The following is a 72,089-nucleotide window of genomic DNA, read 5'->3' as shown; positions in this document are numbered from 1 at the left end:
TAAGAATAGCCTGACCTTTACAAGAAACAGCCTGCGGCCATCTATCTTCCTGAAACATCTTGCCGTTATCTCGCCTTTGGCAGTTTCACAACCTACTCCCAGCAACTGCCAATAGGAGAGCTTCCCTATCCCCAGCTTATAAATACCTCTGTGTGAACAATAAAAATTTGTAGCTTGATCAGAACTCCTGTCTTGCTGTCATCCCTCGTGTCTCTTGTCCCTTCATTCCTCCCCGCCTAGATTTGCCGCCCTCCCCGCCTAGGTTTGCCGCCCTCGTTGATGTCCTGCCGGTCGGGACAGTAAGGAAAGGCAGATCAGTGTGGGAAATTCAAGTGTTGAATGAAAGATGACAAAAAGGCCTGCCTTGTGAATGATGATCCCAACAGACAGGATGGCAGGCAGAAAATTTATGGTGGCTCCCTTATTCCTTTGTTCCTTCTTAGTAAAAAAAGGGGACACTAGGTAGCATCAGGGCTTGGTTTTAGACTGCTCGAAGTGTTAACCTCTCTGTTCAAAGTAGTCATGAGAAGTCGCATGTCATTAGAGCTCCTTGGTAGAGTCCAACTCTGGAGGAACAAAGCAAAAGCATTAAAAAATGGCCTGGACTCAGCACTGTTACATTTGGGATCTTTTAAGAGTAAGAATGTTTTCTAGGATCTGAAGGACTTCAAATTCCTATAGAGACTCTAGGAAAGAAAGGAAACTTCTGATTCTTTCCCAAGAGCAGAGAAGAGTCTGAGAAAGCAGGAGGTGGAATCTAGAAAAAGGGTGGAGAGATTAAATGTGAAGAGGAAGGACGCCTATCTTCTGGGAGGAGAAATAAGGAAAGCCAGTTTTCTGAATTTCAATTTATACAGTGATCAGTCTTTTTGGAGTTTACCAATTTTGTTGATTTACCAAAATTTTTGTTTCTTTCAATTATGTGTAAAGCTTGTAACAATCTGCATTTTAACTACTTCTGAAGATTTCTACAAAGTATTAGTTTACCAGTTTAAAGTTTAGCTTAGCTTTGTTTTAGTTTTAATTTATTTGCAGCTGTTTCACTGAAGTCATTTTGCCATGGTTGGCCAATTTCAGTGTATTCTAAGTTTTTCCTTACTTTGAAATTATGACTTTTGGGAATGGGATTTTCTTGTGCATTTTACTCTAAGTGTTTTGCAATGACTCAAATGTCAAAAATTTTATAAACAATCCTGGGGAGGGGGAGATTCTCTCTTCCAATGTATTTTCAATCCAATAATTTGCCTTTTTCTTTAACTTTATTTGTACATTTGAAATTTTAATAGATGGGTAAGTGTGGGCTAAAATATGGGTATAATATATTTACATGCTGGTTGGAAAACTGTCTAATAATTAACTTCAATAAAGTATAGAATTAATTATAATAAATCCTGCTATAAACTTATTACTTCAAGACAAATTTTCTAATATATAAAGATGGCTATTGCTTAATGGGTCTTCTGTCATAGTGACATCTGAGAAACATTTGAAGAATATTTCTGCCAGTTCCATTTACACAACAATAGGAAGATTATAATTTAGGAAGATCCCTGCTTATCCTTATTGTATATTATGTAGTTGCTACTACTTCAAAATAGTTTTTACTTTGGCTTTATTTTTTTAAGCAATAGCTTTTTTTACACACAACATATGCATCTTAAAATTAATTATTTAAAAGTCTACAATTCACAATGGTTTTTAGTAGATTTTACAGAGTTGTGCATCCATCACTACAAATTCTAGGATGGTTCATCACCCAAAAAGAAACCAATGCCCTCAAACTCACACCCAAAATGTTATTCCCATCAGCAGTTGTTCCACTCCCTCTTCTCCCCCATCCCCCTGGCATCAATAGTCTCCTTTCTGACTCTATGGATTTGCCTCTTCCAGACATTTTACATAAATTGAATCCTACAACATAGCACTTTTTGCACCTGGCTTCTTTTATTTCATGTTTCCAGTACTCATACATGTTGTAGCATGTATCAGTATGTAATTTCTTTTGTATGACTAAATGATATTCCATTGTATGGATATAATACATTTTCTTTATATATTTATGGACATTTCAATTTCCACTTTGGGGCATGTCCTGTTAAGGATTTTTGTATATAAATTTTTGTGTGGCCATATCTTTACAATTTTCTTAGGTGCAGAATTACTGGTATACCTGTTATAACTTAATGCTTAACTTTTTGAAGAAATATTTGAAGAAATTTGTCAAACTGTTACTAAAGCAGCTCCATTGTTTCACATTCCCACTGCAGTGTATGAGGGTTCCAATTTCTCCATATCCTTATCAACACTTATAATTGGTCATATTTTGATTATAGTTATCCTAGTGGGTGTAAAGTGGTATTTCACCGTCATTTCAATTTGCATTTCTCTAATGATTAATAACATTGAACTTTTTATATGCTTATTGGTCATTTGTATATCTTTTCTAACCTCTTTCAGGATTTTCTCTTTGTTTTTGTTTTTCTGTAGTTTAAATATGATATGCCGAAACATAGATTTTTTTCCCCCAATATTTATCATGTTTGACATTCTCCAAGCTGTGAGGATTTGTGGTTTGGTTACTGTTATTAATTTCAGAAAACTCTCAGCCATTATTACATCATTTTTTTTTCTTTCTTCTGTTCTGGTACTTCATTATACATATACATGACACCTTTTGTTATTGCTTCTCAGTTCTTGGATATCCCACTCAATTTTTAATAATTTTTTTCTCTTTGATTTTCAGTTTCAAAAGTTTCTACTGACAAAAGTTCACTTTTTCTTCCCTCAGTCAAGTCCAGTCTACTGATAAGCCCATCAAAAGTGTTATTTTCATTATAGGGTTTTATTTTCTAACATTGCCTTTTGATTGTCTACTTTTCCTTTTTTCTGCTTACATTATCCATCTCTTCTTAAATGCTGTCCACTCTTTTATTTGGGCACTTAGCATAAAATCATAGTTATCTTAAATTTTCAGCCTGATAATTCCAAATCTCTGTCACATCTAAGTCTGGTTCTGGTACTTGCTTTGCCTTTTCAGATTATATTTTTTGCCTTTTAACGTGACTTATAATATATTGTTGAAAGTTGATGTGATGTATCATGTAAAAGGAACTGAGAGAGATGGGCTTTGTGTTTAGTGGGTTAAGAGTCAAGCTAGGTTTACTGTTGGTTTTAGCTGAGTTTAAAATCTTCACCTTTTTGTCTTATGTGTTGTCTTTGGGTTTTCCTTGAGACTCTGTAAATAGTGTGTGAGACTTGCAGTTATCTTAACTATAGCCTGTTATTTAGCTGGAGCCCCATTAATGTGGTGAAAAGGTGTGAAGGATAAGGGAAGAATGCTATAGTGTTTTGATTAGATCTGAGTCTTTAATGAGCCTGTGTCCTTGGGCTCTGATCTTCAAAAGTACTTTTCAGCCATCCCACCTCCACAGGCACATATTAAAGAGATAGGAATACTAAATGGAACTGAAGATGGGCATTTCTCTTTCTTAATTTTGTTTAGCCTTTGGTAAAACCCAAATCAGTTAGGTTTTAGTAAAATTTTTTCCACTGAGGGCAGGCCTTATAAGAACAGAAAGCTGCCAGGCAAATGCCTGTAATCCCAGTGACTCAGAAGACTGAGACTGGAGGATCAAAAGTTCAGAGCCAGCCTCCGCAATTTAGCAAGGCCCTAAGCAACTTAATGAGGCCCTGTCTCAAAACAAAAAATAAAAAGGGCTGGGGATGTGGCTCAGTGATTAAGTGCTCTGGTTCAATCCCTGGTACCCAAAAACCAAGACAGAAAACCTTGGGTATATTTTGAATTTGTTATTTTTTGTCCCCCTGCTGGAAACATGTGGAAATTTTCTCTACTCTTCAATGGGAAAACCTGTTGGGGCTCCCAGTTCTTGTCAAACCAGAAATTGGTTGTACATCTTCTTTGGAGATACACATCTTCTTTGTCTATTCAAATCCTTTGCCCATTTAAAACCTGAGTTACTTTCTATTGTTGAGTTGTAAGAACTCTTATATTCTGGATATTAGTTTCTTATCAGATATGTGATTTGCAATGATTTTTTTCCAATTCTGTGAATTGTCTTTTCATTTCTTGTTAGTGTGCATTGAAACACAACATTTTTTTAATATTGATTTTTTAGTTATAGGTTGACACAATATATTTATTTTATTTTTATGTGGTGCTTAGGATCGAACCCAGGGCCTCACACATGCAAGGCGAGTGCTCTACCTCTGAGTCACAACCCCCGCCCAAAACACAACATTTCTAATTTTGATGAATTTCAGTTTATCTAATTTTTTTCATGCTCTTGGTGTCATGTTTAAGAAATAGTTGTCTAAAGCAAGATCAAGAAGTTTCACTTCTATGTATTTTCAAAGTTTTAATAACTTTAACTCTTACAGAGTTAGGTCAGTAATCCATTTGAGTTACTGTTGTATGTGGTGTGAGGTCAAGGTCTGCCATGGTTGTGGTGAGTGTTTACCTATGTAAAGTGTTGGCTCTTATGGAAGTGGTAATCAGAGGTGCTGTGGACCTCAAAGAGGTGGAGCCTTGTGGGATGCCTTAGGGCTTGGGACATGCTCTCAAAAGTGATTGCAAGATACCACCTGTATTCCTTCTGTCTCTCTGCTCCAGTTAGAGATGTGAACATTTTTCTCCAACAAGTGCTCCCCATCATTTCCATCTGTGGTTTGAGGGGATGCAGTCAAGGGCAGCCCTAGCCAAGTCTGTGTTTTGCCATTTGAACTTTGAACCTCCAAAACTGTGAGCTCAATAAAGCTTTTCTAACTGCCTCAGGTATTTTGTTGTAGTAACATGAATCTGACTAATACAAGGCCTAAATTTGCTCTTTTGCTTATGGCTATCTAGTTGCCCCAGCATCATTTGTTGAAAAACACTTCTCTTTCTCTGTTTAATTTTCTTGTCATACTTGTCAAAAATCAATTGACCATAAATGTAGGAGTTTATTTCTGGACTGTAAATTCTATTTCATTGATTTATGTCTACCCTTATGTTAGTACCACACAGTCTTGATTACTTTATGTAAGTTTTGAAATTGGGAAGCATGAGTCTTCCAACTTTATTCTTATTTTTCAAGTTTATTTATTTATTTACTTATTTAGGTACCACAGATTGAACCCAGGGGTGCTTAACCCCTGAGCCACATCCCCAGTCCTTTTTTATATTTTACTTAGAGACAGGGTCTCCCTGAGTTGCTTAGGGCCTCTCTAAGTTGCTGAGTCTGGCTTTGAACCCACAATCCTCCTGCCTCAGCTTCTCAAACCATTGGGATTATAGGCCTGTGCCAGTGTACCAGGCCTCAAGTTTAGTTTGGAAATTCTGAGTCCCTTGAATTTCCATATACATGTCATAACTGGTTTTGCAATTTTTGGAAAAAAGTTAACTGTGATTTTGATAGGGAGACTGTGTTGAATCTATAAATCAATTTGGAGAGTAGTAGCATTTTAATAATGTTAAGTTTTCCAATCTATGGATATATGATAACTTTTCATATATCTTTTTTTTAAAGATTTCTTTAAAGATTTCTCTCCAAAATGCTTTGTAGCCAAATGTGGTGATGCATACCTGTAATCCCACAGACTTGGGAGGCTGAGGCAGGAGGATCACAAATTCAAGCACTTTAGCAAGGCCCTAAGAAACTTAGTGACAGCCTATCTCAAAAAAAAAAAAAAAAGAAAGAAAAATGGCTGGGGGTGTGGTTCAGTGATAAAGTGAACCTGGGTTTAATCCCCAGTACCAAAAAAAAAAAAAAGAAAAAATTATAGTTTTTAGTGCATACAGTTTGTAGTGTCTTGCTAATTTTTTCCCAAGCATTGTATTGTTTGATGCTATTATAAGTTGAATTGTTTTAGTTGTTCCTTGCTACTAGGTAGAGAAAAAATTGATTTTTATCTACAATTGATTTTAGTATACCAATCTTGTACTCTTTAACCTTGCTGAACTCATTTTTCTCGTTTATTCATTTTAATAGCTTTTGAGGGGTGGATTCATTAGGATTTTCTATATACAAGATCATGTCATTTGTGACTAGGGATAGTTCTATTCCTTTCTTTCCAATATAAATTTATTTTATTTGTGTTTCTTATCTAATTGTCCTGATGGAAACTCTATTACAATATTGAACAAAAGTAGCAATAGTGAACATCCTGTTTTGTTCCTGATTTTAGGAGGAAAGTATCCTGTCTTTTAACATTAAGTGTGATATTAGTTTTTTTTTTATCATACATACCTTTTAATAGGTTGGAACATTTCCTTTTATTCCTAGTTTATTGAGTATTTTATAATGAGAGGGTGTCAGATTTTTGTCAATTTTTTTTATGTACTCAAATGATTACATGCTGTTTTTTTAAAAAAAATTTTTATAGTTGTAGTTGGACATAATGCCTTTATTTTTATTATTTATGTTTCACATGGTACTGAGGATTGAACTCAGTGCCTCACATGTGTTGGAAAAGTGCTCTACCACTGAGCTACACCCTAGACTGATCACATGGTTTTATTCTTTATTATTTTGATATGATATGGTGTATTATATTAATTGATTTTAGTATAGCAAACCAACCTTGAATTCCTAGGATAAATCCCACTTGCGGTGGTGTGTAATTCCTTTTATATGCTCTAATATTTGGTTTACTAGTGTTTTGTTGAAGAATTTTGCTTGATTATTTCTAGGAGATGTTTTTATTTCCTTATGATGTCTTCATCTGGTTTTACTGTCAGGGTGATACTTGCCTTATAGAATGAGTTGGAAAATGTTCATTTTAACTGTTTTTAATTTATAGGTTTATCAATTGTATCAAATAAGTAGTAACTATTTATTTTAGACATCTGAATCTTAAGAGTTTGAAACATATAGCCCACACAATGGAGTTTGACTTAAATCGTCTACGTAACAGATCTAATGAAAACACTTTGATAAAACTAAAATTGAACTGAGTCAAATTGAAACTAACTGAAAATCTCAAAGAAGAGAATAAAAACCTAATAAACATTTCAATGAAACATAATTTCTACAAACTATACAAATCACTGATAGAAACAAATAACAAATTTTTGGTAAATTGATCATTTCACCAAATTGGATTTTAGTGTCCAAAAGCAATTTTTTTGGGGGCGGGGGGTGAGGCGGTACCGGGGATTGAACTCAGGGGCACTTGACCACTGAACCACATCCCTAGCCCTATTTTGTGTTTTATTTAGAGACAGGGTCTCACTGAGTTGCTTAGCACCTTGCTTTCGCTGAGGCTGGCTTTGAACTTGTGATTCTCTTGTCTTAGCCTCCCTTAGTGGGGTAAGCCACTAAGATTATAGGTGTGTGCCTCCATGTCTGGCCAAAAGCAAATTTTTAAAAGTTGATAATTTTGAAAAATTTAGTGAGTTGGCCTTTGTTTAACTTGATCAGTAGATGAATTGTTTTAATAAATACATTTTCAATTAATTGCCTATTTCCTAAGTGCAGATAGGAGTCCAGAGGATAGCAAATTGAAAAGACTATGCCTCAAGCTTCCCATTTTTTCCTACTCTGAGACATAGCTGGTGAGGATAAGTGGAGTGGTGATAGAAAGAAGTTAAGGTCATATAAAGAGTTTAAGAAAAGTGGAGAAAGATTGCAGGAGTCAGTGAGGTGACAGCATTGAGTAACCCAGTCTTGTGCTCAGTATCTAGTGCTGTTGGTACCAGTTCCAGTACTTGTATCATGGGATTTTTGTTTGTTTATTAGTTTTTCTTGTTGTTCCTTAGAGTGCTTGGCTATGAGAGCACAGGAATAGAGGAATCTGGTGATTAGTAAGTGGGTGGGAGAGAAAAACAAGGGATTGAATGGAGGCTGGCATGAGAATGTTGAAGTGCTGGATGATGATATCCATGTTGGGTTTAAAAGAAAAGAAGACCTGGTACATACAAGAAAAAAAAAAGAGAGATGGTCCAAAGAACTGAAGTCATAAGAGGTTAAAGATTGGATATTTACATGGAAAGGCAAGAGGAGCAAGAAGAGAGAGGCTGGGTTTCCACAGTGAGATTCTGGAGGGTTACAATTTGAGGACTAAATCAGATTTGGTCATGAAAGGGTCAGAGGCCTGGTAAAGAGGGGCTGATTAGTTACTGGAGGTTAGGATCATATGGAACTGTGGGACCAGAGTCTTAGATGGGGCATCTACATGTGTGGGGTAAGTACACGATGGAATGATAGCAGGTCTTGGGATGGTGAACAAGATTCTGGGCCTAAGACTACTGAATTTGTGAGTGATCAGGAGCCGTCTTCTCCCACTTCCAACACCCCCAGCTCTGCATGTGTGGTCCAGCCTTTTATTAAAAAGGGAAGGTATAATACTCAGTGTTTACCTCCAGAGAGGCCTTTAACCTTCTTGTGTTTGCTTCTATCTCTGCTAGCCCATGTTCACTTCTTTGTTGTGTGAGTCCATGATTGTCTGTCTGCTATAGCCTATCCTATTAGGTCTTTGATTAACTGAGTTTAGTGAGTCATTTTGTGACTATCTGCAGGTTACAAACTAGGTTAAGCTTGCCAACTGACATCCTGGGAGTTGGGCCAGAAGGGGCTGTAGATTCCTCCTTCCTAGGAACCTAAGGCCAATACCATCAGGAGGTGGTACCACAAATGTCTTGAGTCCTAAAAGAGAAGAGGCTTCACACAAAGCTGGAGTTGCTATAGAAGCTACAATGAGGAATGAGGAGAAAGCTCCCTCCTCCACCTTTGCCTTCAACCTAAGAATTTGAACTGTTCCCTGAACCTAACACACAAGCATAAGTGTCTGTCTGCACAATTAAGGCCTGGCAAAAGTATTCATTATAAATGAATACATTATTCTTACAAATACACTTTTTAAATGTACCTCCTTTTCAAGTTGCTGCTGCATTTATGTCCTGTCTTCCTTTTTCATTGTCATCAGACTTCTTGAGTTGCCTTTATGGTTTCTGATTTTGCCTTTCTTTTTTTGGTACCAGGGATTGAACCCAAGGGTGTTCATCCACTGAGCCACATCCCCAGTCCTTAATTTATTTTGAAAAAGGGTTTCACTAGGTTGCTTACAGCCTCACTAAATTGCTGAAGCTAGCTTCTAACCAGTGATCCTCCTGCTTCAGCTTCTTGAATCTCTGGAATGACAGGCATGCACCACCATGCCCAGCTGATTTTGTCCTTTTTAAGAGGCTGCTCTATCAGAGGTCAACAGTTAATGTCCTAACTTCTTAAAAAAAAAAAAAAAAAACACAACTTTTTTTTTTTTAGTTGTTAATGGACCATTTATTTTATTTATATGTGGTGCTGAAAATCAAACCTAGTGCCTCACACATGCTAGGCAAGTGCTGTACCACTGAGTCACAACCCCAGCCCTAATGTTCTAACTTCTAAGTCCAATGGCCAAAGAAATTAATTTAACTACTACTTCAGAGCCTGACCAACTTCTGGTTCTGAGAGTTTAAAAAACTTGTCTGCTCAAAGAACTCACAATCTACACAAATAGACATTTTGAACTCACCCTTCCCTTGGATTTGAGACATTGGTGTTCTAGTTGTAGACTTCTTTTTTCAGACTCCTAAGAGGGTTCTTTTTTCTTTTTGTTTGGCTGTTATATATTGGCTCTGTCCTATGTCTTCCTTTTTTCTTTCTCATTTACCTTTATACTGGGAAGTCTCATCTAGGCCAATTACTTCAATTTCCATGTATATGTGTGTGACTCTCAAATTTGAATTGCTAGCTTATGTATATTCTCTGAGCTCTGGAATAACTAGTGAAAGTTTATCACAGTAACTCCAGATCTGCATCTACTCTGCTATCCTCATTCTCTGTGAATAGAATTTCTCTTTCCAGCTGCGTAAGCAGAAACTTGGTATCATCCTGAAATCTTAATTTATTTTTCCACCCTATTTAATCACATGCAATGTCTAAAGGATTCTACCTTTTCTATGGCTGTCTGATCACTTTCTCTCCACCTACCTGGCCTCTGGCCTAGTCTGGTTTTCAAACAATCCTGCTTAGATTCCTTAACTAGCCCTCCTATTTGGTGTCCTCACTTCTAGTCTTGTTCCTACAACCTATCTTCCAGTATAATGCAAGAATATTCTTTCTGAAATGTAAATATGATCCCTTTTCTCTATATTTAAAAAATGCCTCTGTGGCTTCCTCTAGTCTTTAGAATAAAAATCCAAATACTTTATCATGTCTTACAGGGTCCTTTGTAACCTGATCTTGCCTGACTTTTCCTTCTTCCTTTATTCCATTTTTTCCCCTTCAAATACTAATCCCAGCTGTACCAAATTACTTACTTGAAATTTCTCAACCACCCTATACTGTATCATTATTCAGGGCATTTATACCTGCAGATCTTGCTCTCTAGATAGCCTTCCAAACTGCTTCCTCTCCTCCATGCTTGATGAATTCCTCTACTCATTTTTCAAGAATCAGCTAGCACTGTTTCTTCTGAGAAATTCTGCACAATGACCTCCTCCTTTCTTGGTACTCCAGTATGCCTTATGTGAGACCACATTCATAGCTTCTGTCTTATTATGTTGTACTTATGTTCTGTTTCTCCAACTGGTCCTTTGGACCTCTGGGGTATTATTTCTATATTCTCTTCCCTACCACAGTGTTTTGAAGAGACAAGGAATATGCCAACTAAATTTATTTGATAATTATATTTTGAGTGTCTCCCATGTACAAAGAGGACAGTGTGCTAGATACTATGATGAATTTTGTAAGTTCCCATTTCTTGATTAAAGACAATTTCTCAGTCTCCTTCACAGGCTCTGTATCTTATTTGTCTTCGAATGTCTGACCTCAGCCTTCTTTCCTTCTGCATGTACACTCTGAGTCACTCCATCCATTTCCTTAGCTTTAATTGCTGACAAATCCCAAATCTGTTCTCCTAGCAAAGACCTCATTCCCAAGTTCCAGATGGTCCCAGGCATCTCAAACTGAGCACGTACAAAACTGAACTATCTCCCTTGTCTTTTATTATTCATGGGATAAAAGGAGAAGATAATTGTAGGAAAGCTTCTACAACCATTTTAAGGAAAAACAGTTAGAAATTAAGCCAGGACAATGTCATTAAGCTTTCAATGACATCCCTAAATGAAGTGTTTGTATTTTCATCTTCTTGGAGTGAATAGCAATGAAACTCCTTTAATGCTGAACAAAATAGTGGTGTACCAAGGCATATGGGAAGCTACAGTGTAAATAAATCTTGACTCTCCATAACATCAATTTTGATAGATGGTTTTATATAGGTATAATGTACAATATTTAACTTAAAAGGACTAAATATATTATTTTTTATATTAAACAGCTATATTGTGGAGTGGAAGGCAAATGTCAGAAAAGTTGAAACTCTTTTCCTCAAAATATAAGCACACAATTTCTAATACTAGGTCATATAAGATTCAACTACCAAATTTATGCTTGAGAGTCAGAAGAGATATATACTATACCCATGCATTTAAAAGCATGGAAATTAATGCCTACAAGGTACAGGCATTATGGAGGCATGAAATGGGGAACTGGCTTTGTAGGAAGTTCTTTTTAAGATAGAGCAGAAGAAAACAGGAGAAGGAAAGTGTTATTGAGTACAAAATGCAGATCTAGGCTAAAGAACTTGCTACAACACATTGATTAGTTGATAGACATTTATAGATGCCTCTTTGTCTCACATTCTTCACTGGGTTATGGGAGAGGTGAATTAGATGTGTTCTCTACCCTCGAGGATTTCACTATTTAATGATGGGTAGTGAATAGTATAATTATGTCATTGCTGTAATAAAGTCTATATGGTGTGAAAATCAGACCACTGGAAAAGAAAATACAGAAAATTCCAATTTACAATAGCATTAAAAGGAATAGAACACATAGGAATAGATATAAGGGAGGAGCTGAAAGATATTTGTACTGAAAACTATAAGACACTAGAGAAAGAACTGTAGAAGATATAAATAACTGGAAAGATGTCCTTTGATCATGGATAGGAAGAATATTGTTAAAATGTTCACACTACCCAAAGTGATCTAAAGATTCAGTGTAATCGCTATCAAAATTCTAGATGTGCTTTTTTTTTTTTTTAAAAAAAATAGAATGCATAACATTAGAATGCAACCACAAAACACCCCCAGTAGCCAAGACAATTTTGTAAAGAACAAAGGTGGAAGTGTCTTCTTCCCTGACTTCAAACTATATTACAAGGCTAAAGTAATCAAAACAGTACAGTGTTGACATAAAAACACACACAGAGGCCAATGGAACAGGTTGGAGAGCCTACAAATAAATGAATGCATACATAGTCAATGAAGTTTTGATAGGAATGAAAAAGAACACATAATGGGTGAAAGGAAAGTCTCTTCATTAAATGGTGTTGTGAAAACTGGATTTTTCATGCAAAAGAATGAAACCGGAACTTTGTCTTACACTATCTATAAAGATTAAGTTGAAATGGATTAAAGATTCAAATGTTAGATGTGAAACCATAGAACTCCTAGAAGAAAACAGGGAAATTCTCCTCAACATTGACCTTTGCAATGATTTTTTGGGTATGACACCCAAAGCATAGCTGTACCCCAAAAGTAAAAATAACAGGTTGGAGTACATCCAACAAAAAAGGGTTCTAAACATCAAAGGAAATAATAAAATAAAAGATAATCTACAGAAGGGAGAAAATACTTGCAAACCATGTATTTGATAGGAGACTCATATCTAAAACATATAAGGAACTCACCAAAATCAATAAACAAACAAACAAAATAACATGTCTGAAAAATGAGCAAAAGAATCTGAATAGATATTTTCCCAAAGAAGACATACAAATAGAAGACATACAAAAAGAAGTATATGAAAAAGTGTTAAATATTCACTAATCATCAAAGAAATGCAAATCAAAACCATGAGACATCTCCTACCTATTAGAATGGCTATTATCAAAAAGACAAGAGATAACATGTTGATGAAGTATGTAGAAAGGGGTACTCTTGTACATTGTTGATGAGAATGTAGATAGCCATTATGGAAAACAGTATGGAAGTTCTTCAAAAAGTTAAAAATAGAACTACCATATATGATCCAGCAATCCCACTTTTGGGCATATATCTAAAGTAAAGAAACCAGCATTTTGTACTCCTATGTTCATTGCAACATTATTCACAATAGCCAAGATTAAAAAAAAATGTCTCTCAACACATAAATGGATAAAGAGAAGGATGCACACACACACACTCATACACACACATACACGCACACACATATGATATAATTTTATTCAGCCATAAAAAGGAAATCTCATATATGACAAAATGGATGGACATGAAGGATATTATGCTGAGTGAAATAAGTAGACACAGAAAGACAAATACTTCTAAAAAGAAGCCAAACTCATAGAAACAAAATAGTACAGTAATTCAGGGGTTGAAGGGTGGGAAAAATAGGGCAAAGTCAATTAAAGCGCTCAAACTTTTATTTCCTTTTTGGTGCCAGGTCTTCACACATGCTAAGCACATGCTTTACCACTGTGCTAGACTACTCAACCCTGGGTCCAACTTTCAGTTATAACATGAACAAGTCTGGGGATCTAATGTACGGCATATATGTAAGTGTGGGCATTGATGCGTACGTTAAAAAAAAATTGGATCACTAGAATAAGGCTTAGCTTTGCCTGAAGAATTTAGTGAATACTTTAGAAAAGAGGCATCATTTTAGCTTTTGGCTATTTTGGAAAATGTATAGGTGTTTTCTGCCTGTGTTTTAGTTAGAAATATTCCAGGAAATTGGAATATGAAATGTGTGGGGGATGAATTATACACATGCTTACATTTTTGACAATAATTATCAGCATTCAAATCCCTGAAGAGGAAGGAGATCATTTCTTTTGTCTTGGATATGCAGCAGTGTAGCTTAGCCCTGTCTCTGCACATAGTACTGTGTTTATTGTTTTGTAAGTTGCAGATAGAGTTGAATATGTTATAGTTTGGATCTGGAATGTCTCCCAAAAGCTCTTGTGTTGAAGACCTGGTCCTGGATGCAGTAACGCATAGAGGTGGGGTTTTTAGGAAATGATTGAATCATGAGGGTTCTAACCTCATCAGTGTATTAATCCATTTGAATGGAACTGGAAGGTGGTACGAAGTGTAAACAGATGAAACATGGGTAGAGTATGTCATTGGGGGCATGCCTTTGGGGACTATATCTTGTCCCTGGCCTCTTCTCCTCTCTCTGCTTCTTGCCTGCCATGAGATAAGCAGCTTTCCTCTGCCTCACCTCAGGCCCAAAGTACTGGAGCCAGCTGAACATGGACTTAATCTCTGAAACTGAGCCAAAATAAGCCTTCCCTCCTTTAAGTTGTTTATGTTAGGTATTTTGGTCAGAGTGATGAAAAACTAACACACATGGGTTATAGCTCATTCTTCATTTAATTAACATGTACTAAGAACCTACTGTGTATCAGTAATGTTGTCAAGAAAACGAGTTATAGTCCCTGACTTCAGAAGCTTGGTTGAATTAGGGAATCAGGCAAGTAGACAGGACACTGTAGTATAGTGTGGTGAGTGCTTTAATAGGTGTTTGGCCATAGGAAAATAACCGCACACCGGAGGGCACCTGCTCCCATTTGAGGTATGACACAAAGTCCTCCAGTTCTGAGAAGGCTTCAAAAAAATGACTTCTGAATGTAGATTTGAATGAGGTGTTGACTTCAAAGAAGGTAAATATTGTAGTACAGGGAATGTGACAAAATTATGAGATATTAAGTTTCCTTTGAAGGATGGTAGCAAATGGTAAAAAGAGGTCGAAAGTAGCTGGGGTGAGGCGATAGAGGGCCTTTGTATTATGAAAATTCTGGATTTTATCTAGTGAAGGTGATGCTTAGTCATTGAAATACTGATTAAGACCAGTAAGGCAAGTGATAAACCATTAGTGGGTTGTCAAATCAATTTAATGAATTGGGATCAGCATTTTAAAAAAGGGAACTAGAAAAAAAAAGAGAAAATATTAGTGTAGTTATTTATAAAGGTAAATATTTTGAGAAGCACATACAATTGTATCATTTATATATATTTGTAATTATTGTGTTCTGATGTAAAATGTTTTTTGGTCTGTGAGTCATAGTAAAACTTTTTCTGAAAACACTGAAGGTTCAGTGGTATACAAGTTGATGTATCAGATTCCTTTTGCTAGCAATTAACAGAAAATCAACAGAAACCCTGCACTTAAATGGCAACAATCACTAAAGATTATTTAAATATAACTAGGATTCCAGTTTGGGGATTTTTTTCATTTTCTTTCTTTTTTTGGTAGTGGGGATTGAACCTAGGGCCTTGCACATGCTAGGCAAGTGCTCAACCACTGAGCTACATTCCCAGCTTCTTTCAGTTTTTGCCATTCTCAGTGTCATCTTTAGCCTAATTCTAGTTCCTCCAATGGCACTCTTAACATGCCAACATATTCTCCCAGCAGAACAGAGCCTTGATTTTCACTGACTCAAATTTTAGTTAAGATCTGTTCATTCTGAACCCATAAACAGCAAGGGATGGAAGTATATGACTGCTTTAGACAAATTTGGGGTGGCTGTTTAGGACCAATCATTGTAGGACACTAATGCAATGTGATTTTGGTATATTACAGAAACAGTATAGACAGATCTAGTGTTTTGTTTTTGGTACCAGGGATTGAACCCAAGGGCACCTAAGCACTGAGCCACATCCAGCCCTTTTTATTTTTTAAGACAGGGTCTCACTAAGTTTCTTAGGGCCTCACTAAGTTGCTGAGGCTTGCTTTGAAGTTGGGATCCTCCTGCATCAGTCTCCTAAGTTGCTATAATTACAGGTATGTGCCACTCTGCCCAGTTGAGGCATCTAGTTTGACAAAGTAACAAAACTTAGGTTTGGGGAGGGGATGGTCAGAGGAACCACCCAAAATTCTGTGTACAGGTTAAGTAGGTAAAAGTTGGTGTAGTCTCTAGATGGTAAGTATTGCATGAACATCAAGAGTTGGATACAGGGTAACAACCAAAGTGAGGACTTCTATGCTTCTGTAGCATAAAATTAGAAGGTATATACCTGGAGTATTGAGCAGATGCCTAGTCATGGCGTATAGTCATAGTAAGGAATCAGGACTCTGATCTGTAGGAAATGAGCCATTAGTGAGCACCAGGGAATTAAGATGATCAGGTTTTCATTGCAAAAGTTGCAGTGTGAAATGAATCAAGTTATTGTGGCAATCCAGGATAGGTATGTCTGAGATTTCTGAAGGGTAACTGCATATTTGAAAAATGACTTACTTCCTCTGAAGACAGATGTAAGAATAGTCCCTTTTCTAATTGTAAGTAATGGATTTGCTCTATTACCTGTTAAGGTTAATTTGTCTTTTGGGTAGTTGTAGGGCATTACTTTGTTACGTTATTGTAAAGAATGGGAGTACAAGACAAAGAACCTCTGAAAGTGGTGAGGGAATTCAGTTATTCTGGGCCTCTCTTGGGTTTGGAATTTATTAAAGCAGTGCCTAGTTGAACCTAGAACACATTCTACTGACCAAGGTAATTTAGAGGCCAGATTAGTAAAAACTGATACTGTATTTTCCTGGAGTTATCCTTGAGCAATGTTATAGGACTTGTGTACTTTTATTTGGGCCAAAATGTTAAAAGGGGTACAGTATCCCTTAAAGCCACTGTAGCAGTAGCCCTCTAGACTGTGAGCTACTTAATAGCAAAGATTGTTTCTTCTCATTTTATATTACTAGGATCTATTCCAGGGCTTGACTTAGAGCGGACATTTGATAAATATATCTCTAGTACTTAAAATGCTGTTGGGCATTGACATATGCTTAATAAGTACTCGTGGAACTGTTGAGAGCCCCAGAGATATATTTCTGGAAGCTAAGAGGAAAACTGTGGGAGTCCAGTGACAAATCACCAATGTAGTTTTTTTTTTTAATTCTTCATATTCTTAATTATTTTCTAAATCACACACAGACGGATGACAATATAAACTCAGAAAGATATAAACATAGAAGATGTAGTTTTACGGGAAGTGCTTTCTAAGTGTCAAGGATAACTCTGAGATACCTAGTTGGGTCAATGATCATGCTAAGACAGAAAGAGGGAAAAAATTGGGGGGAGAAACATTCGAATTGTAGTTTTATTTGAAAAATGTTTTGCAGGTCTATTAAGGGCACTCAAAAGATAAGAACTTTTGGCACTACTGTGAAGGACAAGCAGAGTAGTGGGAAAGAGATGGAAAGCTCTGTTGGGTAGTTGTGACAAAATAGGAGTAGAACAGTACTGTCACTGAAGCTTAAGTCTAGTTGCTAAGCCAGTGACCCCTGCAACCTTATGTATACCATCTCAGAAAATGGAGGGGTTCAGTGGGCCAAATATACCCTGAAGCTACAGCCTAAAATAAAATCTCTTTTTCCCACTCTACTAGGGATGTTGTAACTACCAGGCCCTGTTATCAATCGTTCAGGCCAAGGGTGATAGCTTTTCAAGGCTCTCTACCAATCTAGTCCAGTCTGAGTCTAAGGAGGTGGCAGGCTGCTGGGCTATGCCTGACTTCACTGTAAATAGCGGACAAAATAAAGAAGTCCCTGTTTCTCACATATCCTGGCCATTCTGAAACCGGATTTCCCATCTCTTAGTTCTCACAGAGGCCCAGTTTTGACAACAATGAAAACTTCCAGGAAATTCCCAGCAGGTTTAACGTTCTAATGCTTCTCTCACTTAAACCTTCTCCTTTACCCCTTCCTACACCAAGAGGAAGGAGCTTATACTGATCTTCAACATTCTCTGTTGGATGTCTCTACCCCTTTTGTCAGGGTGGTACGATGTTGGCATTCTTTTAGGTCCTTCTCCAAAACCCATTTAGTGTTGAGGAGAAAACATGAGGCTATTGTGTGACCTGGCCTTGAAAAGTTCCCCTAAAAGTTCCTATGGTACTAGTTTTTTTTTTTTTTTAAAGAAGTTTTACTTATAGGTGCTCATTCTACCTCATCCATCAGGAAGCAAACTTTCTCCGAGAAATCTGAAGTAGGTGAGGTGTGCGTAGGAAGGAGTGGCGGTGGTGGGTTTGGTCCCTGTGCTAGATGTTGAAACACAATCATCTCAGGAATCCAGCTTGGAATTACATGTCCCCATCTAAATTAGTATTAAGAAAAACAAAACTGTACCAACCAACTACAATCCAGAAACATTATCCATGATTTATTATCCTAGATGATTGACCATTTTAGTTATTATTTTCTAGAAATCCTAGAGAAAGACAAAAAGATCAATTTACATATATTCATGTAAAGAATTTTATATACTGTGCAAAGAGAGGGCCATATGGCTCTCCAGAAGGTTCTGGGCCCCATTAAGACTGCCCATTTTACAATTCAAGTTTCAGTTCTTCTCAGACATTAAAAGAGCTCCAAAGGCCTGTGATCACAGGCACTGAAAAGAGTCACAGACCTTCCTGCTCCAGTTAGATCCTTGGTGGTTGAGCTGTGTGGGAGCTACTGAGGCTTGCTTCCTGGTTCTGGTGGAGGTCCTGCCGCAGACCCTGCAGCAACTGGTTTAGGAGTGTAAGATTGCTGTCTCTGCGAGGCAAAGGCAGGGGTGGGAGGCAGTTCCCTTTATATTCTATCACTGCCATCTTGGCCCGATCCTGTTGACTGCTGTTTGGGATCCGCAGCATTCTTGTGTAGCCCCCATTCTGATCTTGGAACCGAGGGGCCAGTACTTGAAACAGCTTTGGAATCAAGTCCTTTTCCTAGAGAGAGTGAGTTTACCCAAAGACAGCAAAGTCAGGCATAACTGTAGAGACATTTAACTTTTCTACTATTCCTAAAGGTACTGGATAAATCTACGCACATAGATCTTCTCCACTCTCTGATCTAGTAAAGTCAGTTTTAAACCAGTTGTACAGATGCACGTATGCATGAAGTTCAGCTAACTTAAACACGGTTCTAAATTTAATTCACGTAACACTGTCCCATAAGTGACTGACTTAAACTTACACACACCCGGTCTTCCTTCTTGCAGTGATCCCTCCCCCACAGTGAGCAGAGTGAGAACTGGGCTGCCGACCAAGTGCACTCACCGTGAGCCAGAAGTCAGCCATGCGCATAGCTCGTTCGTTGGTGTCTCCCAGCTTTCCATAGTCGATGAGCTGTGAGGACAAAACATCATGCATCCAACCCGAGCAAGAAATGAGGGGCCCATCTTATTCTTCTCAAGCCGGACCTCGATCCATTTACTCCACTGACAAAGCAACTAATTGAAGCCGCTCTTAAATCCACAGCTCTCACCCATTTGAGGCGAGGAAGGACTGAGCTCGGCTCAGAGTACTAGGGGATCAGAGTTTGGGAAGGAATTGCCGGGAGTGGGAGTGGGATCCCACTCCCTTCCCAAACCCACCAGGACCTCTTCCCCTCGGGCCAGAACGCGCGGCGAACGGCGCTCCGTGCCTCACCTTCTCAGCGTAGCCCCTCATCTCGTCCACACGCGCCCATGACGCCTCGATTCGTTCGTGTCGCACTAGTCCCGTGAGCAAGTTCCGCAAAAGGTGGATGCGGGACTCTGGGCCGAGGCCCAGGCGGCGAAATACTCGGCCATGGGAGATAGCGGCCGATACAGACAGCCGCATTTTCACCCTTCTCCCCGCCCCTTGGAGGCCGGAACTGGTAACTCCCCAGGCGAAAGCAGGAGGAGGCAATTTCAGGCTACGCATGCGCTGTGGGTCGGAGCGTGGTGGACGTGTTTGCGCATGAGTATCAGCGCCTGCCTCGTTGGCAGTGTGAAGAGGGCGGAGAAGGAGAAGGGGTGGGAACCTTTTCCGGACGGGGTGAACTGGGCGGGTTTCTGGCGCAGCTAGCGCTTCATAGAGGGCCAGGGAGCCAGCGCCCCCTAGCGAGGCTATTAGGCCATTGGGTCTCCAGAGCTGCGTCAGCCTCCTTGAGACGTTCGTAGCGATGCTGCTCAGCTCCCTGAGTATCTGCTGCGTTGGCGCCTGCGGGCTGCGGCCCGGGCGTCGTTTTTAAACACAATTTTCAGAAAATACACACATAATGAACATTTTTTGTATTGACGTGGGTCAAAATCTCAGTTAAAGAAAAATAGACCTAAAAGGAAAAATAATGTATTAGTGCTTTTAAATGACGTCTTTTTTTTTTTTTTTTAACAAAAAGCGGGAAGGTCATACTTTACATTTATGTGTTAAAGTAAAACAATAACAAAATAGGATATTTTTGAGACTTCTCGTTTGCACATTTACAATGATTGTCAAAATTGCCCCTTTTACGGATTGAATTATGTGTCCCCCCACTCCACCTCCATGTGTTAAGTTCTAACCTGCAGTTCCTCAGAATGTGACCTTAGTCGTTGCAGATAAAATCAGTTCAAATGAAGTCATGCTGGAATAGGGTGGGCATTTAATCCAAAATGATTAGTACTCTTATATAAAGAAATCTTCACTCAAGGTGAAGATGGCCAGGTAAGACAGACTTACAAGTGGCCTTGTGACCACAGAAGTGGAAATTATAATTATGCAGTTGCAACTCAATAAAGAAGTACCAAGCATTGCTGGGAAACAGAGGAAGCTAAGACAAAGACATAGAGCAGATTCTTCCCTAGATCCCTACAGAAAATAGGCCCCTCCTGATACATTGGTTTCTCCCTTCCAAACTTCCAGAGCTAAGAAATAATACATTTTTGTTGCTTTAAGTGAGCCTCACAGTTTGTGATACTTGTTATGGCAGCTCTAGGAAAGAACACACACCTCTCACATGCGGTAGACAGTACTGAGTTAGATTTGTCACTCTTTCTTCACTTATAAGTGACCAAAAATCACTTCATGTACATAGAGAGAGGAGCAGGGGAAAGGTGGGGGCAGATCTCATGAAAACAGTAGAATAGAGGAAGGGGACTGGAAGAGGGGGGAGGGGAAAGGGGGGAAGGAAAGGGATGGGGGATGAAATTGGTCAAATTATATTATGTGCATGTACAAAGAGGTAACAATGAATCCCACTGTTATGTATGATTATAATGTACCAATAAAAAGTTTAAAAAGAAAACTTTTAATTTTAATTTTGATAAAAGTTTCATACAAAGAAAGAAATATACAAATAGGAAAAATTGTATATATATGGGTGTATTGGCAGAGGTTTATACAAATCACAATCACTTGATAATAAATTCCAGAATTTAGAATACCATTCATAATCTTGTTTCTTTGAGAACAATTCTGTCAACTTTCAATTGTTTCCACAATTAAAAAATTTTACTAAGATCTTTTCTTCAGAAAATGCATCATAAATTTCTTTGGTAAAAACTCGTGAACATTTTCTTCAAAAGTCAGACAATGAACATTGACACTTGAGTTATTTGGTTGTTTCTTTTCTTTCTTTTTTCCCTTTTTTTTGGGGGGGGGAAAGGATGTAGTAGTGGGGATAGATCCTAGTGTCACTTTACTATTGAGCGACATCCCCATCCCTTTTTATTTATTTTTTGAAAATTTGAGACGAGGGTCTTACTAAATTGCCCAGGCTGGCCTCAAACTTGTGATTTTCCTGTGTCAGCCTCCTGAGTTGATGGGATTAGAGGCATGCATCACTGTGTTCAGCTTGATCCACAGTTTTAAAAGTTGTCTCCTCTTGGTGAAAACAACTGAAGCATCAGACATTGTCCTTTTGAGTTTTACTGGCAATTTAAGACCATAATTTCTTGCCTCTTCTGGTAATCTTCAAAATTTGATTCTTCTTTCTCTGTCATTGTCTTCATATTTCATTATTGCAGTTGCTTTCTCCACAGTTTTTGTGGGCTGATAGTCAACAATTTTCAACCTTGATATTTTATTGAATGTTGTTCAAGGCTTATTCTGGCTGTTTGCAGATATTTATTTATGTGTCTGATTAACCTCATCTGAAAAGTGATGTTAAATAAAAAAAAAAACCTTGGAAAAGATAAATCCCATACAACTAAGCAACTAAGTTGTTTTAAGTCTACTGTTTTAAAAGCAGGAATCTGATATCATGAAGTGCACCTGAGGTGAACTTGAAAAGTGATAAACTCTTCTGAATTTACTATCAAAAGTAACATTTATGGCAGTAAATTATCTATAAGTTATACAAAGGGCATTCTGTTCTTACCTTCCAACTCTTGTTACTTACTAGCAGTTTGTGCATCTAGGGAAGGTGCTCAGAATGGATGTAGATATTCCTGGCTGATCCAGGATTTCAGTAACTCATGAGAGTTGATGTTGAGCTTCTGGTAAAATGTTGGTTGTAACTTTAATGAATCTGGCAGAAATGACGAAAGTGGTTCCAAGCAGTGTTTTGGGAGGCAGCTGAAGATGATCCCACCTTTAGAAACACATTTTGTCCGTAGTCTCTGCTGGGAGGAGGAGGTTGGATGTATGCATAGCACTGCATAGCATCCCTAAATGCCTACATTCTATTCTGTGGCAGCCTTTATAGTATCTGATGGAATAATGGTAATGTAGGACCAGTTAAAATGAGGTTTTTTACTATTAGAATCACAAGGATATTGAGGATAACAGCAAGACAAAATACATCTCAAAAAGTGAAGCAGGAGGCATCACGATTAAATTATATTGCAGAACTATAGTAGCAAAACAGCAAGGTATTGGCACAAAAACAGATACAAAGACCAATGGAAAAGAACAACAGTCAAAGAGACCAAAACACATAAATACAGTTTTATCTCATGCTAGGCAAAGACACCATAAACATACATTGGAGAAAAAGTAACCTCTTCAAAAAATGGTGCTACAAAACCTGGAAATCCATATGTAGTATAGTTATGTAGTATAGCTCTGTAGTATAGTTTTAGGTCTGGAGTACTAATGCCACCAGCTTCATTCTTCTTGCTAAGGATTGCTTTGGCTATTCTGGGCCTCTTATTTTTTCCAGATTAATTTAGATTGCTTTTTTTTTTATTTCTATAAGGAATGCCATTGGGATTTTGATTGGGATTGCATTGACTCTGTATAGTGCTTTTGGAAGTATGATCATTTTGACATTATTAATTCTTCCTATCCAAGAACAAGGTAGATCTTTCCATCTTCTAAGGTCTTCTTTAATTTCTTTCTTTAGCGTGTTGTAGTTTTAATTGTAGAGGTCTTTCATCTCTTTCATTAAGTTGATTCCCAAGTATTTTATTTATTTATTTTTTTGAGGCTATTGTAAATGGGGAAGTTTTCCTAGTTTCACTTTTAGCAGATTTGTCAATGATGTACAGAAATGCCTTTGATTTATGGGTGTTGATTTTATATCCAGTTACTTTGCTGAATTAATTTATTCCAGGAGATTTCTGGTGGAATGTATTGGGTCTTCTAGGTATAGAATCATATCATCTGCAAATAGTGATAATTTGAATTCTTCTTTTCCTATCCGTATCCCTTTAATTTCTTTCATCTGTCTTTTTGCTCTGGCTAGAGTTTCAAGAACTCTGTTAAATAGAAGTGGTGACAGAGGGCATCCCTTTCTTGTTCCATTTTTTTAGAGGGAATGCTTTCAATTTTCTCCATTTAGAATGTTGTTGGCCTGGGGCTTAGCATAGATTGCCTTTACAATGTTGAGGTATGTTCCTTTAATCCCTAGCTTTTCAAGCATTTTGAACATGAAGGGATGCTATATTTTATCAAATGCTTTCTCAGCATATATTGAGATGATCATATGATTTTTAACTGAGTCTATTGATGTGATGAATTACATTTATTGATTTCTCTATGTTGAACCAACCTTGCATTCCTGGGATGGACCCTACTTGATAGTGATGCACTATATTTTTGATATGTTTTCATATTCAATTTACCAGGATTTTATTGAGAATTTTTGTATCTATATTCATTAGAGATATTGGTCTGAAGTTTTCTTTCTTTGATGTGTCTTTATCTGGTTTTGGAATCAGGGTGATATTGACCTCTCAATAATAACCCTAAATGTTAATGGCTTAAACTCACCAATCAAAAGACATATAGGCTTTTTGTATTTCATGAAATAGTTTGAGAAGTATTGGTGTTTGTTCTTCTTTAAAGGTCCTGTAGAACTCAGTTGTGTATCCATCCGGTCCTGGGTTTTTCTTGGTTGGTAGACTTCTGATGGCATCCTCTATTTCTTTGCTTGAAATTGATCTGTTTAAATTGTGTATATCATCCTGATTTAGTTTAGACATATCATATGCCTCTAGAAATTTGTTGATGTCTTTGATATTTTCTATTTTATTGGAGTACAAATTTTCAAAATAATTTCTAATTATCTTCTATAGTATCCATCGTAATAGTTCCTTTTTCATCATGTATATTTGTAATTTGAGTTTTCTCTCTCCTTTTCTTTGTTAGCAAGGCTAATGTTTTATTAATTTTATTTTTTTAAAAGAAGCAACTTTTTGTTTGGTCAATTTTTCATTTTTGTTGTTGTTGTTTCAATTTCATTGATTTCAGCTCTAATTTTAATTATTTCCTGTCTCCTACTGCTTTTGGAGTTGATTTGTTCTCTTTCTAGGGCTTTGAGATGTAATGTTAGGTCATTTATTTGTGACTTTTTTTCTTTGAAGGAATGAACTCCATTCAGTGAACTTTCCTCTTAGCACTGCCTTCATAGTGTCCCAGAGATTTTGGTATGTTTTATTGGATATCTTATGAAATCCATTGTTCATTCAATAGCATATTATTTAGTCTCCAGGTGTTGGAGTAGCTTTTATTTCTTATTTTATCATTGATTCTAATTTCCTTCCATTGTGGTCTGGTAGAATGCAGGGTAGTATCTCTACTTTTCTGTGTTTACTAAGATTTGTTTTGTGGCATAACATATGGTCTATTTTAGAGAAGGATCCATGTGCTGCTGAGAAGAAAGTCTATTCGCTTGTTGATGGATAATATACTCTATATATGTCAGTTAAGTCTAAGTTATTGATTGTATTATTGAGTTATGTAGTTTGTTTAGCTTTTGTTTGGTAGATCTATCTAGTGGTGAAAGAGGTGTGTTAAAGTCACCCAGAATTATTGTGTTGTGATCTATTTGACTCTTGAACTTGAGAGAGTTTGATTGATGAACATAGATGCTCCATTGTTTGGAGCATATATATTTATAACTGTCGTGTCTTGTTGATGTATGGTTACATTAAGCAGTATGAAATGTCCATGTTTTTCCTTTTTGATTAACTTTGGCTTGAAGTCTACTTTATTTGATATGAAGATGGAAACCCCTGCTTGCTTACATAGGCCATGTGATTGATATATTTTATCCCAACCTTTCACCTTCAGTCTGTGGGCATCTTTTCCTATGAGATGAATCTCTTGAAGGTGGCATATTGTTGGGTCTTTTTTTCTAATCCAATATACCAGCCTATGTCTTTTGATTGGTGAGTTTAAGCCATTAACATTTAGGGTTATTATTGAGATATGATTTGTATTACTGGTCATTTTTGTTTATTTTTGGTATTTAGCTTGACTTGGTTTCTCCTTTGGTTGGCTTTTCTTTTATTGTAGTTATTACCTTTGTAGATTTTCATTGTTGTATTGCTTTTCCTCCTTGTGGAATATTTTGCCAAGAATGTTCTGTAGTGCAGGTTTTCTTGCTATAAATTCTTTTAGCTTTTGTTTATCATGGAAGGTTTTTATTTCATTGTCAAATTTTGTTGGATATAAGATTTTTAGTTGGCATCCATTATCTTTTAGAGCTTGATATATGTTGTTCTAGGATCTCCTAGCTTTGAGAGTCTGGGTTGAAAAATCTGCTGAGATCCAAATTGGTCTTCCCTTATAGGTGATCTAATTTTCTCTCTTGTGGCCTTTAAAATTCTATCCTTATTATGTATTTCATTATAATGTGTCTTGGTGTAGATCTGTTGTAATTTTGTACATTTGTTATCCTATAGGCCTCTTGTACTTGATTTTCCAATTTATTCTTCATGCTTGGGAAATTTTCTGATATTATTTTATTGAAGAAATTGTGCATTCCTTTGGTTTAAATCTCTGAACCTTCCTCTATCCCAATAACTCTTAAATTTGGTCTTTTGATGGTATCCCATAATTCTTGGATGTTCTGTTCATGGTTTCTTATCAGCCTCACTGTGAGATCAACTTTATTTTCAAGATTGTATATTTTGTCTTTATTGCCTGAGGAGGTTCTTTCTGTCTTCCAAGTGGTCTAGTCTATTGGTGATGCTATCTATTGAGTTTTTTAATTGGCTTATTGTTTCTTTCATTTTGTGGATTTCTGTTGTTATTTTTTTTCCAGTATCTCTTCCTTTTTCTTGAAGTAATCACCTGCAACCTGTATTTGCTTTCTTATCTCTTTGTTGGTGTGATTGATGGTCGCCTGAATTTGTTCTTTTATCTCTTTGTTGGAGTGATCGATTTTTGCCTGTATCTGCTCACTTACATCATTCTTTAATTCCCAAATTATTTTAGTTATGTATAGTCTGAACTCCTTCTCTGACATTTAACCTACTTCACTATTTATGGATTCTATTGTTGTAGTGTCTTGGTTTGTTTGGGGCACTTTCCTCCCTTGTGTTTTTATGATGTCTGTTTTGGTGATGTCTTACCAGGTCCTTATTGTTGTCCCTAAAAGAAGCGGTGATATCCCAGTTTCATGGTGGTGGCAGCCTTAAGCCTATATGTTTCCTGTTGTTGGGCTGTGGAGCCAAGCTTTGGTGAATAAGGAACCCCAGAGAGGGTTCATTAGTTAAAAAATGACAAGTAAAAGTCTTCCTTTCTTGCAGTGTAGATCTGAGGTATTATAGCTTCTGCCCTATTGCCTTATAGAGTGCCTACAGGTTACCAATACCTTACTTTTAAGGGAGAGATCAATATTATAGCAGCCATATATCAGTTAGATTCTATTTTTACATTTACAGTTTTGTCACTATATACAGAAATGATAAGTTCCATTATCTTCAACCATATACTTCAGAGGTTTGTGTAATGGTTTACAGTTTCTGATAGTGGAAGAGGGACTGGGGGCTGGCTGAGATGTTTATAAGGTAGGATGTGAGAATATGGAGGTATTATATTATATGACTAGTGAGAGGAAATCATAGGAAGTTGGCTGTTAGTAGGAGAAACAAGAGATAGGCAATCCTATGCAAGACTCTCTGTTACCTCAGCAATAGGATAACTGAGCACACCTAGTAGAGAAACCTCTGGTGCAGCCAGGCCACAGGGACCTTGGTGATGTCTTACCAGGTCCTTATTGTTGTCCCTAAAAGAAGCAGTGATATCCCAGTTTCGTGGCGGTGGCAGCCTTAAGCCTGTATGTTTCCTGTTGTTGGGCTATGAAGCCAAGCTTTGGTGAATAAGGAACTCCAGCGCAGGTTCATTAGTTAAAGAACGACAAGTAAAAGTCTTTTAGCCAGAGTGAAAAATGAATATGTATTTATAATATCCAAACCTTGACCATAACTAATAAAAACATATGTAACAATAAATTCCACCATTGTATACAACTGTAAGGCACCAGGTAAAAAAAAATTAAAAATAATAATAAAATAAAATTAAAAAGCTAATGAAAGAACTTTATATTATGGAAATTTTATCTCAATAAAACTATTTTAAAGGGTAGGGCTAATGCAAGCATTTCTCCCAGGAACTGAATAAATGTTCATGATTAATTTACCTCCAATATATGTATAAGTTGTCTTTTTTCTTATATAAAACATTAAAATGGAAACAAACAAAATTTTCTTTTCCTAATTCCTGAAATCAATATGTAGCTGACACCTAAGTGAATGAAAATGTTTTTTTCTCATTATAAAATGGATGAGAATGAACAATAGGCACACAAGACAGAAGATTATATTTCCCAGCACGATTTTATACATCTTGAATATGCTAAGATACATTAGATAGATAGATGAGAGTACATGATCTTGCCATGAACTTGTCATATGGAAGGAAGTAACATCACCTTCAATATTTCCTATTAATAATCTCCCTGATTTTCTTACCACTTTTCCTTAGGAATAGTGCATTTGTTGGTCTGTTTACAATTGTCAAACTAAAAAGAAATAAAGTCATTAAGCAAAAAGTATTCTTGTACTCCTTACAATATATTTGATTTTAGTATATTCCATCATGAGGAAAAATACCATTTCTAATGCTACATTTTATTTTATCAAAAATTTTTTTCCTTTTATTGATGGACCTTTATTCTATTCTATTTATTTATTTATTTCTATGTGGTGCTGAGGATTGAACCCAGTGCCTCACATATGCAAGGCAAGTACTCTACCATTGAGCCACAACCCCAGCCCCACATTTTATTCTGAACAACAATTATGTATGAGCAGGGAAAAGGAAGATTAACAGACACTGATATTTATTTTTACTTTTAAAATTTATTGGGGCATTATAGTTATACCTAATATTGGGGTTCATTTTGATATAATCATAAAATCATAGACTATAATTTTCTCCATTTCAGTAACCACTACTTCCCCTTTTCCCTCCCTCATTCTCTTTCCTCTACTCTACTTGTCTTCCTTCTATTTATTTACAATTTTTTTAAATTAATGCTTTAAAAATATATGACAATACTATGGTATATTCATACATATACACAGGATAATTTGGTCAATTTTATTCCACCATTCCTTCCTTTTCCTGTCTCTTATCCCTACTCATCCATCCTCCTTTCCCCAACTATCCTTTTCCGCTATTCTGCTGATCTCTCTTCTATCAGACACCAATATTTTTATTGTTTCTTGATTTGACCCCTGAATTTTTTACTCAGAATTTGTGTCACTGTAATCAAAAGACCAGATAAAAAAAACAAAAACAAAAACAACAACAAACAAACAAACAAAAACATAGAGGAGGAAAATTCATTTTGGTTCACAATTTCAGAGGTCAGGGCTGGGGCTGTAGCTCAGTGGTAGAGTGCTTGCCTAGCACATGTGAGGCATTGGGTTTGATCCTCAGCACTGCATAAAAATAAATAAATAAAGGCATTGTGTCTATCAACAGCTAAAAAAAAATTTTAAAAAGATAATTTCAGAGTTCAGTCCATAAGACAGCCAACTCCATAGCTCTGGGTCCAAGGTCAGGCAGAAAAGCATGGCTGAGAAGTATGGCAGAGGGAAGCACATCAGGTCATGGCAACAAGGAAACAGAGAGAACTCTGCTCACTAGGGACAAAATATAAGTCCCCAAGCCATACCCCCAGTGACCCACTTTAATCCACATCTGTAGATTAATCCACTGCTTAGGTTAAAGCTCCCGCAATCTGATCAGTTCATCACTAAGCATTCTTGCATTATCTCACACAGGGGCTTTGGGGGCACACTGCATATCCAAATAATAACACGTAAAATTCAAGATGGACAAGAAAAAATTGTTTCTTTTTTAAAATAAGGATCAACCAATGGAAAATAAAATAAGGGTCAATGTGAAAGGGGATACAGGGAAGAAGGACAAAAAACGCTTCTACTATAAATATGTTCTTGGGCAAATCAATTTTGTAAAAGAGACATAGGGAACTTGAAGGCCTGGAAGTAATTATCATAAAAGCATATACAAATGTGTACCTACTAGAATATCATTGTGTACTTTCGGGGGTTGGCATACCTCAGCTTAAATTAGATTTTAAAATTTTAGTGACTTCCTGCTTCTTTTTAAGACAAGTCCCCAAATCCCTGAAATGATTTATATGGCATGCATATTGTGGTTCATGCCTTACTCCAGGATTAATGTTTATGACTTTCTTTTCACTCTTCTCCAACTACAACGACCTTTTCTCCAGTATAGAAATGCTCTCATGTTCTTTTTCTTCTGGATCTTCAAATATGCTATTTCTTTCATTTAGAACACTCCTCTACTTTTTTGATCTGGATAACTCTTATTAACTTCAGTTCCCAGCTTAGACATCACTTATTTAGAGAATTCTTCCTTGACTTACTAGGCTAGTTTAAATTTCATCCATTATATATTTCTACAAAAGCCTATACTATCCCTTTCTAAGTATATAAAATGAACTCTACTTATCTGCTTAATGTTTAACTCCTCATTAGATTGTACACCTTATAAAGATAGTTTTCCAGTGAATTTCTAATGGCTAGTCCGGTGCTCAGCACATAATAAATTTCAATATATACTTACCAAATGAATGAAAGAAACAGATGGTAGGAGTGGAGGTGCAGACTTGATATTCATTACTCAGCTACAATGGAATTTAAATGCATTTGTTCTCTTTATGAACAGAATTTCTTTTCACTTTTTTCCACAGGGATCTCCCTCAGTTTCCTTAACTGCACAATAATTCAGGTGTTGTAACATGGATGTCACAGACACCCAAAGCGGTCAAAGAATAAAATTCAGAAGATCCATGAACTTGAATGAGAAAAAAAAATGCTCCTATTATGGAAATGTGACATCTTCTTCAACTTGTATTTGGGCAGCAAACCACAACAATAGTAGTAATTTTTCTCTACCAGTAGAAATTATAGTTATTTTTGTATCACATTATAGTTGGTATAAATACCTCAAAATATCATTAATGTTTATCACTACTTTGAAAATTTATATTATTTATTAGACCTCCACCAGATCTTGTTATTAAATGTACTAATAAAACAGCACATATTATTGATGCACAAATTTGGAGATTTTAAAAGATATTTTTATATAAATATAATCAGTTTTTTAAAATTTTATTCAATGCATTTTAAAACATTATTTTCAGAATAGAATTTGTTACTGTTGGTCAAAAGGCACCAAAAGATTAAGAACCCTTAGACTGGATGAGCAGCAAGGTTCCTTCCAAAAGGTTCTAATTTATATCTGTTATCTCCTCCAATGGTACCCCTTATCTGGTTCAAGTGTTCTAAAATAGTCAAGTAAGAGATTAAGGAAAGAACCAACTCTCACTGGTGAAGAAATACATCAGCTAGGGTGAAAGAAAGAACCCACAGCAAAAGCAAATCAAATGCTTTGCAAAGAATATCATTAGTGACATTTCTGAGTTCAGACTCAAAAGAAGTGAGCCATCGAGATTGTTTTTAATAACTTTGACCCAGTAGTGAAAGGTCATAGAGAAGGGAATGTACTATGCAGAAGTACAATTAGTAAGATATTTTGTGTTGAGGAATGATAAAAGTTAGCTAACAAGCAATGCGCCTAATCAAAAATAAATTCCCAATATGTATCTATCAAATAAAATAATAATTATTTTAAATAAACATGAAATTATTGAGAGACCCAGATGAAAGAAATCATTTTTTTAATTAAGCTTTGCTTCTATAAACTTGTATTGAAATATTTATAAATTCATATTGAAAGAGAAAACAGAACAGCAGAGTGCTAGCTTCAGGGTGGAGGCAAGGGAAAAGAAAATAAAATGCATGAGTCACAGTCCCTCTCTAACCCTGAAGGACCTTATAATTTGAGCAAGAGGCAATTCAGCTCACCAATAGTACAAGGAAATGAAGCAGGGATGGAAAAACATACCACATGAAGAGAGTAAACCAAATTGGAAACTGCTAGTCACCATTTCAAGAGTGAAACATCGTCAGAGAGGGTTATGCTGATTCTACCAAACTGTGTCCCTCTAGAGCCTTGGATCACCTCAACTTAATTTTGCATATGAACAGGAGCTTATTTTTTTTAAATTCAACTACTTAAAAATGTTTCTTATTATCTTTTGATATTTGTTTTCTTTTTAAAATTTGTTCTTTTTAGATATACATGATAGTAGAGTATATATTGACATTTTATACATACACAGAGTATAATTTATTTTAATTAGGATACCATTCTTGTGGTTGTACATGATGTGGAGTTTCACTGGAGGTGTATTCATATATGAACATAGGAAGGTTCTGTCCAATTCATTCTACTGTCTTTCCTATTCCCATCCCAACTCCTGCCCTTCATTCCCCTTTGTCAAATCCAACAAACTTCTCTTCTTCCCTCCCCCCATACCTTATTGTGTGTTAGCGTCCTCATATCAGAGAGAACATTTGGCCTTTGGTTTTTGGGAGAATGACTTATCTCACTTAGCATGATAATTGCCATTCTGACTGGAGCGAGACGAAATCTCAATGTAGTTTTATTCTGCATTTTTCTAATTGGTAAAGATGTTGAACATTCTTTCATATGTTCGTTGACCAATCATATTTCCTCTTCTGTGAAGTGCCTGTTTAGTTCCTTTGCCCATTTGTTGGCTAGGTTATTTGTTTTTGGGGTATTAAGTTTTTTTGAGTTCTTTGTATATCCTGGAGATTAATGCTCTGAGGTGCAGGGGACAAAGATTTTCTCCCATTCTGTTGGCTCTCTCTTCACATTCTTCATTGCTTCTTTACTGTAAAGAAGCTTTTCAGATTGATACCATCCCATTTATTGATTCTTGATTTTACTTCTTGTGCCTTGAGAGTCTTGTTGAGGAATTTGTTTCCTATGCCGTCACAATGGAAATGTGGGCTTACATTTTCTTCTAGTAGGCACAGAGTCTCTGATCTAATGCCTAGGTCCTTGATCCACTTTGAGTTGCTTTTTGTGCAGGGTGAGAGATAGGGGTTCAATTCATTCTGCTACATGTGGATTTCCAGTTTTCATAGCACCATTTGTTGAAGAAGCTATCTTTTCTCTAATGTATGTTTATGGTGCCTTTGCCTAGCATGAGATAACTGTAGTTATGTGTGTTTGTCTCTGTGACTTTTGTTCTGTTCCACTGGTCTTTGTAACTGTTTTTGTGCCAGTACCTTGCTGTTTTTGTTACTATAGCTCTGTAGTATAATTTAAAGTCTGGTATTGTGATGCCTCCTGCTTCACTCTTCTCAATAACAATTGCTTTGGCTATTCTGGGCCTCTTTTCCCAAGTGAATTTCATGACTGCTTCTTCTATGCCTATGAGCAGCATCTTTGGATTTTAATAGGAATTGCATTAAATCTGTATAGCATTTTTGGTAGTATGGTCATTTTGACATTCCGCTTATATAGGAGCATGGGAGTTCTTTCCAGCTTCTAAGGTCTTCTTCAATTTCTTTCTTTAATGTTCTGTAGTTTTCATTGTAGAGGTCTTTCACCTCTTTTGTTAGATTGATTCCCAAGTATATTTTTTTGAGGCTGTTATGAATGAGATAGTTTTCCTAATTTCTCTTTTAGCTGATTCATTACTGATATATAGGAACATAATTGACTTATGGGTATTAATTTTATATCCTGCTACTTTACTGAATTAATTTATGAGTTATAGAAGTTTTCTGGTGGAGTTGTTTGGGTCTTCTAAATATAGAATCATATCATTAGTAAATAGGGATAATTTGAGTTCTTCTTTTCCTATACATGTCCCTTAAATTTCTCTCTTCTATCTAATTGCTCTGGCTAGAGTTTCTAGGACTATGTTGAATAGAAGTGGTGAAAGAGGGTATCCTTATCTTGTTCCAGTTTTTAGAGGGAATGCTTTCAGTTTTTCTCCATTTAGAATGATGGTGGCCTTGGGTTTAGCTTATATAGCTTTACAATTTTGAAGTATGTTCCTACTATCCCTAGTCTTTCTAGTGTTTTGAATATGAATGGATGCCTTTATTGTCAAATGTTTTTTCTGCATCTATTGAGATAATAATTTTATTGTTGTTGTTAAGTCTATTGATGTGATGAATTACATTTATTAATCTTCATATGCTGAACCAACTTTGCATCCATGGGATGAACCCCACTTGATCATAGTGAACTATCTTTTTAATATATTTTTATATGTAATTTGCCAAGATTTTATTAAGAATTTTGGAATCTATGTTCATCAGGTATATTGATCTGAAGTTTTCTTTTCTTGATGTGTTTTTTCTGGTTTTGGTATCAGGGTGATACTAGTTTCATACAATGAGTTTGGAAGGGTTCCCTCCTTTTTATTTAATGGAATAATTTGAGGAGAATTGGTGTTATTTCTTCTTTGAAGGTCTGGTAGAACTCAGCTGAGAATCTGTCTGGCCCTGGGCTTTTCTTTGTTGGTAGACTCTTTTTTCCCCCCAAACATTGGAGTTTGTTTTATTGCATCACATTTGTATAATATAAAGTATGATTGAAAATTGTAAGGCATCATGCAATTATTGATAAGCTAATTATTAACTGTACACTTGAGAGGCAGACATATAATCTAAAATTTAAAAATTTAAAAAAATTTAAAAAAATTTAAAATTTAAAAACTAGTTCCAAAAAAGTACATAAATAATTTAATATGATGAGCTTTTAAATATGGTTTATATTTGTAGATTTACATTGTTAAAAAGTGCTTCAAATGTACTGCTGCAAAGTTGCTCTTTATAAATGGTGCTGGGGGTAATGTCAGATTATAAACTTTAGATAGAAAGCAAACATTAGGATATTCAAACTTACTTGAATCAGTTTTCAATTCTCACTCAAATTACTAAGTTGATATAACATTAGTAATCTAAAAAAACATGTATTTTAAATCCAACCAAATTCTATTGAATTCAAGTTGTGCATGTCAAGTGATCAAATCTCTGAGTAGACCTGAATGTCAAGACCTGGAGCTGAGGCAGGTTGATGTTGATGTTAATCAATGTACTGTACCATCCAGCGGAAGCCTTCTCCATAACCTTGTCTTTTGGGCACATTTCACATGAAAACTTCTAAATGTCCGGCATTCAGATCTTTCAAAGATACACTGCCCTTTCCTATTGTCTGAGTATATAAACCAAACATTTCTTTTAACCTTTCTTCACTAATGGCTTCAGGTCTGTCAATCTTATTCCCAAGAATCAGTATAGGCACATTAGCAATGGTGTCATCAGTCATTAGTGAATCAAATTCTTCTTTCGATTCTAACAGCCTTTCATGGGCTGTACAATCCTCAAGAAATACAATGCCTTTGACAGCAGGAAGGCAGTTTTTCCATACTCTTCAGGCTTGAACCTGTCCACCCGGATCAAAAGTTGTAAAAATCATACACCAGCAATAGTCAATACTTCTGAAGTGGGATGTAATGTTGGGACATGTTGACCAAGTCTGTCATCTTTTAGCATGTTTTTTCCTCATTATCCACTCCAAGAAATACCAATTTACCAGTTTTTTAATATAATCCTAAGAACAGTATAGTACACTGCTGAACTCACTGTAGATCCAATAGAATATGAAGGACATATCCAAATCTTACAGGGTCTGAGACTGGAGTGAATGCAATTCCTTCCCCTACACTTTTTGAGGCTGAATTGCAAAGCACTCTGTTGGTAGGCTTTTGATGGTATCTTCAATTTCAGTGTTTGAAATTAATGTGTTTAAATTGTATATATCCTCCTGATTCAATTTGGGTAGTTCATATGTTTCTAGAAATTTGTTGATATCTTCAAGAATTTCTGTTTTATTGGAGTGTAAACTTTCAAAATAGTTTCTGATTATCAGCTGTATTTCAATAGTGTTTGTTGTGATATTTCCTTTTTCATCATGGATTTTAGTAACTAATTTTTCTCTCTTTATTTTCATAGCTTATTTATTTTTTCTAAGAACCAACTTTTTGTTTTGTTGATTTTTTTAAAAAATGTTTTTGTTTCATTTCATTGACTTCAGCTCTGATTTTAATTATTTCCTATCTGCTTTTGGTGTTGATTTGTTCTTCTTTTTCTGGGGCTTAAAGATGTAATATTAGGTTATTTATTTGGCAACTTGATATTCTTTTTTGAATGAGCTCAATGCAATGAACTTTTGTCTTAGAACTGTCTTCATAGAGTCCCAGAGATTTTGATATGTTGTGTTGCTATTCTCATTTACCTCTAAGTATTTTTTAAATTTCATACCTGATTTCTTCTGCTATACAGTCATCATTCAGTAGCATATTATTTAGTCTCCAAGTGTTAGATAGCCTCTATTTTTATTCTATCATTGATTTCTAATTTCATTCCATTATGATTTGATAAAATGCAAGGTATTATCTCTATTTTTTTTTTTTTGTTTTTTAAGAGTTGCTTTGTGGTCTAAGATGTGGTCTACTTAAGAGAAGGATTCATGTGCTATGGAGAAGAAAGTATATTGAATCATTGATGGTTGAAATATTCTATATTTGTTAAATCTAAATTATTCATTGTATTTTTTTTACATTTTTTTTTACAATTTTTACAAAGTTCTTCAGCTTTTTTTTAAAAAAATATTTTTTAGCTGTAGATGGACACAGTACCTTTATTTAGTTAACTAATTAATTAATTTTTATGTGGTGTTGAGGATCAAACCCAGTGCTTCACATGTGCTAGGCAAGTACTCTACCATTGAGCTACAACTCCAGCCCATCTTTGGCTTCTTTATTTGGTTTTTGTTTGGAGGATCTATCCAGTGGTGAGATAAGTGTGTTAAAGTCAATGAGTATCATTGAGTTGTGCTCTATTTGATATTTTAAATTGAGAAGTTTTTTTTTTTTTAATGTAAGTAGATGCTCCATTGTTTTGGGCATACATATTTATGATTGTTATGTCTTATTGATGTGTAATTCCCTTAAGCAGTATGAGATGTCCATTTTTGTCCTTCTGATTAACTTTGGTTTGAAGTCCACTTTATCTGATATGAGAATAGACACTGCTTGTTTATGAGATCCATGTGAATGAAACGTTTTTTCCATCCTTTCGCCTTTAGTCTGTAGATGTCTTTTCTTAGGAGGCGAGTCTCTTGGAGACAGCAGCATGTTGTTGGATCTTGTTTTTTAATCCAATCTTGTAGTCTATGTTTTTTATTTTTGGCGGGGTGGGGGGTACCACGGATTGAATTCAGGGGCACTTGACCACAGAGCCATATCCCCAGCCCTATTTTTTTTTTTTGGTATTTTATTTAGAGACAGAGTCTCATTGAGTTCTTAGTGCCTCACAGTTGCTGAGGCTGACTTTAAACTTGTGATCCTCCTGCCTCAGCCTCCCAAGCTGCTGGAATTACAGGTATGTGCCAATGTGCTCAGCTCAGTCTACATTTTTTAATTGATGAATTTAGGCCATTTATATTCAATGTTGTTAATAAGAAATGATTTTATTCCCTGTAATTTTGATTTATTTCTGGTTTTTAATTTTAATTAGTTTCTCCTTTGATTGACTATTCTTATAGTTTAGTTCCTCCCTTTAATGGTTTTCAGCTTTATTTTTTATTTCTTCTTCATAAAAATATTTGGTTGAGTATGTTTTGTAGTGTGGGTTTCTACTTGTGAATTATTTTAACTTTTGTTTATCATGGCAGGTTTTTATTTCATTGTTAATTCTGAAGCTTAATTTTGCAGGTATAGTATTCTTGGCTGGCTTCCATTTTTCTTTAGAGCTGTGTATATATTATTCCAAGACCTCCTAGCTCTGAGAGTCTGGGTTGAAATATCTGCTGAGATCCACATTGATTTTTCTCGAATTGTGATCTGCCATTTCTCTCTGGCAGCCTTTAAAATTCTATTCTTATTCTCTGTGTTCTCTGTGACTTGGTGTGGGCCTGCTGTATTTGGGGTTGTGTAAACCTTCTCTATTTGATTTTCCATTTCATTCTTTTTTTTTTCTTTTGGGTATTGGGTATTGAATTCAGGGGCACTCAACCACTGAACAATATCCTCAGTCCCATTTTATATTTTATTTAGAGACAGGTTCTCACTGGGTTGCTTAGTACTTTGCTTTTGCTGAGGCTGGCTTTAAACTCACGATCCTCCTGCTTCAGCTTACTGAGCCACTAGGATTACAGGTGTGTGCCATTGCACCTGACCCATTTCATTCCATAGGGGAAATTTGCGAGATATTTCATTGAAAAGATTGTTCATTCCTTTGGTTTGTATTTCTGAGACTTCATATATCCTAACTAATAAATCTTAAATTTGATCTTTTCATATTATCCCATACTTCTTGGGAGTTCTGTTCATGGTCTCTTAACATATTTTCTCCATGATCAATTTTATTTTCTAGATTATATATTTTGTCTTTATTGCTTGAAACTCTATCTTCCAAGTAGCCCAGTCTGTTGGTGATGTTTCCATTGAATTTTTAACTTGGCATATTGATTCCTTCATTTTGAAGATTTCTGCTAATTTTTTTTTTCAGAATCTCTGTATCTTTTTTGAAGTGATTATATTACATTAATTAAAATTGTATTAATTTAAAACTTGTCACTTAATGAGTTAACTAAGTGTGTAAAACATTGTGCTCCAGAGATCAGCAGATGATGTGCTACAACATAAAAAAGTGTCAGTCAAAGAATATGTGGATGTTAGAGAAGGAAAAAAAGAGATAAGGAATTAAATATATTAAATATATCCTGGGAGTCTGAAGCAGGACAATCACATGTTCAAGACTAGCCTCAGCAACTTAACAAGGCCCTATACAACTCAGTAAGATCCTGTTTCAAAATAAAAAAATAAAAGGGATTATTGATGTGGCTGAGTGGTCAAACATCCTTGGGTTCAATTCCCAGTACCATAAAATAAAGCATAAGAAGGTAGCCATCATGAAAATAGAAGGGAGACCAATAAAATAGAGGAAAGAGATTGAGAAGATGGTATTGTGTCCATATACCTGGAAGGATGATCATTAAAATGTTTACAGAGGTGGTAAAACTCGGCATTTTAAATATTTTCCCACACTTCTGAATTTTTTCAGTGGATACATTATTTTATTAGAAAAATAACAAAACTTTCAAAAAATCCACTCAAATTTGTTTTTCTTCTATTCAAAATTTGTTAGGTTTTCATTGCAAAGTGGCAATGAAAATATTTCAGGGGCATTTAACTATGTCTGGAGACATTTTTTGGTGGTTATGACTGCTGGAAGTGCTACCAGAATCCAGTGTGTAGAAGTCAGGCATGCTGTAAATATCCTATAATTCACAGGACAGCCCCCTGCTGCCCTCCCAACAAAGAATTATCTGGCCTGCAGTGTTAATAGTGCTAAGGTCGAGGTATCTTGGGACTGTTTATCTCAATAAGGTTTCTTACCACCTTTTGATGGTAAGAGGGGCTGGCAACTTCCATGTAGCTTTAGCTAAAAGTCAGAATAGGATGGGAAGCCATAGGAAGGTCGCTACAGCAAGAGTGGGAGAAAGAGAAGAGTAAAGAATATTCATAGTTGGCAGGGTCTGATATTTTTATTAAGATCAGTAGTTTCTCCTGAGGCTATGACTCTGTGTCTGTCAACCCTGCATTATAGTTCCCATTTTCCTTTCTCTTTGGGACTCCAGAAACTCAGAATAACAAGATGCTAAGGCAAGTCTTTGATAAACTTTATAGATTTAATTTGGTGGATGGAAGGAAAGAATTTTTCTTTGTACCTGTAGGTGTCACCCCAGTACATGGAATGAGGAAATTTTTCTTCTGCTAGGAATATTTCTAGTCTGGAGCACCTAGGACCTTATTTTGGCTCAGTTTAACTTTTACTTCTATGTCAGTATTCCTAAGGAATGCATTTTCAGGATTATCCCTGACCCCACCTTCCTACTCCAAATTCAGAGGCATGCGGAAGAATATCTGTTCTTTTTATGCTTATCAGTTTTACCCCTCTTTTTAAAAATCCACTCCATTTTTGTTTTTTGAATTATCACTGACTAATAAGCGGCTTATCATAGTAGCTATGTCTAATGCTTCTCTCCTCTTGAACTAGGCGGGAGTTCTGGAATGAGTGAAGACTATCAGGGCATCCTGTGTCAGGACAACATGGCTGGGCTTCTGTGTCTCACTCAGTCACTGGATCCACATACACCAGGAGGGCATGACCTTTGGTGAAGAGGCTCTTAGCAAGTGAGGCAGATGTAGAAGATGTGACAGCTGATGAGTGGCTGTTTTCTCTTCTCCTCTTAACTGGAGTTTTCCCCTCCTGCAAGTCCTTCTCTGAAGGAGGATCTGGGGGGCCCATTTCTGTCCTGCCACAGAGGAGCTAATGGGAATCACAGTGTAAACTACCAGATAAACATGATTGTTTTTATATTTCAAAAGGAAAGTACCAAAGATAATTAAGTTATTATGGAGGTTGTTCCCAGGAGAACGTTCTCTGGTTCATGTCTTTTTCAATTTAGAAAAAAAATGCAAAAAAAAAAAAAAAATGCAAACCCCCTGGATTGCACTAAAAATAATTAGGATTGTGGGACTATTAAATAGCTGCTGTCAAAGAAACGTAAGAAAGTTTTTATTCTGTCTTTCTTCCCCTCATCCCCCACTAGATTACGTGGTTTATTGTTTTAATTCTACTTACTTTTCAAATCCCATTTAGAGAAAATAAAATATAGGCAAAGAAAAAAAAATGAGACAAACTTTCGTCACCACTACTTGGATCAAAATATAGAACTTGGACCTGCTTTTTTTTTTTTTATAAATTTACAATTGAACATAGCATGTAGGCATAACCACATTTCAGTAATAATGTAAATAACTAATATAATTACTTCTATTAACATGACTTTGTTCCCTGGTGCTAGTACTACCTAACATCAGAACACATGCCATATGACAGGCATATGTATTATTTCAAGTCTTCCTCACACTTCTGTGAGTTGAAAACATTTTATAGGTGAAAAGCATGAAGTAGAGACAGGTTGATTCATTCAAAGTCAGACAGCTAGTAAATGGTGCAGGCTGTACACCGCACAGCTAAACAATCTAATTTCCAAGTTTGTGCACATAACTACAATTCCAAGTTAGCATTCCCTAAGTCTAACCCTTGACTTATACTTTTCCATCTTAAATTTCTTATTCTTGATTCCTCTCTCCCTTATTCATTTTTACTGGAATAACTTCTTTAATGATTACTTTCATGCAAATCTATGTCTCAGGTTTGCTTCTGAGCAATCTAAGACATTTGTGGCAGTGACCTTGCTAAACCTTTGATTTGTCAGTGTTTAGAATAGCTGTAATTGCTAATAAAGTGCCAAAGAACTTTGATATTCTGAACTGCATCTTGGGCTATTAAGTTATAATCATATTTATTGAGGACTGTATTTTAAAATGTGATTTTTCCCAAGGAGTCCATGTTGAATATTACTTCCAATGAAACTCAGATGACATGATTTCAACCTATGAACGTGGTTCTAATCAAATCTTATTCAAAATAAAAAGGTAAGGAACTTAGGAGAGGCAGTATAACAGAATAACTTATGGAATACTTAACTCTGTGTATGGATTATGCTTTAAATACAGCAATTCATTTATTCTTTCCAAAGGGATCATGAGAAACCTATCATTTTATGGTTAGGGCACTTGAGCACTCAATGGTTAAATTAGAAGCCCAAGGTTTCATGGCACTGTTACTATAATGATAGTAATCTTAGTAGTCATCATGACAATATGAGTGATAATATTTCATTTTTCCTTTGCTGCCTTGTCTACTTATGTACCACACCACTAAAATGACTTTTTTGAAGAGTTGGAATGGAAAGAATTATAGTTCTGAGGTAAGGGAAAAATGAAAATGGTATTTTTTATATGTCTTTCTCTAGAGACCAAAGGAAAAGCATTCTAAAACTTAAGGTGGTCAATTTTTAGACATATCTCATTTCCCTAGACTTTCTGGTATTCATATTCTGTCTTTAAGAAAAGAGACTTGCTTTAGAACTTCTCAGTGCATCTTCATTTAACTCACATTTTCATTTAAAATTCTGATTTTATTGACAAATATAATTGTACATATTTATGGGACACAATGTGATGCTTTGATGTATGTATGTATACATAGTAGAATAAGAAAATCAGGCTAATAAACATGTCCATTATTTCACTGACTTACTTTTTGTGGTGAGAATATTTAAAATTAACCTTAGCAATTTTGAAATGTACATTATTAACTAGTCATTTTGCTGTCAGTATATCACCAGAATTTATTCCTCTTGTTTAACTAAAACTTCACTCTTAAACTAAAATTCCCCCCTTTTCCCACTCTCCCCTCAGCCTCTGGTAACTACCATTCTACTGTCTACCTTTATGCCTTCTAACTTTTAGAGTCCATATATAAGTGAGTCATCCATATCTTATCCTATGAAATATGTTCAAGAATCCATTGCCCTCCTGACTACATCACTACAGGACTTGTGACTCCTTTCCCATTCTAATTGGAGTATAAACTGACTAGAGATCCCTAAATCTACTGATGTAGTGATTTCCAATTCCTGTTTCTCGGCTACCCATTTCAGTGACTCTGAGACTCATTCTGTTTCCCTTGAGAACTCTATCCTCATTAATCTTATAACTCTTGCCACCTCTAATTTTATGACTTATACCTGAACCTAGTTTCTCTCCTCTTAATGATCTGATCTCCACTGACTTCTTTCCTCCTACTCCACTGTTCCTGAGGTCTCCTTCTCCAGTGATACCCAGCTCACTGACACAGTAATCCCCTTCAATTCTGACCTCACCTAGATTATTTTTTCTACTTCTATCATAGTAAATACCATTCCTACATAGTAATCTCTCTATCCCAGTTAACTTTTTCCCCCAGTTTTTTGTTTTGATCTCTCAAAAAATAACCTCTGAATCTCATTTGGTAATCACACTGCTTAAATACATGAGGAATTATCAAAGACCTTTTTGATTTATACAGAATATTTTTGGCTTAAAAATTAGAAGTAATGTATGTCATATACTTTTTAGTTAAAGGTTTTTATGGATATGTTAAACAAATAGGAAAAGCATTGGGCAAATGTTAGTTGAACATTGAGCCTTTTCCCAGGATGCAGTGATGTGAGAGACAGGCACCCTGCTGTGCGGGGTTTCTGTGCCCATCACCATTTCAATTTTATCCTAGTAGGAGATGCTCCCAACTTTCGCCAAGACTATTTTTCAGAGAACAAAGGGAAAAGCATACTGTTCAGGACACTTATATCCTTTATAATTTTTCTGTTTAAAAGACTTTGAAGACAGGAGTCATTTGACCTGAAGTGGACAATATGCTTTAAACACTTTGAAGGGACAAAAAGGACAGAGTCAGCATTTCTATCTTCTATTTCTGAAGATCTGAGTTGTTGGACTCCTGTTCCCTTGACTGTTTTCCCTGCCTATAGAAGGGTCAAGATTGTATCTGTAAATAGAAGCCAATGGATGCCTTTATGTCCAACATGAAGAAATTTTCTTTATATCAAGATTCCTGTAGATCATCAGTTTTGAGAACTGTGCATAAGTGGTAGATTTGCTGAAGGGTGATTTCCTTCTCCTCTTAAGCATTTGGTTGGTTTCAAAATTTTCTTAATTTTTATTCTGATCATACCCTTTAAACTCAAAGGTGCAAAGAGGCAAAATATGTTTGACTTGGAGATAAGCATTTCCTTTCATTTTTATATGTAAAATGAAAATTTCTGTTGAAATACTACAACACTTAAATTTAATTACTGGAAGATTAAAAAAACTATAGTTTGTATATATTCACATGTACACACATATGTATGTGTATGCATACAATAACACACACATATATACATATATAAATATATATTTTTTGATACTTTTCCTTTAAGAAATATTTTTTTTGTAATCATTAATGACTTAATCAATTTTGACTTTCTTCATAGACATAATGAAAATGTCCTATTTTACTTGATCATCATAAATTTTATTCCAGGAGTGTTGGGACCTTTTACCTCCCTTGGGACCATGGCCATTATTGGGTGTAGGCTGAGGTGGCCTCATGGGTTCTTTCAGAGCATTTCGGCTGGATTGGTGTTCGCGGGCTTTTAGCCCGTGAGTGCGGGCTTTTGACTTTATCCCCGCCTAATGGTTTAATCTGAAATCTGCCTAGGCCCCTTAATGATAGTGACGTAACTGCCCCTTATTGGTTCTTGCTACTGTCTCTTCTTACTCCCTCCTTCTATCACTATATAACCTTGTCCCTGACACAATAAAGTTGAGATTGCTGCACCTCCATGGTTGACTCAACTCCCGACTCCATGTGATTCTTGGCCAGGCTGGGTGGCGGGCCGGGTTGCGACACTTACCCTCTCGCTCAGCCCCTCGGAGACGACAGGCTGGTCCTGCCTGTCTCCCACGTACCCTTGCAGGGAGCAACACAGGAGTAATTTGAAATCCTTTTATTTAAAAAAAAATCTTCAAAATTTTACACATTTCATTTTTAAAATGGAAATATTGAAATTTCTTATAAAAAGGAGGTGTTTTAGGATTATTTAGGAACTATTCTTTTTTTCTTTTCCCAAATGCTGGGGCTCTTTTGTGGTAATTGAGAATTACTGATTTTTCAAGTCATCAAGCACATCCTGCTTTGTGATTTTGGCCCATGCATCAGGGATTTTACCAGTATCTGTAAATTTTTTCTGATATTTTTCTTCTAATTTAGATCTGAAATGTGAGACAAACCATTTCCAATATGGCTGGGTGGATGAATCCGGGGTGATGCTCCATGTGGCATAGTCCCCTCCTGCCTGCCGATAGTTCTTATAAGGGATTTCCTGGTCATTTCCAAGATACATCAAACGATTACTTGCTACTGAACTAGTACAGCAGTCAATTACAAAATGGTCTGTTTTATGCTTATACCATCCATTGACAGCCTGGGGACGGTGAAATGGAACGCTATGATCTCCTTCATGTGTAGGAATTGTGTTTGTACAAATTGCATTGCATAGGGGACATTGTTTCCAGCAGCCACAGAGATGTTCAGAGAGGATTTTCTCAATTTCAGGAACCATTTCTTCTATAGGCATACTTGAACAATTCTGTTCTACTTTCTTCATTGCAGGATCCAAAGCTGCACTCATGGCTTCTTTCAGAAATTCAATATCTTTTATCTCCTGGTGCTCAATGCTTATCAGATCTCTTCGGGGGAAGAACAAATTGTTTCCCAGGTGATCACAGAACAAATCCAACCACTCAGACACAGTGCTGCTTTTATCCTTAGCTACCGCTGTGGATTCACGAATGGCAGAAAGGATGGCATTCTTGATGTTGTCTAAACTTATTTTGAAAAAAGTCTTTATTTTTTCACTTCCATTGTGTGAACAATATCTTTTGATATGGTTTTCAATGTAACTGCTAAAAAAAGATTTTGTATTATGAAGATATTGCCAATAATTATCAAAGTTTTCTTCTTCTGCCAGAGAAATAAGAATGTGTTTCTCCAGGTTAGCCCTGTTTCCATTGAACGCAGGGCAGGTTGCTTGCATGTCCCCAGCTATTTTAATGATCATTTTTTCCCATATAGTGGCAGAGACAGCAGGAGTTAGCTTGTGCCACAGAAAATCAACAAATGTTTTGATGGAAGTTGCACCCTGACAGGAGATCTTAAAGCTCATAAAGAAATCATCTTTCTTGCTTTCTAGATAGTTTACAGGATCATTTGCTCTTTTGAATGCTTTGTGCATTTCCTTAAAACTCTTTGATGCTTTTTGGAATAAACACAAAGATAATTCAGTGTTATATTTACTTGTAAATGTGTATCTTTTTTCAGTGAATGCAGATTTTACTTCCTCATCTATGATTCTTAGGATTTCATGGAAATAACTTGGATTGTAATCACATTGTTGCCTCTGAATGTTGTTAATAGTTTCATTAAATCTTGCAACAATGTGGTCAGTAATCATATTAATGGATTCTATATCACGGGGCTTTAGTGTCCTTGTCATAAAGTTATATTTTTTATTCATTTTGATATGTTCATCATAATTGATTTGAAACTTCTCTCCAGAATCTCTCTTTAGTATGTCTACCATGTCTGCCTCCTTTTGGAAATATTCCCAAAGGATGCTTTCAGAATCTACATCAATGTCAGGCTCTATAACTTGAGGGAGATCTGAAGACACATCATAGACCCATTTTTTCCACAGTTGGTTGAATTTCTCATATAACTCTTCCTCACTCAATTCTTTACCCTTTACAGTTAAAGCTAATTTTCTGCTCCTTTCCAATAATTCATTTTCATAACCTATCTTTTTCTTATCTAACCTTTCTTGATTTTTTTTAAAATGAATAAGTTCATTGGCTTTTCTTTTACTATCTGAAATAAGTGCCTCTTTAAGGATGAGTAGCTTATTTTCAAAATTTGCTTTCCATTGAACCAGTATTTCATTATCTGGGTCTTCATTAAAATATTTTTCAAGTTCTTGCTTGATAGCTATATATTTTTCTGTAACTGATGCCTCAAATATGCTAGCATTGAGTGTGTGGATCTTTCCATTCTGAATCTGGTTGATTAGTTGATTCTGCAAGTCCAGCACATGACTTCTGAGCTCCCAGGTCCAGTGGTTATACATGGTTTCTAGTTTGCTCATGGCCATGACCTCTCGTGTGTTTCTGAAACTGAAAATGAAATTCTCATTTACCAGGGCTCTCCACAAATCTTGAACTCTGAATTTTACATCTGATATCTTCATGATGTTACCCCTGGATTCATGTTTGGCAGTTAAAAGAATTCTACTTTTCAGTTCTTGGACATTGTGGCTATAGCGAGGATTGGGAGGGGCCATAGGGGGATTGCCATCCCAGAGGTGAGCAAAGTAGTATACGTGAGTATTGACATCAAACTTTATAACGTCACTGAAGTGGGTTACATTTGAGCACTCTTCTTGTTCAGCAGCTGTTATTGCCATTTCGTCTAGCTTCTGTTCTAGGCACCTTCGTCCTTCCATAGTTTGGTCTTTAGCTGTAACTTCTCCCACATTCTGATGAACAAACAGGCAACTTGGGAAGATTTTCACTTTTTTCATCCTCAGAAAGGCTTGGACAGCTATTTGTAGGATGTCCTGCATCTCTGATGGATTCTCTCCAAAAATATTGATCAGAGTCAAGTTTCCAATTCCAATGACAAAGGTGGCTAACTCATTGTCCCAATTCTGGGACTTGTTGCTGAGTTCTGGGGCCCGAAGTCCTTCTGTGTCTACAACAAGCACAAAGTCAAAGCCAAGTTCCTCTCTGGATGACTCATCCACTTTCAGGAGCTGCATGTAGGCTCCCCTGGTACACCTGCCTGCACTTACAGTGAACTGCAGCCCAAAAAGAGCATTTAGTAGGGTGGACTTCCCTGAGCTCTGCAGGCCAAGGATAGAGAGAACAAAGAGCCGTTTGTCTCCAAGTTTCTCAGAGAGCTTGTCAAAAACAGCTGATACCCACTTTAGGGGCACATAGGAAGCATCTCCATCCATCAGCTCTATGGGGACACCAGATATCATCAGGTCTGCAGCAATTTGGGGAAGGGAGAGAAAAAGTATATCTCTTGTGGAGGAAGTTTCTTCCAGAGCTTCATAGATCTGGCCAACCTCTCTGAGTAATTGCTCAATTCCTAAGGTACAGTCATTAATCTCAGTAGAGATGGATTCTATCTCATTTTGACAGAGTCTCAGGGAGTTGCTCTTTTGTGCCTTTTGCTTTTCTGTTTGTTCTATTGACCACAAATATCTTTGTTTCTCACGAAGTTTTTCCAAGTGTTCTGCAGTCAGGTTGTCCAAAAATATACCCAGCCACTGAAAGAAGTAGAGTTTGGTGTGAGTTTCTGAATGCTCTTGGAGAATTTGAAGGACAGATTGCATTAACTCATTAAGAGGAAAGGCTTTTCTCAACTGTTGATGTCGTATTCTTTGTTTATCTGTTTCAATCTCAGTCTTGTGTTGTTCAATGCTCCGATTTCCCTTTTCTCTCAGATGATAGAATTCTTTGTCCTTCTTACACCAAAGGTGCCATAGTTGTCCCTGAAGGGGTAGTAAGTTCTCTTTCACATGAGATAACTTTGTTTCCCCCAGGAGGGCCAATATAGTTTGTGCCTTTTCTTTGGCTTCCTTGCAATCTCTTTGGTGTTCATCAACCAGAAATCCTTGCTTAAGAGCAATCTGAGAACAGTCCTCTAGGCTGAGAGCTGTGTCAGAGAGCTCTAGCAAATGTCTGATGGTAGTTGTGAGCTCCTCTGTCAATTCTGCCTCATTTCTATTCCTGATGCCAATTCTCACTCTTCTACTACAATTATTGGCTTTGGATTTTTCTTTGTCATCAAGCAAGCAGATCAGAGGTCTTGATGACTGCCACAGGTCACGGACTATGTTTTGGTTGTCTTTATTGTCATCAGAAGCTGACATGAGGACCACGATGAGAGAAGAGATGTCCTGCAGGAAGGTAAGCTGCCTTTTATGTTCCTTTGCATCTCCATGAAGATTGGTGAAGGTCACACAATTGTCAAACCTGTCCTCCTCTTCCCCTCCAGGGCAGAACCAACAGATTTCTACCACACCCCCCATCAAGAGACAATCTTTGCTGCTTCCTCTGCAGTGTCGATGGAAAAACACATCATGTTTACGTTTACTGAGAAGACAGTTCATGATCTGAGATTTGGAAGTAGATAGGCCATTTCCAACTCGAATGAAGGACACAATGGGGGTGGAAACCTGGCACATATGAAGATTCTTGTAAGTGTTGTTCTTCCCTTGTGGTAATTTGCTTCCTTGCTGCCAACTTCTCCTAATTTGTCTGAGAGACCAGAGAGAGAATTCAATTTGAGAAGTGCAGGGATTTGGCACCAGAAGAGGGAGGGCAAATTGACAAATGGAAAGTTTGCCCAAAATATATTGTCTGGCAAAATCATCTGCACAGTGAAAAATTGCCATCTGAATATCCATTGGGTGAATATGGGGTCTGGGCTTAGAGACTAAAGGATCAGTAAGACTATCACTGTCTTCAACAAAGTCTTCATATGGATCTAAAACCTCATTTTCCTCACTTGAAGCACTTGGACAGACCTGATGATCTGTGTTTTCATCATCTTTGAAGATCAAGTGTCTCAGTCCATAATCCAGCATAAGTAATTTCTGAAGGAAATAGAAAGGAAGTTCCCATTCAGATTTGGGCTGGGTGTTGTACACAGAAATCTTGTAGATAAGATGGAAATTAGCTCTACTCATCCTTTTTGGGTAGTAATGTTCTAGGCCTAGACGCTGGAGTAAGTCTAGGAAGGCTCCATTTTTTATCACCTTCCATTTATTATTTTTATTATCATGTGGTTCCTGGGAATGTTTCTTTCCATGGAAAAGACTTTGCAATTGTTTTCTCACCTTGTCCATTTGCAATGAAGAGATGGTAACTTCGTAATCCCCATCAATGAGTAACTTCAAGTCTTTTTCTAGATTTTGCCAATCATAATCTGCACCAAGTTTGTTGAGGACTTGTAAAACTTCTTTAGACAGTGACTGTTCTATATGATGTCTCATAAATGCCATGCGCTGTATTTTGTCTTTTGTAGAAACAGCTGCAATTCCAGATGTGGCAGTCAGACCTGTGAGCATAAGGAATGCTTGAGCTCTATAGTTGCAAATATTTTTGAGCTCTTGGTATTTATTGTGAGCAGTTTGCATTTCATCCAGTAAGAAGTTTAACTCATTGCACCCTAGAAGATACTGAAAAGTATTGCTTACCACCTGATATCCTGCACCAGCTGCAATGGAAAGTAGCAAGAGCTGCTTGTCTGGCTGCTCTGTTGCTTGGAGGTGATTCAAGAAGCAACTGAGAGCTAAGCAGACCTCATAGGTAGCCTTTCTTTGAGCTTCTTCTACCGTTTCTGGGGTCTCTGAATTGACATTCACTTCTAAAAGTTCATCCTGTGTTTCTTTTAAAATTTTAATGAACTCAGAAAATTGAGAGATGTTGAGTTGCTCTTGCTCTGACTCTGATTGGTTTATCCACTGCATGATGGAGTGAGCCTGAGGAAAGTTTGTCACTTTGTAGACGTGAGGATCGAGAAGGCTGTGAAACTGTGATTTAATAAATCTAGTTTTATGGATTGAAGAGCTTTTGCAAAAGTTGAAAATGTTTACTAGAAAATTCTGAAGATCCCAGTCTGTGAGGCATGTGTTAATCCAAGTGTCATAACCTTTTATTTTTTGACTCAACATTTGCATGAAATCTATCAGTTTTTGAAGCTGTTCTTCAGGATCAGATATCTCCCAGGATTTCACATCATCTAGGAAAATTCTAGCCTCCTGCATAGCACTCAATAATTCCTCTCCATCCTGGATCTGGGCAGTGAGGCCAGTCAGAGCAGCGTAGTTGTCTTTCAGGCAGTTAGCCACCTTAAGGGGATCCTTAAAATCACTTCTGTGGCTGGAGAGGATGATGTCCCAAATGGGCACTAGCTGAAGTCCCCGGTCAATGACACACCAAGTTTGATTGCTGGCAACAAGGCCAGCTTTCCACTGGATGAGGCCATCTGCTTCTTGTGGGCCACCTGTCTGAGTCACAGATAATTGGACTTTGTTTTGGAGATTTTGTAAAGTTTGGCTCTGAGAGGCTTTTTTGGAAAGAGCATCTGATACATTCATACCTGCAGCTACATTTACCCCAAAGCCACTGAAGCTGCCCTTTATGTAAATATTCAGAGCCTCTGCTATCTGCTGCTTTACATCAGCCAGCTGTTCACTTTGAAAACCCTCTGAAATTGCCTTCCACCAGTAGATTCCTCCCAGATGTAGAGGGCCTTGGTTAGCATGAGAACCAAACCTATGGAAGAAGTTCTCAGTCCTGTGCCTCAGCAAAGGGAATATGTCTGGATCTGCAGTCTGATCCAGGAGATTTTCAATGCATTTCAATTCCTGAAGAGCAGGCTTGGAGAACTGGAGTTGATCAATGGGAAAGTGGCAAGAGGCCAGGGGGACGTAGCTAAATTTAATTGAGCAGAAATAAGAATGTTTAGAATGAGATTGTTCAGTTTCCTTGGATTCTGAATGTTTGCTTTTATCCACTCCAGCTTCCAGACTATATTTCCAGCCTTCACCTTTGGCAGAGGCAGTGATACTGAAGCCCACCTTCTCTATAGTCTGGGTGAACATGGATTCTTCTTGAAAAGATGTAAAGTCCTTTGTTTCCATCCATGTGCCCTGCTGAGGGCCAAAAAGTGAGAAATCCTTGGGGACACTGAGTAGCTCCTCTCTCTTCTGTATCAGGTCAGTTTGGTGACTGGTTTTGTAAATTCCCTGCAAGGCCAGCCCTCCAGATGCCCATCTTATTAGATCTCTGTCTGGGAGGTTTTTCATGTGGGACAGTGTCTGCTCCAAGAGACTGAGTTGTCTCTGCATGATTTCCGTGACATCCCTGAGGGGCTTTTCAGGCACTGGCCAGTACTCTTCAGGGATCTCCATGGCTTGCCTCAGCTCTGCTTCTTTTTTCCTCACTTCCTCTTCCTGTCTCTGCCTTCCTTCTGACAGCAAACTTCTTAGCTCCTGCAGTGCTTGTTCTGCCTGCTTCTGCTTTTTCCTTATCGTCTCCAACAGTGATTCCTGTAACCCTGGAAACCCATTTGAGTGTGACTGTTCAATCAGCTTCTCTAGGGCCCTTTTCTCCCATGGATGTTGTACCTGGGATTTCAGCTTCTGAAGGTCTTTTTCTTTTAAATATTGTAGTGCCTGGGCACAGGTCACACCAAGGTCTTCCTTCAGCTTGGGCAACCAGTACTCAACATCCAGTCCTGCTTCTCTCAGCATCTCTTGGAGATCTTGCCTCCTTTTGCCTCTGAGCAGAGGTTCATCAGGGGTGCACTCTGCTGTGGCCATGGCTGTGTGAAAAACAGACAGTTAGTCTTGACTGTGTCTTGACCTTAGGAAGTATCAGCCACATGATCAAATAGAAGAGTGTACTAATGATGCATGTCTTCAAGTTCTTTCCATCCCTTCCATTAATTGCTCCACCATATATTTTTTTGGTTAACAACATTTTTTTTGTGTGTGTATAGGGTATCAGTGTGTGTGTGTTCTCAATATGGATTCCTTTTTTATTTGCTAGGGTGAATTGCAGCTTAGCCTGATTTTTGCATTTCCTTTTATACAGAATTAGTTGCATAGAAAAGCTGAAGGATAGAGTAAACTGCGGGATGGAATTTGAAAATATGCATGAGTAGATAGCTTAATGTTCAGTTTTTTTTTTTTTTTTTGGTACCAGGGATTGAACCCAGGGGTTCAATTAACCACTGAGCCACATCCCCAGACTTTTTATTTGTTTTTTTATTTTGAGGCATGGTCTCACTAAGTTATCTAGGACCCTGCTAAGTTGCTGAGGCTGGTTTTGAACTTTTTATCCTCCTGCTTCAGCCTCTTGAGCTGCTGAGATGACAGGTGTGCACCACTGCACCTGGTTTGATGTATAGTTTTTTAAAACAATTTTATTTATTTATTTTTATGTGGTGCTGAGGATCAAACCCAGGGCCTCACACGTGCTATATGAGTGCTCTACTGCTGAGCCACAACCCCAGACCTGATGTATAGTTTTTTAAAACTAGTGATAACACCAATTGATTATATTTTTTGTATTAGTTTCTGTGAAATCTATATCGACTGGTTCCATTCTTTCCTGTCACTTCTTTGTAAGTAATTTAATGATATTTATTTGCTCTCTTGCTATTTGAATTTATTACTGACCTGGTTTGCATCGCTCAGTTCTTATTCCTCATCTTCATGTAGTTAATATTATCTTTACATCATATCACACAAATAACTGTCTATATGCTGATTTTATTCATAATTGTGTATAGACTCAAATGCCCATTAATGTATATTGATGAAACATTGAATACAGGACAGTATCTCCTTCTCTCTGCCCTGCCCTAAGAACAGCAAATAAGGTTTCATGCTTCAATTTCTTACCTTATTCAAGTTTTTTTTTTTGGTGTGTGTATGTCTCTGTGTGTGCATTATTGGTTTCCTACTATCACACTCCTATTTCTTTCTTTTCCTCCTTACACAAATTTAGTAGACCATGTCTTTGCAATTTACCTTCTTAAATCTCTCTTCAATCTCACCTCATTTTATCCTCTCCTACTTCTTAGATTTCACCTTTATCACATCTTTCTTCATTTGCTATAATAGGAATGGCATTTACTAAGGTTTGAGGATTTGTCCTCTGCAAAACTCAAGTTTAAATTTAGTTGCTATTATAACAATATTAATATCTGAGACATTTGAGAGATGATTAGGCTATAAAGTCTGTGTCCTCATGGGTGAGATTAAAGCTGTTATAAAAGGGCTGAACTTTCAACCCTGTTTTGCTTCTTTGCCTGCTGATGCTGGCATCTTGGCCTTTCCAGCCTGAAGACCAGTTTTAGGTATTTTGCTATGACAATCCAAAATATACTAAGGCAGTAATTGGTGCCAGAGAAGTGGGGTGTTGCTGTAACAAAAACTTAGAAAGGTAGAGGCGGCCTTGCAACTGGGTAATGGATAGAAACTAGAAGAATTTGGAGGTATAGGCAAGGAAAACTTGAAGTGCCATGAATGAAGCATTTAGGGAAATTCTGATTTGTACTCAGAAGAAGATAAGAACTGCAGGGAAAGTCTGAAACTGCTTAGAGATTACTTAAGTGTCTTTATAATAATGATAAAAAATGTGGATAAATAAGGTAATTATGATAAATTCTTAGAAAAAAGGAACAAGGTTTTGGAAACCAGAAGAAAGGACATTCTTGTTATAAAGCTGCAAAAGACTTGGCTGAATTAAATCTATGGCTTAGGGCTCTATGAAAGGCAGAATTTTGAGAGTGATAAACTAGGGTATTTTTTGGAAGAAATATCTAAGCAGCAATTCATCCAGAATGCTTCATGGCTCTTCTTAATTGCATATTGTAATGTTAGAAGAAAAAAATAATTTAAAGATACAACTTTTATTAAAAAAGAAGCAAAATATAAAGATATGAAAAATTCTTAGCCTGCTTATGTAAAGAATAAAGAAGTATGTTAGGAGAAATAGCCAACGATGTCTTCAAGCAGCCATTTGATAAGGAGATTAGTACAACAGAAGGAAGCCAGGTGCTATTCTTCACAACAGTGGAAGAATGATTCTGAAGGCATTTCAGAGATCTTTGAGGCTCAGAATGCTAGTGCCTTTAGGGCAGAAATTTTTTTTTATAGAGGGGCGTAGGGAAACCATGGGACCTCGGTATTTATTCCCCTGTACTCCCTGAAGTGCTGGTTCATCACATTCTTGTGCAATGCTCCTAGACTGCCCTTGTCGGGGCTTAAACAGGCTTAGATTTGGCTCTAGTTGCTTATCTGGAAGGTGTAAGCCATATATCTTAATGACAGCCAAGTGGTGCTAATTCTGCAGGTCTGCAGAGTGATTGAGCCACAGAGGCACAGCTGCCTTCATCTGAATTCAAAAGGAAGTTGCAGAAACCTGCTTCAGGGGTAGAGCTACCAAGGAGAATCCCTATTAGTTCTAATGGAGCCTGGAGGCTTAAATGCACGGAGACCTCAGAATTGTAGAACTGTAAGTACGCAATGCCAGTCTGGGAGAGCTACAGACATCACTTCCAACCCAATAGAGCTGCTGTGTGAATTGAACCTAGAAAAATCATGTGGATGTACATTCTTGAGGCCTTAGGGGGTTCAACCCCTACCTCAGTATGCCTAAAAGGTGGGTCATGGAGTCAAAGGACATTATTCTCAAGCCTTAGGATTTAGTGTTATTCAGCTCTTGAATAATACTATCCAGTAGGGCTTACTAGGGACTTTTTTTAACCCCTTTTTCTTTCCTGATGCTTCCTTTAGGAAAGATAACGTCTATCCAGACCTGTCTTACCATTATATTTTGAAAGTGAATTATTTGTTTTCACAAATTTAAAGCTGGAGGGAAATTTTCTTTAGGATGAATTGTGGCTGAACCTCTCCCATATCTGATGTAGATGAGACTCTGGACTTGGGTTTTTGAATTGATGCTTTAATGAGTTTAGACTTTTGAGGTTATTGGGGTGAAATGAATGTATTTTATATGTGAGAAGGACGTGAGCTTTTTTAAGGGGTGGTTTTGATGTCCCCTCCAAAATTCATGTTGAAATTTACTTTCAATTGTTACAGTATTAAGAGGGGGTACCTTTGACAGGTGCAGATGTGAGGGCTGTACCCTCATGGATGGGATTATTGACAATATATAAGGGAGAAATCAATCCCCCTTTGCCTTTTTGCCCTTTCAACTTCTACCATATGATAATGCAGCAAGAAAGTCATCACCAGATGCCAGTGCATTGATCTTAGAATTCCCAACTTCCAGAAACGTGAGCCAATATATTTATATTCATTACAAATTACCCAGTCGTAGGTATTCTGTTATAGCAACACAAAAAGGACTAGGACACCATTGTTTTCATTTTCATCTAGGGGTTTCTATGTTCTTCAGGTCATTGAAATTGAATCAAGACTTTAATGGTGGAATCAACCTTTCATACCAACTTTTTAAATAAAAAATACCTAAAGTATATCGATAAAATTTTTAAATAAAGTCTTTAAAACCTCAAAGAGTTTATTAGGCAGTGAAGAATATCTGAGGGAATAGGTAAAAAACTTGAACCAATAGTGACTAAAATATTTTCATCACATATTAGAGATAAAATTTAAGATATTGGCAAAAAATCAACCAAGAAAAATAACAGACATTTATGCCCAAACATGACAAAATGAAATTACAGAAAAACAGAACAACAAAAACAAAGTATTCAGAGGAAGACAGAGTTTACCTTATAAAGCCTAGCAGAGAACTGGTTTCTCAATAGTTTTAGGAGAAGGCTGAAGACAAGGATGGAATATTTATTACAATTGAAAGGAAATAGCTGACAGATAAAAATTCTGTGCATCCTATGATATATCCTAAGAAATTATGATGGAAAAGGGACATTTAAATAAAAAAATTGAGGGAGAATATGCACTAGGCAGGAGCATCAGAAGAACTACTAATGAGTCAGGCAGTGGCATGTAATCTCAGAGACACGGGAAGCTGAGGCAGGAGGATCACAAGACCACCTTCAGCAATTTATCAAGACCCTTAGCAACTTAGACCCTCTTTCAAAATCAAGAAAAGGACTGAGGATGTAGCTCAGTGGCAGAATGCCCTAGGTTTAATCCCCAGTTAAAAAATAAAAAACAAACAAAACCCCCAGAACTAGTAATGAGGGTTTTTCAGGAGAAGGCATGTCATCAGTGCAAATTCAGATGTGCAAGAAGAAATTATGAGCTATAAAAGAGATACACATATAGATAAATCTAGACGAATGCATAAAAGCAGGGCTTAAAATATTGATAACAATCGCATACTAATTGGAGGGACAGGACAATTTGATTTAAAGTGTCCCTGAGTCCTTGCACTATTTTGGAAGAGAGTCAAATTAAGTTAACTGATTAATTTTGTTAGTTCAAGAATGTTTATTGCAAATTCTAGTGTAATTTCCAAACAGAATAGAATAATGTAACTGCCAAAGTGAGGAAAAATGAAATAATAAAAGTACTTGATATGCAACTGTTTTAGTCCATTTGTGTTCCTTTAACAAAATATCTCTATCTGGGTAATTCATAAATTGTAGACATTTATTTTTCATAGTTCTGGAGGAACTGTGAGAAAAATACAAGATCATGGTACTAGTGTGTTCAGTTTCTTGTGAAGGACTGATCTTTGCTTCGAAGATGGTACTTTGTTGCTGTTGTTGCTGCATACTCACATGGTGGATGGTGGAAGGACAAAAGGGGTGGGAAAGACCTAGTGTGTTTCTCTAGGCTTTTAATAAGGAGGCACTGATCTATTCATGAGGGTGGTACTCTAATGGCTTAATCACTTTACAAAAAGACCAACCTCATAATACCCTCACAATGTAGATTAAATTTCAATGCATAAATTTTGTGGAACTGTCAGACCTCAACAGCAACTTATTTTGGAATACAGTGCAAACAGCATTTAGAGAGAAATTTATAGCAATGAATGTATATGTTAAAAATGAAAAAAACCCTTAAATAAGTAATCTAAACCTCCACATTAGAAAATAAAGAGAAAATTAAATCCCAAGAAGCAGCAGAAAATAAAAATAAAAACTAGAATCAATGACATTGGAATAGGAAATCAACAGAGAAAAACCAATTAAACCAAAATCTTGTTCTTTGAAAAGAAGAACTCTTTTTTTCATATAGAAGATTCAAATTACTAATATTAAGAATAAAACAGGGGCTACACTACTAATCTCATTGATATCAAAAGGAGAATAAAGGAATGTTATAAACAATGCTGTATCCTCAAACTTGATAACCTAGATGAAATGGACCAATTACTTGAAAGACAAAGCGTATAACAAGAAGAAATAGATAATTTGAATAGGCCTTGTGTTCGCTTTCTGTCACTATGACAAAACACCTAGGATAACTTAGAAGAAGGAAACGGTTATTTAGTTTCAGAGACTTGGTCCTATTGATTTGGGCCAATGTCAGCACAGTGCTTCATGGCAGGAGTATATGACAGAGGAGGCCTGTTTACCTCAGAGTGACTGGGAAACAAAGAAAGAGGAAGAAGAGGGTTTAGTGTCCTCATATCCCCTTCAAGGCCATGTCCCCAATGACCCACCTTCCTTCTACTAAACCCTATTTCCTAAAGGTTCCACCATGTCTCATTCACACCATAGGCTAGGGATCAAGCTTTCAACAGGGGGACATTCAAGATCCAAACTATAGCAGGACAATATTTATTAAATTGAATAAAAAATGAATAATCTTTCAAATTAGAAACTACTAGGCCCAGTTTAGTTCACTGGTGAATTCTATCAAGTATTTAAGAAGAAATTATATCAATTCTCTATAACCTATTCCAGAAACTAGAAACATAAAGAATATTCCCTAACTCATTCTGTGAGGGCAGCATTACCTTAATATTAAAATCAGATGCAGATACTACAAGAAAGGAAGACTAAAACTAATATCTCTCATGAACAAAATATAGTTGTCCCTTGGAAGGCAGCCATGTTCAGCACTACATTACCAATGCACATTCAGTACTTCTTTGGTATTCAAGAGGGAATTATTTTCAGGATCCTCCACAGATCTAAAAATCTATGGATACTTAAGTCTCATATAAAATGGCATAGTATATGCATGTAATCTATATATGTACACCTTCCCATATACTTTAAATCATTTCCAGATGACCTATAATAAAATGCTATGTAAATAGTATTTATACTCTATCATTTAGAGAAAAAATCTGTACAGTTACAGTTTAGACACAACAATTGTAAGCTTAACTACATAGAACCTGATCTACATTTAGTTGAATATGTGGAAGCAGAATCTGTGGGTTTGGAGGGCCTATGTATTAACAAATAAAATCCAATAATATATAAAAGAATTTTATATTACAAAATGATATTTATTCTAGTTATGAAATATGTTTCAACATTTGAAGATCAATTAACATAATACATTGTATAAACAGAATAAAGAAGAAGAATCATATGATCACATCAATAGATGCCAAAAAGCCATTGACAAACCCAGCACCCATGATAAAAACTCTCAGAAACCTCGGAATACAGAAAATTCTTCAACTTGATAAATCAGAACATTACAAAAACCTATAAAGAGCATCATACTTAATAGTGAGAGACTAGATGTTTTTCTACGAAGATCAGGAACAAGGAAGGCTAGGATGTACTTATCATTATCAATATTTAACATTCTACTAAAGTTCTAAGTAATGCAAAAAGACAAGGCAAGGAAATAAAAGGTATATAGATTGGAGGAATAAATAAAAAATATCTTTGCTTACAAATGATGATTATGAAGACAATCCTAAAGAAACAAAACTCCTCAAAATAATAAATGGATAAAACAAGGTTATAAGATATAAGATTAGTACAAAAATAAACTGATTTCTGGCAATAAGCAAGTGGAATTTGAAATTAAAAACACAATAATACCATTTGTATTAGTGTTTGTGCACACACGCACACAAAATACTTAAACCTGAGTATGTAGAAGATCTACATAAGGGTAACTACAAAACTCTGATGGAAGAAATTAAAGAATAAATAAATGGAGAACTATTTCATGTTTAATGTTGTTAATATGTCACTTCTTCCCAATGTGATCAATGCAATTCCAATAAAAATATTAGGAAGTTATTTTGTGGATATCAACAAATTGATGCTAAAGTATATATGGAAAAGCAGAACTAACACAATATTGAAGGAGCAGAATAAAGTTAAAGTGCTGATAATCCCAGATTTCCAGTCTTATTATAAAAAGCTACAGTAATCATGACAGTGTTTTTATTTTGATGCTCTTTTTTAAAATTTTAATTAGTTACACATAACAGTACAATGACCTTGACATGACAGTGTTGTTTTTGATGAAAGGATAGAAAAACCAATGGAACAGAACAGAGCCCAGAAAACATCCACATAAATATAGTCAATTATCTTTGATAATGAAACAAAAGTAATACAGAAAAGATAGTCTTTTCAAAAAATGGCCCTGAAACAACTACATGGCAGCATGCAATGAAATAAACAGTGAATCTAGACATAGGCATTGTACAATTCACAAAAACTAACTCCGAATAAAACATAGCCTTAAATGAAAAACAAAACTCTATAAACTCCTAGGAAACAACATAGGAGAAAACCTAGATGTCCATGGGTATGATGTTTGATTTTAGATACAAACAAAAGGCATGATCCATGAAAAAAAGAACTGATAATCTGGATGTTATTAAAAGTGAAACTTGGGGCTAGGGTTGTAGCTCAGTGCGTGCATAGCTCAGTGCGTGCCCAGCCGTGCGAGGCACTGGGTTCAATCCTCAGCACCACATAAAAATAAGTAAATAAAATAAAGGCATTGTGTCCATCTCAACTAAAAATTATTAAAATTCCGTGAGAATGAGAATTAGGTCTCCCTTTCAAACCGGGGACCAGGATTCTGCTCTGGGAATGCAGGCTATCTTTAAGGTCCCTCTTGAGAAGGGAATGAAAATGAGCCAAGGGCAAGTAAAAATGCTACAACATTCTCCCGCTTATAAGTTGCCTTTTCTTGATTCATTATTTATGTGGTTCTTATAAACCTTTTATTATTTTCCAGAGCTCTGACAAAGATGACTCTGATGACTTCCACTTGTTTGTACATTGTTTCAGAGTTCTTCATGCCTGGAATTGAGAAAAGCCCATGCATTCCCACAGTAGGATATATACACAGAAACTACCCGAGAATATCCTAAGTTTTCACATCTAACTGATCTGTAGGCTCAGCAAATACAGAAAGTAAAGACTAAGAGAATAATAAAGGACCTGACTAAGCATTGAAGGAATTCTTAAATACTTTCCCATGCAAAGATGAGAAGAATTTGTTTTTTTGCTCCCTCAAGGTATAAAAAAACCCTCTATCAACATTTTAACTGACTTAGTTAAAGGAACAGAGACTTCAGAGACCACAGATGACAAATAACAGTTTTTACACAAAAAAGTTTTGGAAAGTCTCCTAACAAACAATTGTAACCCACGGCAACCACCACCAACAAAAAACCCTGAGTATGAAGAAGAATCTGATTTCTAGAGTATCACATTATCATTTTAAAATGTCCAATTTTCACAAAAAATTAAAAATCACGGAAATACATAAGCAAGTATGATCCATTCACAGAAAAATTAACGGAAACTGTCTTTGATGAAATGTCAATAATTTACTGGGAAAGACTTTAAATCAGCTGGCTCAAAGAGCTAAAGGAAATCATAGACAAAGAGCTATAATGTTTCCTAAAATAGTGGGTACAAATAAAGAGATACAAAATGATAAAAATGAATAAAACTCAGATTCTGAAGCTCAAAATTGTAGTAACTGAAATGAAGGATGCATTAAGAGTTTAATAGGAGGGTTGAACATGGAGAAAGAAGAATCAGATAACTTTAATATAGGTCAGTTGTTCACGTTCAGTTTTAGGAGCACAAAGACAAGGGAATGAAGAAAAACAATGAGAGACTAGGAGACCTGTGGAACACCACCAATTGCACCAACTTACACATAATGGCAGATCCAGGAAAGGAAAGGAATTGGGAAAGGAGAGAAGGAAGGTGGAGAATGGTGGGGCAGAGGAGAAAAGGAAGGTGGGGGATGGGTAGGAAGGATAAAGGAATTTTGAAGAAACAATGACCCCTAATTTGGTGGAGCAAAAGATCAATGGAATAAAATTCTTTGGTAATAATTTCCCCACAGAAGCATCAACTTGTATAGCTATTCATACATAAAACCACCCTTACTACAGAGAGGTAGTAAGGCCAGAGATCACAGTACCTGGCTTTAGCATAATAATGATCAGACAACATTGAAGGAAACAGGAAGGAAAGAATTGCCTGCATTATCTCTCCCCATTTCTAAATATAGCATGGAGAGAGACAATTCCCACTTGTGGGACGAAAGCGGAATTAAGTACAGGTCTTACACTCGGACAAAGTACCAGGCCACCACTGTGAAACAGTACTAGACAGATCCCCACAGCCTCTTCTCCCAGACCCTGGTCTGAGCCTCTGGACCCATTGTTACCCTGAGGGCCAAAGGACTGCCTCCAGCAGTTCTCTCCTAATTTAAGGCAGCACAGCAATAGAAAAAGAATCCATTCTCTGGTGGTGGTGGGGGGTTAGGATAGGGAAGTAAGCATAGGACTTTGTCTTGGAACTCAGTGCCAGGATGTAAAACATAACACTGGATGGTTCCCAATGGCCCCTGTCCCCAGACCAGTGCCCATGATGGAGGTTCTGGACCTGCTCTGATACCATGCAGAGACTGCAGCCCCAGCTTGACAGACTAGTATTTGGATATCATCATCTGTGGCTGGCTGCAGTGATCTCGGGCTATGAGTACACTACAAGCTGCAGAAAGGGCATAGCAACATGGGCTTTGGTTCTGCCCCTGTGCTGTGTGTTTTGGTGGGCTATGACTGATATACCTAGCCTAGTTCTCTCATTAGATCAGAAGCCAGCTTGTCACAAGTTATGAAGGATTCATTTCTGTTTTCTGTAAAAATATTAGGATGTCTGTATGGCCTGGCCATTAGTTGATGTTGTAAAGCTGATTGGAATGCCTGCCCGTGCCCTGAACTCACCCATGTCCGGTTTTCCCTGACCAGATAACAACCCTTTCCTAAACCTTAGTGACGCCTCATAAATTCTGGCCTTCCCTGGCCAGATAACGACCCTCTCTGAGTCTCTAAGATCTCTATAAATTCTGATGCCGGGGCCAGCAAAAATGTAAACTTGTGTTATGCTCCTCAGAGTGTTGTTATCTGTAACCCCCCTTTGTGTAACTTTTTGGGCTATGAAACTGGGCCGCAAAGAAGCCTCGCGGCTGTCCTTGGCTCCCACGATTTTGATGGGCAAGGCAGCCCGGCCGGTCGAAATTATAAGCTTGCTTTAATTTGATTTTAATTGGAGTCAGTGGTCTTTTCTTGGTCGTGGTCTAACAATGACTCCAGGTTTCAGGTGCAGATCAACATTATGAGGAATAAAAGAGTGCTCAAATAAAATCAGAGTCAAAAATAGAAAGGCTTGTTAGAAACTTAAGAGTAACTATTCACCATTGATTTTGATAATCTAGAAGAAATAGAAAATATGAACAGATCAGTAATGAATATTATCAAGGTTGAATCAATAATAAAAAGTCTCTCATCAAAGAAAAGCCCAGGAACAGATGATTTCACTGGGGAATTCTACCAAGGACTTAGAGAATCTATCACTAATTTCTAAATTATTCCAAAAAATTGAAGAGGAAGAAATTCTTCCAGAGTCATTCTATAAGGCCAGTATTACCCTAGTGCCCAAACCAGACAAGGATATGAGGAAAAAGAATGCTCCCCTGTGTACATAGATGCAAATCCTCAACCAAACACTTAGAAAGATTATTCTAACAACACATTAGAAAGATTATTCTCCATGATCAAATGGGATTCATCCCAGAAATTTAAGGATGATGCAACATACACTAATCAATAAATGTGATATATACATCATCAGGATGAAGTAGAAAAACAATATGATTATCTCAGTAGATGCAGAAAAAGTGGTTGATAAAATTTGACATCCCTTTATGATAAAACCTTCCTATTGGTTTCCATAGTGATTGTAGTAATTTTCAATCCCACTAATAGTGTTAGTGTAAAAACATTCCTTTATGCTTCACATCTTGTCCAGCATTTATGATTATTTGTATTCTTGATAACTGCCATTCTGACTGGCGTGAGAGGAAAACTCAGTGTAATCTTGATTTGCATTTCTCTAATTGCTAATTATGTTGAACATTTTTTATTCATCTGTTTGTTGGCTGTTTGCATTTCTTCTTTTGAGAAGTGTCTATTTAATTCATTTTCCCATTTATGAATTGGGTTATTTGGTTTGTTTTTGGTGTAAAGTTTTTTTGAGTTCTTTATGTATTCTAGATGTTAATTCTCTCTCAGAACTCCACCTTCAATAACATATACAATTAGAGGGAAGATTACTAAGGAAATGGAGAACTAAAAAAACAAGACCTGACATATATATATATACACACACACACAGAGTATTCCATCCAAGGACAACAAAATACTCATTCTTCTAAGGAAACATGGTACATTCCAAATTAATAAAGGAACAAGTAAAACTATTCTGAATAATTTTTATGTAATGTAAAAATTATGAACAGTCTGTAATTAAAATTGGTGCTTATTTAAAATAGTAGATAATGTTGTATAGATGAGGACAGTGTTTGTGGTAGTGGTGGTGAGAGCGAATATGTGCAAAATCAGTAGAAAATTACTGTTTAATGTGTCAGGTAATGGAGGGTAATCATGACATACATAAAACAGGATAATTATAACCTAAATAATGGGATGATAAAATGAAAGAAATCTCAATCAATATCACAAAGATGCAAAAGAAAAATATCCAAACAAAACAAGAAATCATGGACTCACATAAAATGAAATGCCAGAAACAAGTCAAGAATTCCATTTCTAGCTATGTGCCAATATGTGCACACATACCTCAAGACACATCCATGATAATATTTATGGAAGCATTATTCACAAAAGTTTCAAGATGCAAACAACCTAAATATCCATCCACAACCAAATGGGTGAATAAACTGTGGCACATTCATACAATGAAATGCTAATTCAACAATGAAAATAAACATCACAGCTATGTACAACAATGTGGATTAATCTCAGAACATTAAGTGGTGAGAAGAAAGCAAAATACAAAAGAACGCACACTGTATGCTTCCACGTAAATATCTGGCAAAAATAACTTATAATATCCCCATCTTCTCAGTGTCTCCAGGCCCCAAAGACAATCATCTTTCACTTTTCTCTTTCCTTCACTGCCTACAATCAGACATCACATACTCATAATTTTACATCTAAAAATATTTGCACACATTTATCAATCTCTTCCTAAGTGATTTTGTTAGACAATGAGGTTGGAGAAATAAATAAGAAAAGATCTAAGAGGTTTGCTTGAAACTACAGTTTAGCAACATAGAGAGGATGTTATAGTTGCAGGAAAAAATCGTATCAAACTAACATTAGTTGAGGCTCCTCTCACCTTTGACAACCTCATTTTATACTTCTAGAGAGTATATAGATCATCTGGTCAGGAATTTCTTTCCTTTCAATATTCTGACCTTCATATTTAAGAATATCATTGATATTCATCATTGTGTCTTCTTTCTGGTCCCTAAGGATGAAATGTCCTTAACCTCTTGGCAAAGCTAACTCTGTGTTCTCTAAATCCTGTTCCTACTTCCCTTTGGGTATTATTTTCTATATCTGGAGTTTAAGATACCTTGAATGCCTTGCTTTCTGTTGCTGCACTTTGGACCATAAAACATGCTCAAGTTTTCCAATTTTATTTAAAAGCAGATTGGTTCTTAACTATAAGTTTTTTTAACCTTATTTATATATCCTTTATTGCTAAATTTTTCAAAGAATTTTAGAAATAAACATATCTGTCTCAATGTTGTTGATAGAATGAATTGATGAATGTACACAGTCCACTTTTCATTATTTAGTCTCACTTTGGCCCTTATCTTTTTCTAGAAAAAGTTCCCTAATAAACCTGATGCACACATCCAAATGGCTAAGTCAGGATATCTCTCCAAAGTCATTGTAGGGAACTTTCTTTGTTTACTATCTCTCCTTTCTCAGTGTCCATCAGGATAGTGTGACTTTCCAGCAAAGCTGATCACATAAGTAATGAAGATTAGAGATTTAGCAAAGAGATGCTAAAAGTTCCAGAATCTATTCTACACATGTTTATTGAGGGATTTCAGTATTCTGGGAAAGGTTCTATGTGCTGTGTGTTGACTGATGAATAAGACATACAAGATTCCTACCTTAGGGAGTTTACATTTTCATAGGGGAAACAGACCATGAGTAAACACATGAATAAGTAACATAATTTCACAATATTTTAAGTGTTAAGAAAGGAATAAGCACATAATGGACTATGAAGTAGGTGAACACTGCTTTAGATTGTGTGATACAGGAATACAGCTTTGAAGAGTTGTTACTCTGCTGCTAATAATCATGGGATACTTTGGGATCTTCTTGCTTTTACTAGTTTCTACCAAATTTTAATTTGCCTCTGTCTCCTGAGGTCTTACCATTTGTTTTGGATTTGAAACTGCTTCATGGACTTAAATTAATAATATAGAACAATTTATTTGGTTTGAAACATATCCTAAATTCCTGGCCCTAGCCATTGGCTAATTTTTTTCTAGAAAAATATTTGATGGGGGAATCCATCAAAAGATCTTTAAAAAATATTTACTTATTTATTTGTATTGAAGACTAAACCCAGGGATGCTCAACCTGTGGGCTACATACAGTCTCAGCCCTTTTTTATTTTTTGATCATTGCTAAGTTGCCAAGGCTGTCCTTTAACTTGCAATCATCCTACCTCAGCCTCCCATGAACTGCTACACCCAGAAATCCAACCAGTTTTGATGGGAAAATGGCGAAGTGGCAACTTTTATGTCTTGAGACAATGATTTTCCTAGTTCTTCCACTATAACTATGCTCCCTATTGAATATCTATTGTATAATGGATCGTACTCTATACAAGTATCCCTTAACCTATTTTCTCTCTCCTTTTTGTAGTTCATATTTCACATGGCATCCTGAAAATAATATTTAATTTTTTTTTTTTACAAAAAATTGAAAATAGTAAGCATAGGGTAATGATAAAATCCAAATTACTTGGCCCTCATATTCAAGATCCCTTATAAACTAGCAGCAACTAACCTCTATAATTCTTTTTACAACCATTCTCTTTCCTTTTCTTACCATCTAGTTCATTCTCTGAGACCTTCGGAAGACATCCTTAGCTATTTTCCCACCATTTCTAGGTGTTTCTTGACTCTGCATATTATATTTGCTGAGCCCTTCCCCACCTTCTTTGCCTGGGGCTCTGTACTCCTAGTTCAGTTCAAGTTTCTTTATATTTGTGAAGACTTTCATAAATCTTCTAGGTCAAGTTGATGGTTTCCCTTCAGTGATTGTAGTAATCACACTTGCTAATCATGAGTCACACTAACCATGTTATGCTTTACCTGAGCCCTTTGTTCCTAGAAAACAATGATGATTGAAAAAACCCATTTATCCTTTTATTTTTTAAAAAGGACTTACTGAAGTGAGTCTCATAAGGCTTAGATAAGACTCATGTCTTCTCTTTTTGGACAGAGCAGACATAGACACTTTAAATTCTCATTCTTTGTCTCATGAAAGATTAACTGAAGTTTATCCACTTATCAGTAGAAATTAAGCACTTGTTAACTTGACCACACATTAGTTAAGCTCCTCTTCCTCTGTTCTTATGAAGTTTGACCTACTGTCCCCTTTTCTCAGTACACAGCATCCTCCTATATCCTATACAGAATTAATGGGTAAATGAACCCTCACAAAAATATGCTGACCTCAGGGAAACACTCCTTCATTATTCCACTATATTCATACTAGGCCTTTTCTAGCCTTGTTGACCCTTCCCCATAAAATAAAGTACCTTTCTGCTTGGCCTTTGAGATGTTTGTAGCTCTTATGTTTGGATCATTTGCCCTATTGTAATATTCCCCACCCCTTGTTGCAATCATCCTGTCAAATTAAGTCTCTCTTAATTCTGGGGTTGTTTTTATTTGATAATACAGATTATCAACTTGTTTCTCGACTATTGAGAGTATGTACTCCCTCTTCTCCCAGATGTTCTAGGCATGTTATAATCTTCTTTTTTCTTTGGCTGTTCCCTATGACTATTTTCATCAATTTCTGTTTCCTTTTTAGTCTTTGTTGTATCTCTGTCTATCCCATTTCCCACCTTCTTCTTTACCTACTTGTCTCCTTGAAGCCAAGTTCCTTCTTCAGATTGCTCCAGAGAGACCCATATGGAGAGTAGGTTCCTTCTCCAAGGATGCTAGGCTGCAGATTCACAGCTTCAGCTCAGCCTTTGTCTCCTTTTGTGAGAGAGGGGTGTGAATTTATTCTCAGAGCAGGAAATAAAAGACTAGTTTCACATTTATGAAAAGTCTTATCATGATATTTTGTATTATAATGGTTCCTGGGTTTAAAATTTACTCAAGAATTACACTCTTAACAAGACCCTCCATAAACCTAACCGACCAAAATCAAACAACTCAAAGTTCAGGCAATAAAGATAGCTTAACGGTATTTGGATCCAATTGGTCATAATCTTTATTTAGTGTGCAGCTAAAGACAATGGTTCCCTATAAAATGGCCTGATTTTGAGTTATAAGTTTGTGTTGTTATCCTAGCAACATAAATCATAGTAACCTGGAGATCCATTAAAAGAAATATAAATATTGGAAAATTGTGGAATGGTCAAGTTTGTTATCTATTATTCAGGATACCTGCAAACCACCTGTAAGCTGTTTTTATAAATATATCATGAGTTCCTTCCTCCTGAGAATTTTCCTTAATGTATTTGGGTCATTGTCTAGAGAAACAGCATTACCAGCCATGTTTTAAATTAAGTTTTCTATAGTGATCAAAATCAGAGGCAAGAGAAGTGCAAAATTTTTTTCTTCAACAATACACACAAGCCACCCAAATGGGCAAAGAGGATATCTAAAGCTAAATTGTGTGACATTCGATTGGATATTTTTCTACTTTCATCCACCATTCATAGAGTGGCTTCTACTTGAGCGAACCCTTGGGAGGTCTGACTAACTATAAAACCCAAGATTTTTCTCAATTTACAGATTAACTTCAAATTCCATAAAACTTGCTCCCCACTACTGGCAAGAATGAAAACTCAGAAATCCTTTCTCCAAAATTTTCTTATCTATTTTGAATTTGGCAATAATATCAGTTGTTGAACACTTTGACTTTGATTATCAAGTATTATGGGAACTTTCAGAGAAAATTATTCTGAAGTCAGGAGTGAGCCAGACCCAAACAGCAAGATTGGAACCCAGGAGGCAGAATAAAGAAATTCTCCACAGACCCAATATAGTGGCTGGGAAATAGGGCCACCTAGTGGCAGGTGAGCAGAGTTCATTTAAATTTGTTCATCCCTAAGTCCTGTTTAGCTTCTGAACAAGATTCAGTGGGAAACTGACTTTTTTGTGGACTCTTTATAGCATGATGTAAGGGTGCTAAATCACACTGATGGAAACAGATATTTCTGGATTTAATACAGTAACATTATACTTACACCCACATAGATAGTCCCACAGAATGACTGGAAGCACAAAATAACTTTTGCAGACATCATTAGTATAGTTATATACTTGGTAATGATTAAGTCGTTTCAAAATCAAATTAAAATATATTAAAAAGTTTATTTTATTTTTTCTTTAAATAGACACATAAAATATGTATCTCTGTGAGGTCCCATGTGATGTTTCACACATATCTACGTTGTGTAATGTTCAAATCTGCATAAACATTTATCACTTTTTCTAGTGAAAACATCCAAAATACTTTCTTCTAGAGTTTTTGAAATATACAGCATACTATCATTCTATAGTTACCCTACTGTGTAATAGCACACAGAATTTGTCACTCCTACCTAAGTGTAATTTAGTACCTGTTGACCAACCTTTCCTCATCCCTCTCTCACCCCCTACATTCCCTAGATTCTGGTAACCACTATTCTACTCTCAACTTCTATGAGGTCAAATTTTTAAGAGTCCACCCGTGAGTATTTGTCTTTCTGTGCCTGGCTTATGTTACTTAACACAAGATCTTGTAGCTGTCACGAATGGCATCCATGTTGTCACAAATGACAGGATTTCCTTCTTTTTTTATGGCTTGAGTATTCCATTTTGGACCAGCCTAGGTGCCCTTCAAATGAATGGATAAAGAAAATGTGGTACATATACACAATGGAATACTACTCAACTATAAACAAGAATGAAATTATGGCATTGGCTGTAAATGGATGAAACTGAAGATCATCATGCTAAGTGAAATAAGCCAATCCTCAAAAAACAAAGGCTGAAAGTTCTCTCTAATAAGTGGATGCTAACACAAATAAGGTGGGTGGGAGGGAAGAATAGAAGTTCAGTGATTAGACAAAGGGAAATAAAGAGAAGGAAGGCGGATGGGAATAGGAAAAACAGTAGAATGAATCTGACATAACTTTCTTATGTTCATTTATGAATACATAACCAGTGTAATTTCACATCATAAGTGGGAAGTTATACTCCATATATGTATGTATGTATGTATGTATGTATGTATATATATAAATATAATATGTCAAAATATAATCTACTGTCATGTATATCTAAAAAGAACTAATAAAAAAGTATTCCATTTTGTATATATATCACATTTTATTTTTTAAAAACATATTTTTTTATATACACTCATCTCTGATGGACCTTTAGTTGATTCTGCTTCTTGGCTCTTATGAATACTGTTGTAATAAACATTAAAATGCAGATGTCTTTTCACATACCAATTTAATTTCTTTTGGATATATACCAAGTAGTGGGACTGCTGATCATATGGTAGTTCTATTTATAATATTTTGAGGAAACTACATACTGTTTGCTAGAATGGCTATAGTTTTCATTCCTACCAACTGTATATAAGAGGTCATCTTCTCCATATTCTAGCCAACATTTGTTATTTTTTTGGTCTTAATAATAGTCTTTATTAGTGGAGTAAGGTGATATCTTGTGCTTTTGATTTGCATTCACCTGCTGATTGGTGACATTTTTTCATATAACTGTTGGCCATTTGTATGTCTTTTGGGAAATGTTTACTTAGGTCTATTGCCTATTTTTTATTTATATTTTTGCTTGAGTTTTTTGAATTCCTTAAATATTCTAAATACTAATGCCTTGTCAAATATATAGTTTGCAGGCATTTTCTCCATGCTCCATGTGATCTCTGCACTTCATTAATTAATTTTTTTTGCAGAAGCTTTGTAATTTAATATAATTCCACTTGTCTATTTTCACTTTGTTTCCTATGTTTTAGGCTCTTATGCAAAAAATCCTTACCCATTCCAATGTCCTGAAGCATTTACCCTGTTTTCTTATAATAATGTTATAGTTTTAGATCTTACTTTTGAGTCTGACCCATTTTGAGTTGAATTATTATTATTATTTTTGTATACTTGGGATTGAACCCAGGGCCTTGTACATAAGAGGCAAGTACTCTACCAACTGAGCTATATTTCCAGCCCCCTTGAGTTGAACTTTTAATATAATGAGATATAAGGGTCTAGTTTTATTCTTTTACATGTGTATATCCAATTTTCCCAGTACCATTTATTAAACAGACTGTCTTTCCCCCCAATGCATGTTCTTAACACATTTGTTGAAGGTCAGTTGGTTATAGACATGTGGGTTCACTTCTAGGTTTTCTATTCTGTTCCATTGATCTTTATGTCTGTTTTAATGCCAACATCATGTTGTTTTGGTTACTATAGAATGGTAGTATCTTGTGAAGTTAGATAGTGTGATACCTCCAGCTTTTTTCTTTTGTTCGAATTTCTTTGGCTATTCAGGGTCTCTTGTGGTTCCATATGAATTTTAGGATTTTTTTCCCCATTTCTTTGAAGAATGCCATTAGAATTTTGATAGGGATTGCATTGGACCTATGGAAAATTTTGGGTAGGATGATGTTTAATTCAGCTTTTTCAGTGATGACCAAAAGACCTGATAAGAACAATTTTAGAGGAGGAGAAATTTATTTGTCTCTCACAGTTTCAGAGATCTCAGTTCGTAGATTGCCAACTCCATTCATTGAGGCCCACGGTGAGGCAGAACATCATGCCAGAAGGGTATGGTGGAGGAAAGTGGTTTAGGACATGATCAGGAAGCACAGAGAGTTGTGCTAAACAAAGATAAAATATGCACCCCCCCCCCAAACTCCCCCAATAACCCTTCTCTTCCAGCCACACCCCACTTACTTACAGTTACCACCCAATTAATCCCTATCAGGGGATTAATGCACTGATTAGATTAAAACTTTAATAACTCAATCATTTCTCCTTTAAACTTTCTTGTGTTATCTTATACATGAGCTTTTGGGAGACACATCATATTTAAACCATAACATATGTCCTTTTTGGTGAAATTACTTATTTATTTTCTTTTATTAGTGCATTATAGTTATACATAATTGTGAGTTCATTTTGACAAAATCATACATTCATGAAAGTCAATTTACTCCATTTTAGTCCTTGGTGCCCCACCCTTACCCACCTACTTCCTCATCCTATTCTTCTTCCTCTATTCTATTGGTCTTCCTTTCACTCACTTATTTATTGATTTTTAATTGGTGCTTTATAGATACACATAAAGGTGGAATTCACTGAGTATATTTATACATGTATATAGTGTGATTTTGTTAAATTATTTCCTCATTTTCTCCCCCTTTCCATCCCTCTCCCTCCTTTCAATATTCTTTTTTTGTGCTCCACTGATATCTTTATGATAATGGATTAACCTTATCTTCCCCACTTTTTCCCTTATTTTTCTCTAAATTCTACATTTGAGAAAAATTTGACCCTTGATTTTCTAAGTCTGGCTTATTTCATTTAGCATGATGTTTTCTTTCCATTATTTCATTCTTTATGGATGAGTAAAACTCCATTGCTCAAAAAAAGAGACACAAATGGTCAATAAATATATTAAAAATGTTTAACATCTCTAGCAATCAGATCAGGAAAATGCAAATAAAAAATACACCAAGTTTCCTTTTCACTCCATACAGAATGGCAGTTATCAAGAGTATAGATAATAAATGCTGGTGATGATGTGGGGAAAAAGGTACACTCATGTATTTTTGGTGAGACTACAAATTACTACAACTATTCTGGAAAGCAGTATGGAAATTCCTCAAAAAACTTGGAATGAAATCACCATATGACCCAGCTATCCAACTCCTTGATATTTATTCAAAAGAACTAAAATCAGCATGCTATAGTGATACAGCCACCTCAATGTTTAT

General features: G+C 36.3%; 2 protein-coding genes and 1 pseudogene across 2 annotated transcripts; all 3 read right to left on the bottom strand.

Annotated features, from left to right (window-relative positions):
• Positions 1–18,172: 18,172 nt before the first annotated feature.
• On the bottom strand, positions 18,173–19,671 carry Mrpl17 (mitochondrial ribosomal protein L17). Its single transcript, XM_027919939.3, has 3 exons — positions 19,451–19,671; positions 19,079–19,147; positions 18,173–18,748 (listed from the first exon to the last, which is right to left on the bottom strand). Exons 1-3 carry the CDS (start codon positions 19,622–19,624, stop codon positions 18,461–18,463), a joined length of 531 nt encoding a protein of 176 aa, XP_027775740.1. The 5' UTR covers positions 19,625–19,671; the 3' UTR covers positions 18,173–18,460.
• Positions 19,672–34,510: 14,839 nt separating this feature from the next.
• On the bottom strand, positions 34,511–35,098 carry LOC114078872 (small COPII coat GTPase SAR1B pseudogene; annotated as a pseudogene).
• A 9,009-nt stretch (positions 35,099–44,107) lies between these two features.
• LOC114078873 (interferon-induced very large GTPase 1-like) lies at positions 44,108–51,400 on the bottom strand. The gene has a single exon (XM_027919924.2). It carries the CDS (start codon positions 51,398–51,400, stop codon positions 44,108–44,110), a length of 7,293 nt encoding a protein of 2,430 aa, XP_027775725.2.
• Positions 51,401–72,089: the final 20,689 nt, after the last annotated feature.

The sequence above is a fragment of the Marmota flaviventris genome, chromosome 9 (genome assembly GCF_047511675.1).
Source record: "Marmota flaviventris isolate mMarFla1 chromosome 9, mMarFla1.hap1, whole genome shotgun sequence".
In the NCBI taxonomy this organism is placed as follows: domain Eukaryota; kingdom Metazoa; phylum Chordata; class Mammalia; order Rodentia; family Sciuridae; genus Marmota; species Marmota flaviventris.
Note: the sequence above shows the minus strand (reverse complement) of the source record. Positions and strands in the feature narration are given on the sequence as shown.

Excerpts from the sequence above, each read along its gene's own strand:
- Mrpl17 (XM_027919939.3), bottom strand. The coding sequence starts at position 19,624 with ATGCGGCTGTCTGTATCGGCCGCTATCTCCCATGGCCGAGTATTTCGC. Across the intron at positions 19,148-19,450 it reads TGAGGGGCTACGCTGAGAAG|CTCATCGACTATGGAAAGCT; the intron begins GTGAGGCACGGA and ends TTGTCCTCACAG. Across the intron at positions 18,749-19,078 it reads TGGCTGACTTCTGGCTCACG|GAAAAGGACTTGATTCCAAA; the intron begins GTGAGTGCACTT and ends CACTCTCTCTAG.
- LOC114078873 (XM_027919924.2), bottom strand. The coding sequence starts at position 51,400 with ATGGCCACAGCAGAGTGCACCCCTGATGAACCTCTGCTCAGAGGCAAA.